We start from the raw sequence: 60,948 nt of genomic DNA, 5'->3' as shown, positions 1-60,948 counted from the left end.
TATTTTTGAAAGCATTCTTACTTTACACCTGCCTTAAACATTTGCACAGTACTGTATATAAAAATTTTCTTTCCCCAGTAGTCTGTCCCCCAGAGCAAAACACTATAGAGATTATAGGCATTGCCATGTCCACATTTGTTGGTATTCCCTGACTGGAGGAGCTAGGAGTCATGAACGGTAGTAGCAAAGCCTTGGGAAATTACATCGGACCTCGAGTTCTGGTCTGTTGAACTCATAGGGAGGGGGTCAGCCTTCTGGCTCCACGCCCTCCATGAACGCCAGACACTAAGCAGGCAATTTAAAGCGCTTAATTGTTCTCAGGTGAGCCTTCTGCAATGTGATCCAGGGGGAAGACTAGTGGTAGATTCAGGTCCCACACTATATACTGCTGGACTTTTGGTACTCTGTTAGTCCCTAGTAATCCTATGTCCTATTGAGGCACTGTTGGCTTTTCTTTTCTTTATCACTGGGGTGTTACCTGGTGATAGGTAGGGTAGTGGCTGAAATCCTCCCCCCTTTTTTTTTAATGTTCTTGCTTCATCTAAGGATAAACCTCCTTTACCATCTAAAATACATTTCCTTCTTGTGCTGCAGCTTAGTGGAGCAAGCTGTTATGTCATAGATGTATTGAAAAACTGGTGATAAAAGTCCAATGCAGCTTGCGTGTAAGTGTAAGGCTGGGCAGACATCACAATTTGGTTCAACAGGGCCTGGATCAATATCGATATATGCATGGGCAGACTGGTTGTGCATGTCACTCTATCAACTTGTGTAGAATCAGCCGGTTGGGAAATTTTCTCTCGATAAGTGTTGTTGGCTATAGCCGGTGGTGCTGATGAATGTTATCTGATGGCAAAGAAAATCTACCTGCTGTCAAAATAAAAGGGCTCAGCAGGAGGGATTCCAATCAATGTGGATGGGGGAATCGAGTAATTTTCTTTTGTTCAACTAGTGGGTTGAATGAAGGGGAATGGGAATGGCTAGTGCATGGCCAGCCTAAAATAGAAACATTTATTTAACTTTTTTAAGCTTTTAGATGCCTGAGCTAATCATCTATTGTGCCATCTGTTTCAGTTCCCGGCTTGTCTGAAAGGAATACAGAAGCAGCAGAAAAGGAGGCGGAGTCATACAGAAGCAACAGAAAAGGAGGCCGAGTCCCTTTGTAAGCTTAGTGAGGCTACCTTCTCCTAGGGGATCAAAGATCCCACAATTTCTAGATAAGCTTTTTCTGGAAAAACAGGACAACCTTCAGCTCCATGTGGATGTTTACCCCTTCCTGCTAATCATATGCATATCTGTGGCAGCACAGAGGTGGGCACTGTGTATATACAATATAAGTTACTCAGTCTAGCAGCACTGTAACATACCAATAATTAGGAGCTAATATAGCATTGGCACGTGATCACTGTGACAGCCACTCACATGAACAGGAAGTCCAAGAAAAGTCTCTGGCATTAAAATTGTTTTACTGGGATGGTGGGAAGGAGTAAACACAAATATAAACTGATTTGCTCTGCAGGAAACAAGTTTTATACATTCTCTGCTTCATCCAACATTAGAAACAAGGTTTTTGGCTTGACATATGCTTTAATGCTAAAGGCTCATATCCTCATACCTTGGACAGTAAAAGCATGCAGGGATTTGTGGTCCCTCACAACTTATCAGAATCCTCTCTCTAAAGTAAGTGATTGTTGGCCATGGAAAAGCAGTCTCTTTTTCAGATCCTGTCACTTATTTCTGTGTGTCCTGCACACATCCAATAACTTCTTAAATAAATTATTTATCCACACATCCACAAATGGGTTGTAAATCCCAGCTGTCCCTAATGCCATTGTGGATTCTAATCAAAATAATCTTCAATGTCAATGTTTGGATCCAGCAGATTCTCTCCATATGCTGATAGGTCCATCTGATTTAATATTAAATTCTCAAATGTTTCCTCCAAGTCCGTCTCCCCAATCAGCACCGCCCCCACCATGCGGCCATTCTGCATCACCACTTTGACGTACTCATGTCCTTTGGTACAGCGCAGCATCAGTTCATGGTCCAAAGCCAGGCCCTGCGCATTGTACTTCCCCAGCAGAATCACCTGGATAGGGGAGACAGGGGGTTATATGGAAGTATCACAATAAATATATTTAATCGGCTAAAAAAAAAAAAATTAACTGCAGTAGTACAACAAACCATAAAACACTAGAACATATACAGTCAGGTCCATAAATTTTGGCACATCTACACAATTCTAATCTTTTTGAAATTAAACAAACAAGATGTGCTTTAACTGCAGACTTTCAGCTTTAATTTGAGGGTATTTACATCCAAATCAGGTGAAAGGTGTAGTAATAACAATAGTTTGGATATGTGCCTCCCACTTTTTAAGGGACCAAAAGTAATGGGACAATTGGCTGCTCAGCTGTTCCATGGCCAGGTGTGTGTTATTCCCTCATTATCCCATTTACAAGGTGCAGATAAAAGGTTCATAGTTCATTTCATTTGGAATCTGTTGCTGTCAACTCTCAATATGAGATCCAAAGAGCTGTCACTATCAGTGAAGCAAGCCATCATTAAGCTGAAAAAACAAAACAAACCCATCAGAGAGATAGCAAAAACATTAGGTGTGGCCAAATCAACTGTTTGGAACATCCTTAAAAAGAAAGAACGCACCGGTGAGCTCAGCAACACCAAAAGACCCGGAAGACCACGGAAAGCAACTGTAGTAGATGACCGAAGAATTCTTTCCCTGGTGAAGAAAAAAACCTTCACAACAGTTGGCCAGATCAGGAACACTCTTCAGGAGGTAGGTGTATGTGTGTCAAAGTCAACAATCAAGAGTTGTTGAGTCAAGAGTCAATACAGAGGGTTCACCACAAGATGTAAACCATTGGTGAGCCTCAAAAATAAGAAGGCGAGATTAGAGTTTGCCAAACAACATCTAAAAAAGCCTTTACAGTTCTGGAACAACATCCTATGGACAGATGAGACCAAGATCAACTTGTACCAGAGTGATGGGAAGAGAAGAGTATGGAGAAGGAAAGGAACTGCTCATGATCCAAAGCATACCACCTCATCAGTGAAGCATGGTGGTGGTAGTGTCATGGTGTGGGCATGTATGGCTGCCAATGGAACTGGTTCTCTTGTATTTATTGATGATGTGACTCCTGACAAAAGCAGCAGGATGAATTCTGAAGTGTTTCGAGCAATATTATCTGCTCATATTCAGCTCCAGAACTCATTGGACGGTGCTTCACAGTGCAGATGGACAATGACCCGAAGCATACTGTGAAAGCAACCAAAGAGTTTTTTAAGGGAAAGAAGTGGAATGTTATGCAATGGCCAAGTCAATCACCTGACCTGAACCCGATTGAGCATGCATTTCACTTGCTGAAAACAAAACTGAAGGAAAAATGCCCCAAGAACAAGCAGGAACTGAAGAAAATGTGCAGTAGAGGCCTGGCAGAGCATCACCAGGGATGAAACCCAGCGTCTGGTGATGTATATGCGTTCCAGACTTCAGGCTATAATTGACTGCAAAGGATTTGCAACCAAGTATTAAAAAGTGAAAGTTTGAGTTATAATTATTCCAATACTTTTGGTCCCTTAAAAAGTGGGAGGCACATATACAAACTGTTGTAATTCCTACACCTTTCGCCTGATTTAGATGTAAATACCCTCAAATTAAAGCTGAACGTCTGCAGTTAAAGCACATCTTGTTTGTTTTATTTCAAATCCATTGTGGTGGTGTATAGAGCCAAAAAGAATAGAATTGTGTCGATGTCCCAATATTTATGGACCTGACTGTACCTTTAAAAGCATTAACACAGCCTTAAATGTATTTTATTGCAAGCAGCATAAGTATCTAATTAACTTAGTATCAGGCTCGTGCAGTGTCTGTACAGCAGAGCTCAAGAGAGAGCAGAGTGAGATAGAGATGGATTAATCAGTCTGCCCCTATTCCGTTTACCATCCTGGGGAGGGATAAGACCTGTACGGGTTATTGGTCGACAGCAGAGAAAACTCAGACCTCCTGCCCTGCTAGACAGACCTGTGTAAGTGTCCATTCACACTGGTACGACTTGTCAGGCGACTTGGTCAGCCTGACAAGTCGTGCACCGTCGCTCCCATAGTGTAGTACAGGACCGGTTCTAATAGGAGCGACACAAGTCTCTCCGACTTAGAAAAAGGGTCCTGTACTACTTTGGGGCGACCTGGAGGCGACTTGCATTGACTTCCATTATGTGAAGTCCGTGCAAGTCGCGCTGCACGCGACTTAACAGGTTGCCCCCTAAGTCGCAGCGACCTAATGTGAACATGGGCTAAACCCCAGGACAAAATGGATAAAATTACAAATATTTAGACATGTTATACAGCTCCCATATATGTATTTCATGTGTGTATTTAGCAAATGCTGAAGTTCAGATTCAAGGGGAGTGTTCTATCAATGTTGAAGAAATGGACAGAAAATCCTGATCTTCAACTTCTAAATGGGTGGGGTCTCTTGAGTAACGTCAGTGACTAGATATGAACGTGTCAATGTTTGGTCAAAGATGTCATCCGGGAGACTCTGCCCTTTTTGTTTACATTGAGCAGAGTGGCTGGGAACTGTCGTTTGCATTAAGCAGTTGCGGATTAGGTTTGCACTTTTTTTTTTCTTGGCAGGCATTGTTCTTTGATTGACATGGATCTGCAGCACTGGACTACATGACTAAGGCTAGGTTCACATCTTTGCGGGTGGTGCCGCTGCAGGACCCACACAAATATTGACAGCCCCAACCACTCACACAAAGAAATGTGGGACCCACGGACGGGTGCAATTAATCCTAATGGAATGCCGTCTGCACTGGAAATCGCACCTGTATTGGGAAACAAGGTTCCAGTGTGGGCTGCGATTTAAAAAAATAGTGCAGGGACATTTTCCCTGTGTGTCGCAGGGCACAGCAGACCATTTAAATGAATGGGCTCTCGTGCTAATGCACACAATCGCCTACATGGCCCCACAGGTGTAAACCTAGCCTTATAGTGGTTTTAAAATCTCCAACACAACTTCAGCACATTGCACTTCTCATAAATAAACCTATTGATCACTGCCTGTGAAATTTTCCTTACTTGTTTCATCTGCTTGCAATCCGTAATGTAAAGTTTGATTACATCATATGTGCATGCACTTCCCGTCCTGTCATTCACAGCACACTCTGTGTGCCATTTCCCCATCCAAAGCATGCCGTGTACGAGAGTTCTGCTGTCTGCAGCACAGCTATGGAGACTCGCGAGACTGGGCTTTCATTCCCTGATTCTCCCCTTGTGACTGTGTGACGTCATAAGGGGAGTAAACCTATAGTGACAATCATCTAAAGAAAGAGGCTTGGTTAATAAACAATCGCCCATGTGTGAGATTTTAACAGGGGAATTAAGGAAGGGTGGAAATGACGTCCAAAGATGAGTCAGAAAACAGTACTCAAGATGGTGCCGCTAAATCCCGGAAGATGAATTTTTTACAAACTACTAAAAAACTGTAAGTAAGCAATGATTATGTATACATTATACTGTGCAAGGATTGCAAATACGTTTTTATAAAACATAGAATGAAAATCGCAAAAAGGAATGCAGAGTTTACTTCCTCTTTAACCGCTTGCCGACCGCCGCAAGTACATATACTGCGGCGGTCAGCCCCGTGCAGGCAAAGTGATGTACCGGTACGTCACTAGCCTGTGAGCCAATAGGGGGCGAACACACGCCGCCGGAAGCGCGCTCCCACCCCCGCTCGATCATGGACACCTCAACGTGAGTGACCGGCGGACCCGATGTCCGCCGGTCACTCACGATCGTCAGATACAGAGGGAGAAAGGTAGGTGGATAATGTAAACAAAGCCGCCTGTCATTCTTCCCTGTGTAATAGCAGAGATCATACGGTCCTGCTATGTAGGACCGTAGATCTCTGCTGTTACATAAAAAGCCACATCCCTGCACAGTAAGAAGCACGCCCCTAGGGACACACTTAATCCTTCCTTCCCCAATAAAGTTAACCCCTTCCCTGCCAGTGTCATGTTTACAGTAACAGTGCATATGTATAGCACTGATTACTGTAGTTATGTCACTGGTACTCCCAAAAGTGTCAAAAATGTCAGTCAAGGGTCCAATTTGTCCGCCGCAATGTCGCAGTCCCGCAAAAAAAAAAAAAAAAAATCGCAGATCCCCGCCATTACTCGTTAGAAAAAAAAAAAAAAAAACAACAAAAATGACAAAGATCTTTCCCTTAGTTAGTAAATGCAATAACTTTTGTGCAAACCAATCAAAATACGCTTATTGCGATTTTTTTTACCAAACATATGTAGCAGAAAACAAATTGGCAAAAAATGTTAAAAAATTTAGATTTTTACATTTTTTTTTTGGGGAATTTCATATAAAACATTTTTTAAAAATATTGTTATTTTTGCAAAATTGTCGCTCTTTTTTTGTTTATAGCGCATGATCAAAAAAAAAAAAATCGCAGAGGTGATCAAATACCACCAAAAGAAAACTCTGTTTGTGGGGAAAAAAAGGACGTCAAATTCATTTAAGTACAGCGTCGCACGACCACGCAATTGTCCGTTAAAGTCACACAGTGCCGAATTGCAAAATAGGGCCTGGTAAGGAAGGGGGTAAAATCTTCCGGGGCTTAAGTGGTTAAGGCACCATGCAATGCGCTGTGTGTAATCAAGTCTCCGTATAAATGCACCTGCACTGTGATAGTCTCAGAGGTCCGTTTAAAGCGCAGAGAGCATCATGAAGAACTAGGAACATACCAGGTAGGTCCGAGATACTGTTGTGGAGAAGTTTAAAGCCGGATTTGGATACAAAAAGATTTCCCAAGCTTTAAACATCCCAAGGAGCACTGTGCAAGCGATAATATTCAAATGGAAGGAGTATCCGACCACTGCAAATCTACGAAGATCTGGCCGTTACTCTAAACTTTCAGCTCCTACAAGGAGAAGACTGATCAGAGATGAAGCCAAGAGGCCCATGATCACTCTGGATGAACTGCAGAGATCTACAGCTGAGGTGGGAGACTCTGTCCATAGGACAACAATCAGTCGTATACTGCACAAATCTGGCCTTTATGGAAGAGTGGCAAGAAGAAAGCCATTTCTTAAAGATATCCATAAAAAGTGTCGTTTAAAATTTGCCACAAGCCACCTGGGAGACACACCAAACATGTGGAAGAAGGTGCTCTGGTCAGATGAAAGCAAAATCGAACTTTTTGGCAACAATGCAAAACGTTATGTTTGGCGTAAAAGCAACACAGCTCATCACCCTGAACACACCATCCCCACTGTCAAACATGGTGGTGGCAGCATCATGGTTTGGGCCTGCTTTTCTTCAGCAGGGAAGACAGGGAAGATGGTTAAAATTGATGGGAATATGGATGGAGCCAAATACAGGACCATTCTGGAAGAAAACCTGATGGGAGTCTGCAAAAGACCTGAGACTGGGACGGAGATTTGTCTTCCAACAAGACAATGCTCCAAAACATAAAGCAAAATCTACAATGGAATGGTTCACAAATAAACATATCCAGGTGTTAGAATGGCCAAGTCAAAGTCCAGACCTGAATCCAATCGAGAATCTGTGGAAAGAACTGAAAACTGCTGTTCACAAACGCTCTCCATCCAACCTCACTGAGCTCGAGCTGTTTTGCAAGGAGGAATGGGCAAAAATTTCAGTCTCTCGATGTGCAAAACTGATAGAGACATACCCCAAGCGATTTACAGCTGTAATCGCAGCAAAAGGTGGCGCTACAAAGTATTAACTAAAGGGGGCTGAATCATTTTGCACGCCCAATTTTTCAGTTTTTTATTTGTTAAAAAAGTTTGAAATATCCAATAAATTTCGTTCCACTTCATGATTGTGTCCCACTTGTTGATTCTTCACAAAAAATTACAGTTTTATATCTTTATGTTTGAAGCCTGAAATGAGGAAAAAGGTCGAAAAGTTCAAGCCGAATACTTTCGCAAAGCACTGTATCTCTATTATTTATATTTGACAGATTTATAGTACTCCCGGAAGACAGTAAACACTGTATTTCCAGGAGCCTGATGCTCATCCTTCTGATTTATGCACCTTTAACTGTAGAGTTGCAGCAGCTGCTATGCCTGCCCCTCCCCTTGCCCAATCACAGAAGCCTTGGTATTACGTGAACACATTCATAAAATACAAAGGCTTCTGTGAATGGGCAGCAGAGGGAATGGGTGGGCATAGCTGCTCTGTGTGCTTCTCTCCTTTCAAATCCTGAAGTGTCCTTCCAGCAGAGCAGTAAACCTGTCGTTTTAAATAATAGAGAGAAGTCCAGGACCATCAAGTTGTCACCTTGCTGATTTCAATGCATTCCAAGAGTATAAATGGCATTTGTTCTTAGAACAATGTAGTGACCGAAGATTACAAATCCTGCACAGTATCCAGAACACTGTGGAGACGTAGCTTAGAGAGTCTGAAACAGTTTTCGGCATTCTCCAGACAGTGAATTCCTAGGTCATGGTCTCATACAGCTTGCTCCAGGTCATCCATTCATGTTTCCAGGTCAGATGTTCCTTGTCCCAGCTCTCTGATCTCTCTATAATCCGGTCAGAGGTGTCCTTTAATGCTTTTTTAAAGACTGCTTTAATCTTTGAGATACAGTCCCTCCTAAAAGTGCTGTGTCATTGGGAAACTGCATCTTTGTCTTCACTGTAGTGAGCAGGCTGTGGCTCTGTGTGCAGGGAAGATGCTGGTCGTGGTGTTGGAACAATTGTAGTGGAAGCCTGCACTTCTCTTATTGTTTTGGGCTTCTGCTTCACCCAGGAGTCAGTATGAACAATCAATCCCAAGTGGTGCGGGGCGTCCTGCAGATGGGAGCGGCAAAGTATATAGAGGCGGGAAATTGCAGGCGTTATACCAGAGTGTCCTCCCACTGAGAGCAGAGCATCCGCTTTGGAAATCTGCATGCATGTGCCCCCATCATTTATATTTTACCAAAAAAGAAATGGTAATATATTGCAGTTATGTGACCTAAAATTAACTTTAGTGTATTCTTCACTGAAATTTTGCATTTCAGAAACCATTGCATTATTATTACCTGACATAAAAAATTGGAACTACCACTATTTTATTCTCTAGGGTATCTGCTTTTAGAAAGTATATAATGTGGGGGCGTGGCCTGGCGCAGCATGTGAGAGGACGTGTGTGAGAGGAGCTCCGCCGGACCGATATCCTTCACCGCTAATCCTGCAGCCCTTCGGGCACGATAATCCTTCCTTCACCTCCCGCACACCCGCGGCACCGACCTCCGCATGTCTCCGCCGAAGAAAGGCTCTGAAGCTGCGGCAAAACTGGCTGCATTCCGGAGGCTGGAGAAGGAGGCCCCGATCCAAGATGGCGCCGGCCCGTCGCTCGTGGTGGAGGAGCCTGAGAGCCCTGCTACATCCAAGGTTTTGGAAGCGATTGCCACTTGCCAGACCATGCTGACAACTAAAATCGAGGAGGTGAAGGTAGATATATCTTTGATGCGTCAGGATATGCAGAAGCTAAGGGACAGAGTTGGTGAGGCTGAACACAGAATTAGTGAGGTGGAAGACTCCCTCCCCCCATTGCAAAGCTCCTCAGACAGGCTGCAGCAACAAGTACACCTTATCCTCCAAAAACAAGATGACATGGAGAATAGGCTGCGCCGCTGTAACCTGCGGTTCATTGGCCTCCCGGAGGGCTCTGAAGGTGCTGACCCCTCATCATATTTGGAACAATTGCTCACTCAGACTTATGGCAGAGAATCCTTTTCACCCACTTTTGTTGTGGAACGTGCACATCGCCTCTCAGGGCGCCCCCCACCCTCAGGGTGCACCCCCCCGCACGTTCATCGCTAAATTCCTGAACTATCGGGACCGAGATGCCATATTGCGCCTGGCCAGGGTTAAGGGGAACATTCCATTTGGAAATCACAAAATAGCGATTTTCCCCGACTTTTCTGCTGAGGTCCAGAGGCGCCGCAAGAGCTTTTTGGAGGTCAAACGCAGACTGCGTATCAAGAATATCAAATACTCCATGTTGTATCCGGCCCGTCTTAGAGTGGAGGGCGAGGACCGAGCCCACTTCTTTGAGGATCCGGAAGCCGCCATCTCCTGGCTAGAAGGACTGGAAGCTAGAGCCTGACCACCTTGCCCTGGCGACTTCATGATACTTTCTCCCTGATGGCCTATACCTTAAGCTGCTGCAAGGGTGGAGGAGGGGTTTTGTAGATCCTGTGGAACTCAAGACTTTGCATCCCCCTTCCCCCCCCCCTCCCCCCTCATTTTCCTGCACTATTGCTCCTGTGTTTGACCGGCGGAGCGCCCTAGCTCCACAGATGGAACTGATTTCTCTGTTCTCTTCCTATGGACTTCCACCTGCCCATAGGCTTTGCTACCCAGCGATACACCTGTTGGTTTTCGCCCCCTACACCCGCTAAGACGTGTGTTTGTGCCCAACTCCCCTGTTGCCCCCTGCGACTTCTGCTGGACCTGGGCCCCCGGGCCCCCTTGTTTATTCTATTTGTGTTTTGCTGTATTTTTGCTGCATACCTTGGGGGTCCCTGGCCTCCTGATCTTGCTCTTTCCCAGTCGCATGTGGGCCTGTTCTGGTTGAGGCACTTGTTTGGGAACATGCCCGCACAAGTTGGGGTTGGTGCAGGGCAGGGAGGGGGGATTGGGGTGTTACCATTGTTTATGGTTTATATTTGGTACAATCTCTATACTGTTTCTGTTTTATGTACATTGACCTCAAGTAATAATTATTTGCTCTTTTGCTGCCGTTTATCGCCGCTGGTGTGTGACCGTGGACTTGCTGGTTCCGTGGCCTTGCTGCCTGAGATCCTGGGAGCCTCCGCTCCGCGCTCTGTACTACCCCTGCCATGGCCGCATTGAAATTGTTGACGTGGAATGTCAGGGGTATGCGCGATAAGATTAAACGAACGGCTGTCTTTAATGTCCTACGCCGTGTACGGGCTGATATTATAGTTCTGGTGGAGACACATTTGGAGGGCCGTGTACAACAGTCCCTCAAACGGCCCTGGGTTGGTTGGGTGCAGCACTCTGCTTATAGCTCACACTCCAGGGGTGTGGCGCTACTGGTGGCCAAATCGGTACATTTCCAGCTCCTAGGATCTCAGGTCGACCCAATGGGTAGATATGTTTTTCTCAAAACGTCAGTCTATGGGGAATTGATGCTACTGATGGCCTTCTATGTGCCCCCCCCTTACTCTGCTGTGATTATTATGGAGGGACTGGCGTTTATGGCACAGAGCCCAGGGGCCCCGGTGATCTGGCTGGGTGACTTTAACAATGTGATGGACTCGGGTCTGGATAGGTCCGGTGGCGCCTCCCAGGTGCCGCCGGGGTCGTCCCCGACCAGGTTCTCCCGATTGTTGGAGAGCTTTGGTTTGGCCGACTCTTGGCGCAGCAAATACCCCGCGCAGCGCGCGTACTCCTGTTTTTCGGCTGCACACCACTCTATGTCACGCATTGATCTGATATTGCTGTCTCGAACCCTGCTCCCCAGGTTATTGACGGCAGGCTTCGCCCCACGGACTCTGTCTGATCACTGCCCTTATTGGATACTGTTGTCCTTGCCCTGCAATAGACCTCCCCCGGCCTGGCGCCTGAATCCCGCCTGGCTCCCCTTGGTGTCGGATGGGAACGACATTGAGGGGACCTGGACACAATTCTTCTCTGACAATGAGGGCACTGCCTCCCCGGCTGCGGTGTGGGAGGCGTTTAAACTGTTCGCCAGATCCACTTTGATTTCCAAAATCAAGGCTGTTAGAACGCGGGCTGCCGAGGAGATCTCCAGGGCAACGACAAATCTAATTGAAGCTGAACAGGCCTTTATGGGGGACCCGACTCCGGCACATGAATCTCAGTATAAATTGACCTCTAAAGTCCTTTCCCAACTTGACTACGAGAGGGCGAAATCTAAGATGTTTTTTCAGAAGCAGAATCTGTTTGCACATGGTGAGCGGGCGGGGAAACTCCTCGCATACTTAGTTCATTGTGAGGATAGGCCCCCGGTAGTTATTACTTTGAAGGATGACCTGGGTAATGAGATCGCTGATCCTGCTGCGGTGACACAGTGCTTCCGCTCATTTTTTAGTACTCTTTACACCTCTAGGGCTCCCGCTGACTGCACTGACATGCATGACTTTTTGGACTCTATTGACTTTCCCACTTTGACACCCGACCAGTTGGCGACCCTCGAGGCACCCATCTCTGTGGAAGAGATTGCAGCAGCCGTGTCCAAGTTCCCTAGATCTAAGGCCCCCGGCCTAGACGGCCTCCCGATTGAATTTTTCTCCCAATATTCGGAACTCCTTTCTCCTAAATTATTGGCTTTGTTTCAATCTCTATTCAAAGATGCAACCCTACCCCCTTCTATGCGGGAGGCGCTAATTGTGCTCATTCCCAAGCCGGGCAAGGATGTACACGCCCCAGAGTCTTACCGTCCCATCTCTTTGCTCCCAGTAGACACTAAAATCCTTGCGAAAATTTTATCCCTCCGCCTTAACAAGGTGATCCTTTCACTCATACACTCGGACCAGGCCGGGTTCATGCCTGGGAGGAACACCTCATTTAACCTTCGCCGGTTATTCATGAATCTCCAGGCACAGCACGACGGAATGGGTGGCAGGGTGGTGGTCTCATTGGACACGGCTAAAGCATTTGACTCGGTAGAGTGGCCGTTTCTGTGGACCTGTCTAGACCGGTACGGCTTTGGACCTAATTTTATTAAGTGGGTCAAACTTCTATATAGCGCCCCGGTAGCTAGGGTCCTGGCAAATGGCTGGCAGTCGACCGCCTTCCCTTTATCCCGTGGCACTCGACAGGGGTGCCCCCTCTCCCCCCTGCTGTATGCCCTGGCCGCGGAACCTCTGGCGATGGCCATTAGAGCGCATCCCGGGATTCGAGGCCTACGTAAGGGACCGCTGGAGGAGAAGATCAGCATGTATGCAGATGACACTTTGTTATATTTGGAAGACTCTCGGGAATCCCTACTCACGGCCCTTTCTTTAATTGAACGGTATGGACGATTCTCCGGTTTTCAGATAAACTGGGATAAGTCACAAATTCTCCCGCTTGACGAGAGCCCACAGGCAATCGCCCCCGCAAGCCCGGCCCTACAATGTGTATCCCGCATTAAATACTTAGGGATTCAAGTGACAGCTAACTCAGCAGATTATGTCCCGGATAACGTTCAACCCCTGTTCCCTCTGCTTAAGGCTAAAATTCAAGTATGGTCCAAATTACCTCTGGGAGTGATGGGTAGAGTCAATTTAATTAAAATGATTCTCCTTCCCAAAATACTTTATGTTGTATGGCACTCTCCTATTTACCTGCCACTCAAGCTGTTTAAGCAGATGGAATCACTCCTCAAGACCTTTGTTTGGGGTGCTGACCGGCACAAGATCTCCTGGCGCAAACTCAAGAATCCTACAAACCTAGGGGGATTGGCCCTGCCGGATTTTAATCTGTACTATCTGGCAGCTCAGTTGTCCCAGTTCTTTCACATAGATAAAACGGATAGAGAACGCTTTTTGACCCTGCTCTGCCCTGGGTGGGCTCATCCCCTCGGGGACCCCCTCCTAGTTATCCTTAGGGGTGTCAGGGGCTCGCCGGAGCCCTTGTGCCCCAGATCTCTTCTATACCACTATTGTCGGATCTGGGAGGTGGTAGCGTCCAGGCTTCGATGCCCTCCATTTCACACATTCACCCCTCTGTGGCATAATAGCGCATTACGCGAGTTCCTTTCCATCCCTGACCTGTCGATATGGAGCAGGAGGGGTATTCTTCTCCTTAGCCATATCTCCACGACCACTGGTCTGCGGTCTTACGAGGCCTTGCAGGATCAGTTTGCGATCCAGGGCCCCATGCACTACAGATACTTACAGCTCTCCCATGCCTATAGATCTCAATTCCCTGACGGCCCTCCTGAGCTAGAATCGGTTACCACCCTTGAGATTGTTAAAAGTACAGCACCCAGTCACCTTATTTCCATGTTCTACTCTGAACTTCACACACCTTCCTCGACCACCTTGGCTTTTGCACTTAAGACCCGCTGGGAGCGCAGTGTGGGGGCCATGGAGGATGAGGAATGGGAGGATGCCCTGGAGACGTGCCGCAGAGTGTCGCCAAAACTGTCGGATCGCCTAACTCAGACCTTTATAATACACCAGGCTTATCTCACCCCACTTAGACTGTCCAAATATCACCCTGACTTGGTCCCTTCTTGTCCTATGTGTGGAGACCCTGACGCCTCCTTCTTTCATCTCTTGTGGAGCTGTCCCCAATTACAGACTCTATGGCAACAAGTAGTCACATTCCTCCATGACAAGATGGGGTCTCCTCTGCAACTCTCCCCTAAGGAGTGTCTCCTGGGGGTTTACCCAGATGGAGAGATGCCCAAATCCACTGTCATATTTCTTCAGGAAACTTTGTTTATAGTACGTAAACTGATAGCCAGGAGGTGGATGAGACCTACTCCTCCTACTCTAGGTTTGTGGATTAAGGAGGTTAATAGTGTCATCCCATTTCATAAACTTTTATATAAACATAGGGGGTGCCCTCAGAAGTTCAACAAGATTTGGGACAAATGGGTGCAGTGCCCTGATACGGCTCGGTAATGCAGTGGGTAACTACTTTATGTTGACCGCCCCTGGTAAATCAATATTTTCTGTTCGAGTGTTGGATCGACGGAGAGCCACTGACTACTGCTTTGTTTTTACTATGTCTGTTCTGTTTCTCGGTGATGATCATTTTGTATATTTGTATTTTTGTACCCCAATGTGTTCTGAACCTGATTGCAGTTTCAATGCACGGTTTATTTTTGTATTGTACCAAAGATTTCAATAAACCTCACTGTTTTAAAAAAAAAAAAGAAAGTATATAATGTTTGGGTAGGCCTAAAATTCTTTTTTAAACACGTGTAAAAACGGCTCTGACAAGGTTAAACAACTTGCTCAGATAAGAGTCTGGTATGGACGTTGAAGGTACTCTATGCTTTTTTGTTTTAATGGTGGGGCAAAGGGTAATTAAAATCCATAGCAGACCTAAAACACCTGGCATGAATTTTTAGGGGGTTGAGTAACCCCACCCCTCTTTTTTTTTTTTTTCAAACTATTCCACCTCCTTTTACATTTACCTGTCAGCCAGGAATCCCAGCTGACAGCTGAATCTGCTGAGTGGGTGGTGGAGTCACTGGTTGCTAGGATGGGAGCGAGTGTTGGCTTCCTAACAACCTGAAGCTCATCCCTAGAGTAAAAGCTGCAGTTGGAGGTTCGTTCAGTCAAACACTGGTTCAGCTGTTCGCCAAACCTCTTGAACAACAAAAAAACCTACAGCTCATCCGGAGAGTGCACAGGAATCTCCAAACACTTTGTACACATTGCAAACCGAGTTATCCCTCATTATTTCCTCTGATGTTCAAATGGTTTTAGACTATAGAATTAGGCTATTTTCACTATTGGTGAAATGTCTTTTCAACTGTTATTGTCAAATGTTCTTAAGTCCTCCGAATCATGGCCCTGCCCCCCTCCAGTGCTGCCATTATTGATTACCCACCCATGCACACATGGACTCGCAGCATATCTGCATATGCACAAACTCTTGGTGGGGGAGGGTGGGCAGGGGCACAAATAAAAAAAAAAATATTAAATGTAAAAATATATATATATATTATATCCATATGCATATCCATATCCAACTGTGAGAGAGGGAGGGTGGAGGAGGCAGGGAAAAATTAAAGTCAATTTAGAGTGAAGGTCCGCTTCAAGGGTATTTTCTCTTAGGATCAAATGCTAGGGAATGTTACATTCACTGTGAGGCTCGATTCACACCTATGCATGTTGCTTTTGAGCATTTCTGTAGTGCTTTTTGCTGTGCTTTCCACTAATTTTTGCCGCGATTTGCATTTCTTATGTTTTTTTTTTGGAAAATTTGTTGTTGGGCAGATTTAAAAAACGCAAATCGTGGCAAAATCACGGTAAAAACGCAATACTTGCGTTTTGTATGCAGGTCTGTTGAAGTCTATTATATGCAAAACGCTGCATTTTGAAATCCCTGACCCTGAAGGCACAAAAATGCATTGATGTGAACGTGTTCCATAGGAACCTATGTTAAAAAAAAATGAAATGCATTTCTGCAAAAAGCATGAAAAAACGCAATAGTGGGAATCCAGCCTGACAGTAGAAGCTGACATTTTGCACATACTACAAACATTATGTATATTGTTTGTGACTTTTGGAGCAAAGTTGAGACATTTGCAAAGACCCCCTAGGTGTGTAACCTGCACAACCAATACCCATGGTCTGCTCTGTCACCCAACGAAAAATACATGTATGGTTGAGGACTGGACATACAGAGTGGGCCAACGTAACCAACTTCATTTTGTTTGTGGCTGTTGTTTTCCTCACATGTACAGTATCTCACAAAAGTGAGTACACCCGTCACATTTTTGTAATTATTTTATTACTATTATAAGTGAAAATGTCCATATTGGGCCCAAAGGGTCAATAATTTGTGTGGCCACCATTTTTTTCCAGCACTGCCTTAACCCTCTTGGGCATGGAGTTCACCAGAGCTTCACAGGTTGCCACTGGTGTCCTCTTCCACTCCTCCATGATGACATCACGGAGCTGGTGGATGTTAGAGACCTTGCGCTCCTCCACCTTCCGTTTGAGGATGCCCCACAGATACTCAATAGAGTTTAGGTCTGGAGACATGCTTGGCCAGTCCATCACCTTTACCCTCAGCTTCTTTAGCAAGGCAGTGGTCATCTTGGAGGTGTGTTTGGAGTTGTTATGTTGGAATACTGCCCTGCGGCCCAGTCTCCGAAGCCAGGGGATCATGCTCTGCTTCTGTATGTCACAGTACATGTTGGCATTCATGGTTCCTTCAATAATCTGTAGCTCCCCAGTGCTGGCAGCACTCATGTAGCCCCAGAGCATGACACTCCCACCACCATGCTTGACTGTAGGCAAGACACACTTGTCTTTGTATTCCTCACCTGCTTGCCGCCACACACGCTTGACACCATCTGAATCAAATAAGTTTAATCTTGGTCTCATCAGACCACAGGACATGGTTCCAGTAACCCATGTCCTTAGTCTGCTTGTCTTCAGCAAACTGTTGCAAACTTTCTTGTGCATCATCTTCCTTCAGGGAGGACAGCCTTGCAGACCAATTTGATGCAGTGTGCGGTGTATGGTCTGAGCATTGACAGGCTGACCCCCACCCCTTCAACCTCTACAGCAATGCTGGCAGCACTCATAAGTCTATTTCCCAAAGACATCCTCTGTATATGACACTGAGCACGTGCACTCAACCTCTTTGGTCAACCATGGCGAGGGCTGTTCTGAGTGGAACATGTCCTGTTAAATCACTGTATGGTCTTGGCCACCATGCTGCAGTTCAATTTCAGGGTCTTGGCAATCTTCTTATAGCCTGGGCCATCTTTATGTAGAGCAACAATTAATTTTTTCAGATCCTCAGAGTTCTTTTTTTTTTTTTTTGAAAAAGATTTTTATTGAAGTCCAACTTAGGCACACAGTGCAACAGAAACATTACATAACCAGCATAGCACAACAGCCTCCAAGGGGTAAACATCCAGAAACAAAAAATGTTCCATAACACATATGGTATACAGTAAAAAAGGCAAAAACCCCTCAGACAGCCGCCGATCAGCTCGCACTAACCATGCGCCCAGTAGGACCCCAAGTTTTGCATTTTTAAAGAAAAACAACATCCCGGAACCCCCCACCCCTCAGCCCAGAACCAAGAACCAGGCCTCCCCACCCACACTCCCTTAGGAGGAGCAGGCGAGCTGGCCATCTGAACAAACCCCCCACAGGTGACAACCCAGAGAAACCCCCCATACCAATCCACCAGGTCCGTGGCAGAGCACACCAATCACTCAACAGTCACACATCAGGGGAATGATCTAAGCCTCAATCCGCCCCCCATATCGCTCCAGACCCATCCTAACCATTAACCTGCGGTTCCACTAAAGTAGCCTCCGAGTCCACCCATCGGTACCACACCTTCCTAAACTTCTTAGGTGACCCCCTAGCCTCATAAGTCATCCTGTACAGTACAATGTCGGCATTCACCACCCGTATCCACATCCCAAGAGTCAACTCCGCAGTATAGATCCAACTCCTGGCGATCAATTTCCTAACGCAGAAAAAAAGAATGCGGAGAAACAGCTTGGTGGCCATATCTAGACCCTCCACCTCCACGACCCCCAGTAAACACACCAGGGGAGAACAAATATTCGGGAGACCAAAGCTATCCGCAATAAATTTCGTAACCTGAGACCACAGTGGTCGCACCTTAGGGCAGTCCCAGACCATATGCAGAAAGGAGCCTCGATCTCCCGAACACTTGTGGCACAAATCAGTATCCCTCTTACGCATAGAGAACAGACGAACCGGAGTATAGTAGGTCTGGTGTAGATATCTCAGCTGTATCATCTTGTCGGTCGAAGAAATAACCGTGCCCAAATAATTCTCCAATACCTCCTCCCACTGCTCCTCGGTCAAGTCAGGAATAAAGGTCACCCACCTAGCCCTGGCCCTATCCACTGCCCCAGAACCCCCAGGACACAGCGCCCCGTAGTATCTGGAAATCCGTTTCATCGGCTCCGGATCCATTAACAGAGCTTCGAGCGAGGGGTTAGTCAAAACCACAACCCCCCCCCCAAACTGCACCCGCACCGCGTGCTGAAGTTGTAAGTACCTGAAGCGCCACGTCCCGGGGATCCCAAAGGTCTCCCTCAGCTGTGTGAAGGACACCAACCTACCCTGATAGAAGAGCTGATGTAGGTACTTCAGACCATATCTAGCCCAACTACCCCCATCTTGCATACGGACAAACTCCTTCAGCGCCGGATTAAACCACAAAGGGCTATTCGGCGAAGTCACCAAAGAATCGTCCCCGATCCGCGCGGCACAAAGCCGAAAGATTTTCCCCGGCAAACGCATCACCGACCCCAGGTCCCGCCCAGGAGCCCCCCCCCGATATAGGACATTAATCAGCGATTCAAAGGAGGAGGCCAGGGCCGCCTCCACCTCAACCGCTGCGTTAGGCACCTGCGGAAAATATCTCCAATGTAGGAAAACCAACTGCGAAGCAAAATAATAAGAACGCAGATCCGGCACCGCCAGTCCCCCTCTCGCCACCGGGCATTTGAGCACCGACAAGGCCACTCTAGAAGGTTTATTACCCCAAAGCAGAGTAGTAAGAATAGCATCTATCCTCCGGAACACCCCTCTAGGAACATAGACCGGGGCATTAGAGAGTACATACAAAAATTTGGGCAAAAATATCATTTTAAAAATGTTAACTCTGCCCAGCAGCGAGAGGGGGAGCGACCGCCACCGCTCCACTCTATCCCTAAAAGCATTCACTATCGGAACAAGATTATTCTCCAGAAACCTGGAGATCGGGAGCTGAAACACAATCCCCAAGTACTTAAACGAATCGGTCAAAGGGATGGGGCACCCAGCCGGAGCCACAACCCCTTCGTCCAAGGGAAACAAGGAAGATTTGGTCCAATTGATACAAAAGCCCGAGAACTCCCCGAACTCCTGAATCACTCGGATGGCATAATTCAAAGAAGGCCCCGGATCCTGCAAATACAAGAGCATGTCGTCCGCATATAGAGAAACGCGCTCTTCCATGTGACCCACCCGCAAGCCACGAAAGACCATACTCTCCCTCAACCTCATAGCCAAAGGTTCCATAGCCAGGGCGAACAGCAGGGGCGACAAAGGGCACCCCTGCCTGGTCCCCCTATGCATCCGGAAAGATTCAGAGATCTGCCCATTCACCCTAACCCTCACCGTAGGCTCTGTGTACAATAACCGCACCCACGACCGAAAGATAGGGCCAAAACCGTACGCCTCCAACACCCTAAAAAGATATTGCCATTCGACGGAGTCGAAGGCCTTTTGTGTATCCAGAGAAGCCACAACCCTCTCCCCAACCACGTCGTGTTTTGCCTGAAGGTTAACAAAAAGTCTCCGCACATTCATTTGCGCACACCGCCCCGGCATAAACCCCGTCTGATCCGCCTTAACCAATTTCAGGATAACCGTCTGTAACCTTAAAGCCAGGACCTTCGCCAAAATTTTGGTGTCTACATTAATCAGCGAGATTGGTCTGTACGCCCCACATTCCCGGAGATCCTTCCCGGGTTTCGGAATAAGGACCACCAGCGCTTCCCTCATAGAAGGGGGAAGAACCCCACCCTCCCTCGCAGAGTTATACAGAGACAGCAAACGGGGAGACAAGACATCCCGGAAGGTGTGATACCATTCCGACGGCAGACCGTCCAAGCCGGGGGATTTCCTGGGGGAGAAGGACGCAACTGCCTTCTCAATCTCCCCCACCGAAAACCCCCTATCCAAAAAGCCCCTGTCCTCCTCCGACAACTGCGGGAACTCAACACCCTGCAGATAATCATCCAGCTCCGACTGCTCCCTAATCGAGCAGGACTTGTACAAGTCCTCATAATAGTTGGCAAACTCCCGGAGGATACCAGCAGGATCCGTCACCTCCCGTCCCTGTTCCCCCAGAACACACCCCACATGCACCGGAACCCGATCCGAGCGGGCCAGGAAAGCCAACAATCGCCCATTTTTGTCCCCAAACTCAAATACCCTCCTCCTCTGGGCCAACATCGTCCTAGTCGTCTGGTCAGTCAGGAACAGTTGTAAGTCCCTAGTCGCCTGTCTCCACCTAAGCAACCCAGCTGGGTCTGGAGCATCCACATAGTGCTCTTCCGCCCCGGAAACTTCCAACTCCTTCTCCACCCTCGTAGAGGCCAGCTGACGTTTAAAACTTTTTAATTCAGTCATGTAAACCCCCCGCAAAGTAGCCTTAAACGCCTCCCATTGAAGCGGGACCTCCCCATACCCCCCATTCTCCCCCCAATAGGCAGCTATGGCTTTGGAACAGGCTATTTTTATGTATTCCTCCTGCAACCAACTGGCCTCCATCCTCCACTGACGAACCCCATCCCGAAAACCCACCCGAAGAGAGAGGGCCAGGGGGGAATGATCCGAGTGAACTCTAGGTAAATATTCCACCGAGTCCACCAGGCCCAACCCCGCCTCTTCAGCAAGTACCGTGTCCACCCGAGACAACGATTTATGCGTCTCCGAGTAGCACGAGTACTCTCTAGCCAACGGGTGCGCATATCTCCACACATCCCGAAAGCCATAAGTGGTCAACCACCCCGCAAGGGGGGCCGGAGAACCAGCCACAGCTCTCAGCCTGTCTAGTTCAGGATTCGAGACAGCATTGAAATCCCCCATAAAAAACACCAGACCCTCCGCCACCTCCATAGCTGCTTGAAATATCTCGTCAAGGAGAGCCAGGGAGAATGGAGGAGGCAGATACACATTCACAATAGTTAGCACCCTCAGGCAAACCTTAAAAACCAGAACGACATATCTCCCAAACACATCCGTTTTAACAGTGCGCACCGTTATGGGCAACGCTTTTGTAACTAAAATGGAGACCCCCCTAGCATAGGAAGAATAAGTAGAGTGATACCCCTGAGCAATATGTGCCCTTTTTAGGGAGAGGATCCTGGAGCCCTGCAAATGAGTCTCCTGCAACAGAATCAAATGAGGCTTATGCGTTTTCAAATAATCAAAAATCAACGAACGTTTGAACTTAGAGTTCAAGCCCCGGACATTCCAGGACACCAATTTCAGCCGCTCAGCCATCATCTGAATGTACCGCAAGCAGAAGGCTCCCGCCCCTGACCCCATCCAGGGCCCTACCGCCAAGCAAAAGCTCCAGGAACCTCACCCCCGAGCCCCAGAGAACCCCCCAACACAGCATCACAGTAATCATATGCCCCCCCACAAGTCCTGGCCACAGTAAAGCCTCCCTGGTCACCTGAAATGAAAAAAACAAAAACAAAACAAAAACCCGTCCCAACTCCCTTCCCACCCCCCCCCCCTGCACCCAGCCCCAACCCGCCAAGTGCCTCATCCCGTAACACCCAACAGTACAAACAGGCAGAGTCCCTCTCCTAAAAGAGGACCATACACCCCAACTCCAGTCCCAAAGACCTAGTAACCCAACATAGGCAGTCTCTCAGTCTCCGAAAAAAAAACAAAAAACACAGCCGGTCCCCTCCCCCCCTGCAAAAAAAACTACAGGGAGACCAGGGGCGGCAAAGGGAATGGCCAGGAAAAGGAAAAAAAAACCCTTCTCTTTTTCCCCGACCAAAAAATCCAACAATACAAACCCCCCCAAAAAAAAAGGGGAAGGGGAGCAGCAAAAATCGAACCAACCAAAAAGAGTCCGTCTGTCCGCCTGCAAAAAAAACAGTTCCACATGTAGGTGCACAAACTCCAGTTGACAAGCTTCAGTCCCAATCAGCCTCCAGACCAAAAAAACAAAAAACTCCTTCAGGATCCCCTCGCATCCAGCCACTCAGTCGCCTCCATAGGGTTGTTGAAGAAATGGGTCTTGCCCCCATCCAGCACCCGCAGCTTAGCCGGGTACAGCACGCTGTACCCCAAGTTGAGCTCCCTAAGGCGCCTCTTCACCGGCTGATAGCTAGCACGCTGCTTCTGCGTAGTCGCCGAAAAGTCAGGATAAATGGAAATGCGGTAGCCATTATACTCCAACGGAGGGCCATTGCGTGCCACCCTCAGAATGTTCTCTCTGTCCCGGAAGTGTAGCAGCTTCGCAATCAAAGAGCGAGGGATAGCCCCCCTCGGGGGAGCCCTGGCAGGTATCCTATGGGCCCTCTCAATGGCAAACAGTCTGGTAAAAGTAGCGGAATCCATGTTCGCCTTTAACCATCCCTCCAAAAAGTCCTCCGGCTTCCCAGCTTCCGCACCCTCAGGAAAACCCACAAATCTGAGATTATTGCGGCGCATGCGATCCTCCATGTCAGCCAGCTTCAATGTATGATCAGATATATGTTGTTTAGAGACCTGCACCGTTGTCTCCATAGGTCTCAGTACAGCTTCCACATCAGTAATCCTCCTCTCTGCAGCATGAGTCCTGTCCCTCACCTTTGCCACATCTTGTTTGAGAAAGGAGAATTCAACCTTAAGGCTATCAATTTGTTCAGTAAGGGAGGACCTGCAGAACTGTATGGCCTCCATGATCTGGGACAAGGATGGTTCCCCGGGGGCCGAGGGGGGGGAACCCGGCAGCCCTGCACTCACCGACTCCACATGTCTGTCCAGCGATCGCCCCCTCTGCTTCCCTCCCTTCCTAGGAGGCATAGGAGCGGGTATAGGAGCCACTGGATCATCCCAGACATCCCTGCCAGGGTGCGCATCGTCCCGCGCCATCGGCGCCTCCCCCGCCCGATGGCCGGCGCCATCTTGAGCTCCCCATGCGAACCGAGCCAGCCTGTCCCCCGGGGCCGCTGGAGGCACCTTCCCGTACTTCACCATCACAGGAGTCACCCCGTCGATTCCAGGGAACCCTCCCGAGCAGCCAGCAGCAACTGAAGCCAAGTTTGTGCACAGGATAACAGCAGGATCACAGGCACACAGACGGAGCTCTCCCCCTGTACGTCCTCACATGCCGGCCGTTGGCTCCGCCTAGATCCTCAGAGTTCTTTGCCATGAGGTGCCATATTGAACTACCAGTGACCAGTATGAGAGAGTTAGAGTAATAACACCAAATTTAACATACCTGCTCCCCATTCTGCTCCAAATTCCCAGAATTTGTAACACTAATGAGTCACATGACACCAGGGAGGGAAAATGGGTAATTGGGCCCAATTTGGATATTTTCACTTAGTGGTGTATTCACTTTTGTTGCCAGCAGTTTAGCCATTAATGGCTGTGTGTTGGGTTATTTTGAGGGGACAGCAAGCTGTACACTGTTATACAAGCTGTATACACTCACTACTTTACATTGTAGCAAAGTGTAATTTCTTCAGTGCTGTCACGTGAAAAGATATAACATATTTACAAAAATGTGAGGGGTGTACCCACATTTGTGAAATCCTGTACATGAGAGGCTGCAGTGAGCCAGCAGGAAGTCCACACTCAAGTCAGGGAGTCAAGGGATTATAGGAGCCTGGAGCAAAAGCTCTATTGCATAAATGTACTATTGTGATATGTATGAGATCTGACAGTCATAATAGCCTGGTACTGAAGTGTAAGGACTTGGGTGCTGGTATGCATATGGGCACCTCTCTCACTAAAATCTCTTTACTGGTATTAGTGCCTGAAGTTTTTTTTCTGTACAGGTACGAGCACTCTAGGATTCTGCATGCGTTACTGGGGAGCAGTCCATTAAGCCCCATTACAGTTACTTTAGCCTATATGAGGTAGTAATGGAAAAATTTAATTCGGAAAAAGATTGGCTGACTTCTTTACAATTAATATTCACAATTATAATTCCTAAGGCAATATAGGAATAGTGTATGGTATCAGGAAAATGGTGTAAGCTATGAGGATAGATCTAAGGGAGGCGTGTCTTTGGTCATCCATGTTAACTATTTAATTACTGACCGAACACCATATGTGCCATGTAAGATGTATGTCAGGCTCTAGAGGGGTATATACTGTAAGCATTGGTATCATGTGGGCCATGTATTATGTATATCGGTCTTTTTCTGTACCTTGTAGTTGAAAAATTTGGTACAATGTGCAAAGAGTTCAAAGCAGAAATCCATTTCAATCTTCTCCCCTAGGTGGTCAGCTGCCATGCACTTTGCTGCGTACCAGCCCATCTGCCGTGCTTGCGTCCACAACCTCATCTATAAGAAAATATATTATTAGATATATGCGGTAGGGTTAAACTTACATTGCCATTGCTGCTTCTTTAATTTTACTTCTCCATCACTCTCACAAAATCATTAGAATTAATTTTGGTTGTTTGACACAATACATACTTGCTGCCAGAGTGGGCTTGGTGTCCAGGCTGCGGTGCAGATATCACCAGCAGCATATACATTGGGCACTGATGTCCGCATGTGGTCATCCACCTTCAGACCCCCATCTTCTCCAACGTCAAACTAAAACCAGGATCAAATGAGAAAGTCAAACACAAAAATGACATCAATAAAATAATGTATGACTTTGTACAACAGACTGCAGGCTTTGTGCACCTTGAAATCAGATTTATTTCCAGTGTTAGAAAAAAGGTTATTTCGATTTTATATTTCTGTGTATTGGAGAAAGTATTTGGTGTACAGAAGTTCAATAAAATACTGAAATATGAAAAACTGTAGAATAAAATCTTCACTTCTTACATTATTTGCAGGAAGAAATGGCTCGATGTTCGGTACCACTCCTGTAGCACTGATGATGAAATCACAGCCATACAGTTTTCCATTTGTCAGTTCCACATAAACTGGCCATTCAACTGAAAAACACAAGAAGCAACTCTTAAGCTGAAATTATATATATATATATATATATATATATATATATATATATATATATATATATATATACACACACACACACACACACGTATACACAGTATCTCACAAAAGTAAGTACACCCCTCACATTTTTTTGAAAATATTTTATTATACCTTTTCATGTGACAACTATGAAGAAATAACACTTTGCTACAATAGTGAGTGTAAAGCTTGTAGAACAGTGTAAATTTACTGTCCCCTCAAAATAACTCAACACACAGCCATTAATGTCTAAACTGCTGGCAACAAAAGTGAGTACACCCCTAAATTAAAATGTCCAAATTGGGCCCAATTAGCACCTGCTCGGTGTCATGTGACTCGTTAGCGTTACAAGGTCTCAGGTGTGAATGGGGACCAGGTGTGGTAAATTTGGTGTTACCGCTCCCACTCTCTCATACTAGTCACTGGAAGTTCAACATGGCACCTCATGGCAAAGAACTCTCTGAGGTTTTGAATTGTTGCTCTACATAAAGATGGCCTAGGCTAGAAGATTGCCAAGACCCTGAATCTGAACTGCAGCATGGTGGCCAAGACCATACAGCGGTTTAACAGGACAGGTTCCACTCAGAATGGTCGACCAAAGAAGTTGAGTGCATGTGCTCAGCGTCATATCCAGAGGTTGTCTTTGGAAAATGGATGTATGAGTACTTCCAGCATTGCTGAAAAGGTTGAAGGGGTGGGGGGGGTCAGCCTGTCAGTGCTCAGACCATACGCTGCACACTGCATCAAATTGCTGTCGTCCCAGAAGGAGGTCTCTTCTAAAGATGATGCACAAGAAAGCCCGCAAACAGTTTGCTGAAGACAAACAGACTAGGGACATGGAGTACTGGAACCATGTCCTGTGGACTGATGAGACCAAGATAAACTAATTTTGTTCAGATGGTGTCAAACGTGTGTGGCGGTAACCAGGTGAGGAGCACAAGTGTCTTGCCTACAGTCAAGCATGGTGGTGGGAGTGTCATGGTCTGGGGCTGCATGAGTGCTGCCAGCACTGGGGAGCTACAGTTCATTGAGGGAACCATGAATGCCAACATGTACTGCAACATACTGAAGCAGAGCATGATCCCCTCCCTTCTGAGACTGGGCGCAGGGCAGTATTCCAACATGAGAACGACCTCAAACACACCTCCAAGATGACCACTGCCTTGCTAAAGAAGCCGAGGGTAAAGGTGATGGACTGGCCAAGCATGTCTCCAGCCCTAAACCCTATTGAGCATCTGTGGGGCATATTCAAAGGGAAGGTGGAGGAGTGCAAGGTCTCTAACAGCCACCAGCTCTGTGATGTCATCATGGAGGAGTGGAAGAGGACTCCAGTGGCAATCTGTGAAGCTCTGGTGAACTCCATGCCCGAGAGGGTTAAGGCAGTGCTGGAAAATAATGGTGGCCACACAAAATACTGACACTTTGGGCCCAATTCAGACATTTTTTATCTTAGGGGTGTACTTGCTTTTGTTGCCAGCGGTTTAGACATTAATGGCTGTATGTTGAGTTATTTTGAGGGGACAGCAAATGTACACTGTTATACAAGCTGTACACTCACTACTTTACATTGTAGCAAAGTATAATTTCTTCAGTGTTGTCACATGAAAAGATATAATAAAATATTTACATGTTAATTGTGAGGGGTGTACTCACTTTAGTGAGATACTGTATATAAATAATAAATGGGCAGACTCGATGGACTACTCTGCCTTTTTCTGCCGTCACTTTTCTAGGTTTCCATGTTAAAATCACCATTACTGAAGGGACCGGGTATAACATTTCATTAAAGCTGAACTCTGGCGAAATGTCAAAACTACACATGTAGTGGGCCTCCACTGCACTGCAAGGGTTAAATGCTAATTTTTGCCTACAGTACCAATAAAAAGCATTTTATTACCCCATTTCCACCCTTTTTGTGCAAATGGTCCTCCAAAGTCGCCTCTCTTAGGCACTCCACTGGTCAGCTGGTCCTAGACACTGTGACAAGCAATTCTGCACTGTAGGTGAGGGTGCAGAAGGCTCACCCACAACTGGAGCTTTAGGGGGAAGAGGAGAGTGCAAGAGTAAGGGGTAAGGTAAACATTTTTAATGGTGTCCTGGGTAAAAACAAGCGTTTAATCCTTTACATTTTGCTGGAGTTCAGCCTAAACAACTCCACATACAGAGGGCGCCAGAGCCCCAAACGTTGCAATCACACATCTGATATACAGCTAGTAAAAGAAGTATTGAACACTTCACCATTTTTCTAGGTAAATATATTTCTAAAGATGCTATCTACATGAAATTTTTACCACGTTAGTAACATCCCATTGCAATCTATATATACGAAGAATCTAAAACAAATAAATTCAGAAATGACGTTGTGTGTAATAAAATGGAATGACACAGGGAAAAAGTATTAAACACGCTAACTGAATTCTATTTAATACTTCATACAAAATCCTTTGTTATGGAAAAAGAGATTCCCCTAGTTCTGGGAATTCTGGGACCATCACTTTCACCCCTGAAGAAGAAGCGTGATCACTTTGAAATGCATTGGGTATCCATTGTGATGTAGCTTGACTATTTTTGTATACTGTGCATTTCCTGGAACACACTGCTTGCATTTTTAAGGTTCTCAATTTTGTTATGATTCTTATCAATAAAATTATATTACTGTATCTATTTTTTGTGAAAACTGCATTTTTGAATACTGTCACTTTTTAAATTTGGCGCCTTTAGCAGCCGAGTAACCCAATTGTGACGTCATGGACGCCGCCTCCTAGTTACGTCATCAGAGACCTGATCGAAGCCGCATCCAGATTTGATCGGAACTAGATCCAGCTGGCGGACGCGCTGGCTGGTTGCTCGGGTCTTCCGGTGGGACGGGAGACCCGGGCAGAGCCGCAGAAGGCGGCGGGAGGGAGGGGGGGGGTGTCCCCTCCCGCTCGCTGGGGTAACAATTGAGGGGCTCCCGCATCGGTCGTTACCGCCGGAAAGCCGACCGCCGGCTCTAAAAAAACAGTACAACCACTCAAATGCAGCCGACGTAGATCTACGTTGGTTTGCGCTAAGTGGTTAAGCATTAAACAAAAATTAACATGTTCAGTACAAGGTTTGAGTCAAAAATGTTCTTTATTTTCAAAAAACATTAAATGTACAAAATATCGGCCCATACGTTGTGACCAAAATATCCGTATCGGCCCTGAAAAAAACATATTGGTCTATCCCTAGTTAAAAATCCTTATTTCGGATGAAAGTAAATTTTGCATTTCAATTGGAAATTAAGGTCCCAGAGTCTGGAGGAAGAGTGGAGAGGCACAGAATAAAAGTTGCATGAGGTCCAGTGTGAAGTTTCCACAGTCAGTGATGATTTGGGAAGCCATGCCATCTGCTGGTGTTGGTCTATGTTTTTTTTTTTGTTTTTGTTTTTTATCAGGTCCAAAGTCAGCGCAGCCCTCTACCAGGAAATTCTAGAGCACTTCATGCTTTCCTCTGGTGATCGGCTTTATGGAGATGCTGATTTCATTTTCCAGCAGGACTTGCCACCTGCCAAAAGTACCAATACCTGGTTTCATGATTATGGTATCACTGTGCTTGACTGGCCAGAAAACACGCCTGACCTAAACCCCATAGAGAATCTGTGGGGAATTGTCAAGAGGAAGATGAAAGACACCAGACTAAACAATGCAAATGAGCTTAAGGCCACTATCAAAAGCAACCTGGGCTTCCATAACACCTCAGCAGTGCCACAGGCTGATTGCCTCCATGCCATGCTGCATTGATGCAGTATTTCATGCAAAATGAGCCCTGATCAAGTATTGAGTGCAAACTATACTGTACACGGACATACTTTTCAGTAAGCCAACATTTCTGTATTAAAAAGCTTTTTTTTTTTTTTTGGTATTATGTATTATTCTAATTTTCTGAGATACTGAGTTTTCACTAGCTGTAAGCCATAATCATCCAAATTAAAAGAAGGAAATGCTTGAAATATATCACTCTGCAAATCCGTCATCTCTTGGCATCCCTGACAAAAAACCATGACTGGTCTACAATCGCGTCGGCATTTGAAACTAGATGCCGGACGTTACTCACAACCCAACAGTGCTCACTGGAAAATTCAGAAGTTTAGAAATCATTCAGTAACCAATGTCATCAGTATGTTTTGCAACAATAAGGTTGTGAAGGTTTTGAGAGAGCTCTTTGCTTTTACCCATCATGAGATGTTTCTTGTGTGACACCTTGGTAATGAGACACCATTTTATAGGCCATCAGTTGACACTGAACCAGCTGATATTAATTTACATTTTGGTTTCTTTGTATGTATGGATTACATGGGTTGTCACCAACATGTGGTGAAAATTACATGTCAATAGCACCTTTAGAAATATATTTACCTGGAAAAAAGGTGATGTGTTCGAAACTTATTTTACCCGCAGTAGTTCACTAACTTTTCACATTTTGCTGCTGAGACCTGTCATAAAAGTAATATATATGGCAAAAAGAAGGCACCAACATTTTTGTTATCAAGACCTCTTGAACATCCTTAAAGCCTCAAAACCATCAATAAGTATACAGCAACTTATACAGCAACTTTATGTTGTCCTCAACCCACCGGGCAATGCCGATTTGCCTTGGAGCTAAAAGCTGCTATTTCCTAATCAACTGTGCTTCTTTTTGGGTGTCCTTGTAGTGACTGCTATCAATTTTATATTTTTATAAAAGTTGCACTTCAAGATAGGCTTTTTTAAGAGTCAATCTGGGGAGAAAATAAATAGTCTGACTGAGTGTCTAAATAAATGAAAAGTATTCACATACCTCATTCCATCACATTATCCAAAAAAAAAAAGGAGTATTTATCCTCACCTCAGGACAGTGGGTGGAGCCCTGCGAATCATGCTTTTTTTCCCCAACAGTCAAATGCACCTCCAAACCTACCGATCTATGTTGCAATTATAGCCTGTTACTATGGGGCCATTTACTTTGAACTGCATACAGCTGTTTTAGTTTTTTGGCCATCATCAGTGCGGTGTTTGTAAGCCATTGCTTCTGTGCAGTTTGGAATAAATGGCTCTATAATATTACTACTACTTTTGTACTATATACCAGCAGTTCTGGATGTGCATCTGGCAATGGAAAACCTGGGAAAAGGGCAGCTGAGCAGCGCGGGAAAGAAGGGGTTGGCATGAACAGCCCTGAAAAATATTGAACAAACAGTGGAGAGAGTGTCAGGAGAGGAGGAGTCAATGTGATGAAAACTAAGTAATATCACTACAATGTTGGATTTTCCTCCAGGTACAAGGGCATTATGTGGGAAAAGCCAGACCAGCAACAAGGCAAATTTTTGGACTCTACCCACAGGAAGACTGTTTCCTGTATTAATGTTAAGGTTCTATTTTTCTGTTTGCCTGACATATCTCTTTCTTATTGATTTCTTTTTAATTGCAGTACTTGCCTATGTCAGAAGTAGCACTGTGCTCTGGAACGTTTCTGTGGGGGACAGTGTGGGCCGAGACATTCAGCTGCTTGAATTCATCACTCAGGAGGACCCTCTGTACCTCACACTCCATCTCTAGGTGGACACAGTGGGAGAACTGCAGGCAGAAGATATAGAGGATGGTGACACCAGAAATAGCTGTTGACAGGACAAGGGTCCCCAATGATGGTGTACTCACTTCCTTTGCAGCCTTCAGATTCATCCCCTCGTGCCAGTCAGGCCCCAGTGCACTGCCCAGACGAGACTCCTTTCTCTCTGAAATGAAAGAATAAACACATAGACATGAGGCAGCTTTCCCTGTCAACCAATCCCAGAGCAACAGGAATATTTACTGATGGAAAGCCAATAGAGTTTATAATGATACAGTAAAAGTTCCTGCAGATTAGCAAGATTTACTGTTCTTCAGCTTTCCTACACTGCAAGATTTATTCTTCCTACTGCTGCCAGCTACATGACAAAATGCAATGACGTGAACCAGCTGGAGGCTGTGACATTTACCAAAGCTAGCCAATCAGCTGCTCATTCAAAATTAAAACCTTGTTTTTGACAGCAATTATGTGATCAATGCTTGGTTAAGAAATGGAATTTCCAGCCTCAGGTTGGAGGAAGGGATCATAAGTGTTTCTGATTTGGTAAAGGTTATTTACAATGGGCAGGTGGCACTGTAATAATTGCCAACATTCTTGTATTTCCTGTGTTATCTCCCCACCACTGGGCACAACAGTGGATTTTTATGTGATGTATCAAGCTATACAACAGATGGACAGAGGTTGGGCAAGCTGAAGGTGAGATTGTCCTCCGATTCCTCCAGGGTGGTGGCTCGGGACATAACTGACACATGTGGATGGCCCCGATTCCTCAGTTGAATGTAGGAATGCTGGGAGTCGTAGCCCTCAGATTCCTCCAGGGTGGGACAAACAAATTTTTTTTTTCTTTTTTTACAAGAAAATGGAGATTTGCACATAATTGATTTCAACAGAACAGTGGCTTAGTGGTTAGCACTTCTGTCTGTGACCTCTGCCACTCACCTGCAGGGGGCTCTGTGGTATACTTGGTTCTCTTGCAGGCCAAGGCAGTCTCTGGTTTATCAGATCTCAGTTGCGGGATGAGAAATTGGGCGGCTCCGGCGTCAAAGAACGTGTTCCCGATAGACTTGTCTTTCACTGCCCAGATCACTTCACAGCCCTCAATTTCATATCTGAAAGTAAGACACATATATACCACTCATCAGTCTGCAGGCCACTGTTCGGCTGCATTGCTTTCTGGGACAACCCCACTACCTCACAGGAATCTGCAGAAATCACAAGACTCCACTTCATCTGTTCAATAAAACAATACAGAATATACATGCACTGCCAGACAGTGTTAATTTTTACGTCAAATTCCAATTTAACTTTAGTCATAGTCTTTTGACTAAAATGCCATTTTAGTTTTAGCTGTATTTTAGTCATCTGAATTGTTTTAGTTTTAGTCGTATTTTGGTCGTCTAAAATAGTGTTACGTTTGTCAACGAAAATATTTTTGTTGATGAAACTAACACTAGGTCTCTGAGAAGGCCTGTAATGCACAGTGCTCTGGATGGTGGTCTTAGGAGGCCTGTAAATGCTGCAAAGTTGTTAGGGAACAAGATGAAAGAAAACTTGCCCAGAGACCTGGCATAATGGGCAATACCCTACATGGCCACACCTATTTGTGCAGAAAACAAGCGTACATGCAATGGAAGCAAACAGGTGCATGCTTGTGCGTCCTGACGTATGTCACCCGCACTAGATTCGGTGCCCTCTAAAAGAATGAATGATGCTCACAAATGCTGCGGACTGGTCTCTTAGCTTCCTGAATCCTGTGACCCTGTGTGCCTTTGCTTCTAAACTACCTGTTACCAACCTGGCTTGCTATTGGATACCTCTTGTCTTTCTCCTGGTTCTGACCTCTGCTTGTCAAATGGATCTGCTCCTGTCCTGTGTATGACACTGGCTTGTCTAAACATGTTTCTGACCTCCTGTCTTACCCAGTCTGCTGTGATCCACCCAAAATGCCTACCTGCTGTACCTTCTTGCTGTACCAACCTGCAGTACATGCCTGTGACCAGCCTGCTGCTTCCTACCTACTGTGCACTGCCTGCACAACTGACAGCCTTTCAGGGTCCTGCAGCTCCTCTCATCCCGAATCCACCTGCAGGGAGTTCACCACACCAGAATCCCAAGCCTGCGGCATAGACAGCAATCAATGCCTCTTTGGGCTTAGCGATCCCTGTAATCATCTGCAGGGACACTGACCACTCAAGGCCCTCTCAGCATTTCGGCTTCATGACCAGCTACATGACACTGCTCTGGATGGTCTGAGGAGGCCTGTAATGCACACACTGCTCTCTGGATGGTGGTCTGAGGAGGCCTGTAATGCTGCACAGTGTTCTGGACGGTCTGAGGAGATCTATAATCCACAGTGCTCTGGACGGTCTGAGGAGGGCTGTAATACACAGTTCTCTGGACAGTGGTTTAGGAGGCATGTAATGCTGCACAGTGTTTTGGACGGTCTGAGGAGGCCTGTAATGTACACAATGCTCTGGATGGTCAGGAGGCCTGTAAATTCTGCACAATGCTCTGGACAGTGGTCCGAGGAGACCATTTACATCAGTTAACAACGGCCAACATCATTTTTTTTTTTTTTTTATGGATCAAAGCCCTATTATTGTTCCGTTCAAAATATGGAATAGGCGAAAAACTAATGTAAACAAACGGTCCATTTTTGCATCCATTTATGGATTGGTGGATGTAAACAAACTGATGTAAAAACAAATAAGAAACTGAAGAGAAACTGATGAGCAACTGATGTAAACTTCATCCATCTTTTCTTTGAAAAAACTGAAGTGATTAAATAAATGGTCTGCATCAATTGTGAAAGGGGCCTAAGGGGTTGATTTCTTAAAACTGGAGTGCAAAATCTGGTGCATGGTTCAATCAGCTAACTTCAGCTTGTTAAATAAAGTTTTGACAAAATATAAAAAAAAAAAAAATCTTGCCCTCTCACACCTCAGACCAGCCCCAATTCTTATTTTTGCCCTCTCACACCTCAGATCAGCCCCAATTCCTGCCCCTTCAAACCTGATACATTTGCTGAAAATGCCATTGTATTCCACTGCATTTAGAAAGCACTTTTGCCATACATTCACAGGGTGAAAAAACAAATATTCCCTGACATTTGCCTACATTTGGTCCTTCTATTGAGCTTACTATAACATTTACCCCATATATATGGACTATGGGGAGTGTTTCTCAGGAATTGCCTGTGACATAATTGCCCATATTTGGGGTCAAGCTTAATATTGACATCACAGAAAACCCAGGAGAAATCTTAGTGCCAAATCTGCCTCACTTTTCCCCAGTTGAGGAGTGAGGAAGAAATAAGAGTCACATCTCTGTTCTGGGATCCGGTTTCCTTTAGGGGCCATTCATTAGTGTCTTTGTGACCTGAAAGGTATTTGTTAAATACATTTGCATGTGTGAGTGTGAAGGTTTTCACACCCATAAACACAGTGAAGTGGTTAGGGGTACAAGTTCATTAGTAAGTAGGCAACCACCCGTGGGACGTAAGCCTCTCCTTGTCAGCAACCTCTCCTGGGCAATAGAATTGTCAAATGGCCAATCAGCACTGGTGCATTATGGGGATGCTCCTCTCAATAGGGAAACCCTCTTCCTCCAGTGATTAATAACACATGGGTTAATGAAGACTGCATTCCCACTTTGCACTGAGCAAACAAGGCCTACAACCAACAAGCCAGGCTGCAAAAAGCTGAGGCACACTGTATTTTCCCTCTTAAAAAAATAAATAAAAACATTTTAACATTTGTTCACTGATAAAAACATACATTTCAGCACCACGGAAAGCAACAGAAGGCAAATTCACATGCTGAATTAAAATCAGTCCACTGTAAATGTGACATCTGCTGTATTAAAATATTCCTGTGTGCACGGACATGACATACAGAGACACTTACACCAGTTCTAGTGCGATTCCTCCGTTCCCCACTATAACCACCCGTTTAGCCTTAGCCAGGCGAATCTGGAAGGTCTGAAATTCAGGAAGGAAAGAACCATAAAGTTGTTATATTTCCTCACCACAATCACACATTATTATAATAATACATTTGTTTAGCTTTGACATATTTTGCAGTATTATATAGAGAACAGTGAGCCAGTCACATCAATCTCTGCACCAGAAGAGTTTAAACGTTAACGACTCAATAGAGTGACCTGCTACTATTATTATACATTTATAGAACTTTCCTGTGTATTTTGGCACTGTGAGTTTGTACACTGAACAAAATTATAAACGCAAAACATTTTGTTTTTGCCCCCATTTTTCATGAGCTGAACTCAAAGATCTAAGACTTTTTCTATGCACACAAAAGGCCTATTTCTCTCAAATATTGTTCACAAATCTAAATCTGTGTTAGTGAGCACTTCTTATTTGCCGAGATAATCCATCCACCTCACAGGTGTGGCATATTATTGCACAGGTGATTATTGCACAGGTGTGCCTTAGGCTGGCCACAATAAAGGCCACTAACACAGATTTAGACAGATTTGTGAACAATATTTGAGAGAAATAGGCCTATTGTGTACATAGAAAAAGTCTTAGATATTTGAGTTCAGCTCATGAAAAACTGGGGCAAAAACAAAAGTTTTGCGTTTATAATTTTTTACAGTGTATATACACACATACACAAGCTATGGCTGATAGTCCATAAAGAACAAAATGTGTACTGCCAGCCCATGCCACCAAGGGGCAGCAGCTTCACATACACAACTTTATTTAAAAATCATTGGAAAGAAAAAAATAACTGAAATTTCTAAGGAATCTCTAATCAAAAAATATAACCCCTTCCCCCAACTTCCTAATTATTTCTAAGTGTGAGCTCTACAACTTTGCAAAGAAAAAATCTCAATTTAGATGGGGGAGAAATGAGATGGGCCTCGAAACTTAATGTTGTATACATGAAAACTTTATTAGATATCAATAAAGTAAACCTCCACCACATCTTTAGTAGGGGTGTTTACTTGCTTAGCTAAAAATCATGCAGCAAGAATCATTACAATAGGGCACTGTCATATTTTTTTTTTCTTAAATGGGAATTGATCAGATAACAGGCTTTTCTAACAGGTTGGAATGCTGTGTTTTATTTTTGTTATAATTCCTAGTTTCTGGTTAATAACTTTGTTCACTGGGGGCTCTCATACGTTGCTCCATTGCACAACTTCACTCAGCGGCCACATACCTTAGCGCTGTCGGTGTCACGTATCCCCAGCACATAGGGGTTCCCGTCCATGATGAGCTTGGGTCTGGCTCCGGCACACAGACATAGCCTGTCATAGGTGTAATGTCTTCCATCCTCTGTAATCACTTGCTGGAAACAGATTATATACATAAGAAAATGGAGCATCAGGGGACAATAAAGGGTCCTTGAGATCAGATAGTAGATACAGCAAGGAGACACATTTAGGTACTGCATGTACCTCATATACTGTGCACAGCCTGACATTCTGGGAGCTTTACCACTCAGCGAGCACAGATAGCCAAATCCAAACCGGCTCCTGTGGCTGAGAGCCGAACTGCAACCTTACTTTGATTTCACTAAACATTATCAGCTTCTCACAGTGTGTTTTAGAAGCTGCAGCAAGTCAAATAGAGCCTGCCTCATTTGTTAACTGAAGGAAATTGAGTACTTTCATTCCCAATGCCCACTCCTCTAGACTGAATTCCATCCACCAAGGAAATTGGATATTTGCAGAACTTCTACCAAGAGCCAGCCCACTGTTTGCATCAGAATTGAGGGCTCCTGAGAGAAACACTGAGGCAAAGTGCAGTCATATAGAGCACTTTGCCAGCTGCTTCCACTAGCCATGATCTGCTTGCACTGCATTGAATAGCACAGAGATCTAGTGGTGACATCACTGGGTCTATGTATGGGTATGTAATGAAAATAGAAATATTTTACTCAAAAACGTAATTAACGTGTTGATGAAGGGGGAATGGAGCAAACAACGAGGGCAAGAAATAGGCAGACTGAACTTCAACTTGAAGCCTTCTCCCCTCTGACCTTACTATTGACCCATAACTATGAAGGACAGCCTCACAGACCAATAGTAAGGTATGAGAGGGTATTGCAGCACACCCCGTGCAGTATGTGGGTGTACTAGCTTTGCTGCCTCTATATCTGATTACTATTTTTTACAGTATTAGCATGCTATTCATTATCATAGTGATAAAAAGTCAGTCAAAAACAGCACTTTGTTGTGATCTGTTTTTAAATACATATAAAGATGCAGAAAGGCACTGTCTATTTCCTATGATCACCACCAAATGTTTCAATCAGGTAAATGACCACACTAATCAGGGCATTGGAATATTGCAGACACAAAACAGCAGCTTAGTTCATATTCCTATCGCACACCTTCCTGGTTTGTAGGCTCGTGTCTACTGGGTGCTGAAGCGATCACCAGTTGGCAACTGGATTAGTTACAAGTAGATACATATTCGCCAGCAAACCAAGGATCTTGCAAAAGCAGTCCAAAAAACTTTATTCAAGATAAGATCCCATCAGAAAAATATAGTGCAACGTTTCGGAGCCGCACAGGACCCCTTCGTCAGGCATGTGATCTTATCTTGAATAAAGTTTCTTGGACTGCTTTTGCAAGATCCTTGGTGTGCTGGCGAATATGTATCTACAAAACAGAAGCTGTCTTCCTGGTTGCCTCATTCCCTCTTCAGATTACATACATTATATGTATTTGGGTCAATTTATATGTGCCTGGGCTGGTTTACCATTACTCTCCTGTAAACTGATAAAACTTTATGTATACATGTATTTTAAACTGGTTTTATGTAAGTAAAAAAATAACTATGAAAAAAACAGCAACTGACAACTGATCAGTTGGTAACTATTCTATTTAATTCTCGACTTTTCCTGTAGAAGTTAAACATGGCCACAACCACCCTCACCCCCCACCCCTAGACTTCCTATGGTAGAGGTAAGGTAGAAGCAAACCCAACAATTAAAATGTCATGGAAGCTTTACCATGTTAATGCAATTGCAAACGTCATTTTCAATATTTTCAATTTTGCAGCTTTTGTTAAATGAATCCCTGGTTGTCCTGCCAAGAAAAGTAACAACACTCTGTCCCTGTCTCCCTGATTTATCTCCTGCATTGTCACACTATTACAGGGCTTCTAATGAAGATTACAAGTGGGTGTTTCAACAAACATTGCTCAGACATTATTATTATTATACAGGATTTATATAGCGCCAACAGTTTGCGCAGCGCTTTACAATGTGAAGGAAGACAATACAGTTACAATACAGTTGAAAACAGGAGGAACTAGAGGGCCCTGCTCGTTAGAGCATGGTCCACTGTTGTCACCATCAGGAAACCCACCCTCAGCCCCCATTCACATTGGAGCGATTTGACAGGTCAAATCGCATGACAAGTCAGTCGCACCCTATTGCCGGCAACGGCAGTGTTCAAATCTATACAACTCCAACTTTGCGGTGCCGCATCGATTTGAAAAAGTAGTTCCTGCACTACTTTTGACAATTTCGGGTGCAACTTGAATAGACATCTGTGCATGAATTCACACAGATGTCTTTCAAGTCGCACTGACATGCAGCTTTGAAATCATGCAATTTCAGATGAAGTCCCACAATTTTAAAGCCGCAGTCAATGTGAACGGGGGCTGAGAAATGCTATGCAGCCATCGCTGGAGTGTATGTTGACCCGAAAGTGGCAACTAAGAGGCAACACTATTCCCTTATGTGTGTTAATGGAGAAAATGTTGTGCAGTGAATAAAACCAAATCCAGGAAGGTGAATGTTCCTCTTTACAGACAGGCCTTGTATGTGTATCTATAGTTCTCAGTGATCTGAGGATGTTTCTCATGGCTTCTGGGAAGAGATCTATAAAATACATTGCAGACACTGCTGCAGCTCACATTCAAAGAGACACAGAAAGTGCACATAACCTGATATTATGTAAGCATACCACAGTTCCCTTTAACCCCTTTCTGCCCATCCCAGCATCCCTTAAATAGGGTCTGTACACCTGGGGGCAGGAAGGATCAGTGATCATGTGATCACTGTTATTGGCTGTCACAGTGGTCATGATTGGGAACTGGTCCTGCCGCATACCAATCACTACTGAGGACCAAGAGCTCACTTTGATAGTTCCGCTTCTATGCTTCTCTATTTATTGTACAAATCATCCACTCCTGCTCTTTAATTCCCTCATCACCTGCTTATCTCCAGGACTTCCCCAGAACCTCTCCCATCCTCTGGAACTCCATATCCCATTCTGTCCAGTTATCTCCTACCCTGTCTGCCTTTAGGCGATCCCTGAAAACGTATTAATTAGGGGAAGCCTAGGCTGTCTCCACCTAAAAAGTGGACTTCGATCGCCTCCATCAGATCATCTACACAGCTATTAACTTTTCTACCACCTCCCCCTCCCTTTTAGATTTTGTGGTCCATGAGTAGAGCCCTCCTAATCCGTAATGTAACTGTACTCTCACCCTTTTTATATTGTAAAGCTCTGCATAAAATGCTAGTGCTATATAAACCCGGTTTTATAATAATAATAATAATAAATAGCTCACCTGCTGCTCAGCCTTTAACTCTCTGACAGCAGAACTGATAACTCTGATGTTGGGGTATTGTCTTTCCAGTGTGCTGCTTTCCCTTTCCTCCACATCAAACTCCTCCAGAGTCCGGGACACCTGAAATAGAAAAGAATTTTGATTATAGGGGTGGAACTAGTTAGGAAGAAGCACATAGTGTGTATGTACAGTATCTCACAAAAGTGAGTACACCCCTCACATTTATGTAAATATTTTATCAAATATTTTCATGTGACAACACTGAAGAAATTACACTTTGTTACAATGTAAATTAGTGAGTGTACAGCTTGTATAACAGTGTAAATTTGCTGCCCCCTTAAAATAATTCAACACATTAATGTCTAAACCGCTGGCAACAACAGCGAGTACACCTCTAAGTGGAAATCTCCAAATTGGGTCCAAAGTGTCAATATTTTGTGTGGCCACCATTATTTTCCAGTACTGCCTTAACCCTCTTGGGTATAGAGTTCACCAGAGCTTCACAGGTTGCCACTGGTGTCCTCTTCCACTCCTCCATGACGACATCACAGAGCTGGTGACCTTGCGCTCCTCCACCTTACGTTTAAGGATGCCTCACAGATGCTCAATAGGGTTTAGGTCTAGAGACATGCTTGACCAGTCCATCACCTTTACCCTCAGCTTCTTTAGCAAGGCAGTGGTAGTCTTGGAGGTGCGTTTTGGGGTCGTTATCATGTTGGAATACTGCCCTGCGGCCCAGTCTCTAGAGGGAGGGATCATGCTCTGCTTCAGTATGTGAAAGTACATGTTGACATTCATGGTTCCCTCACTGAACTGTGGTTCCGCAGTGCCGGCAGCACTCATGCAGCCCCAGACCATGACACTCTCACCACCATGCTTGACTGTAGGCAAGACACACTTGTCTTTGTACTCCTGATCTGGTTGCCGCCACACACGCTTGACACCATCTGAACCAAATAAGTTTATCTTGGTCTTATCAGACAACAGGACATGGTTCCAGTAATTCATGTCCTTGGTTTGCTTGCAAACTGTTTGTGGGCTTTCTTGTGCATCATCTTTAGAAGAGGCCTCCTTCTGGGAACGACAATCATGCAGACCAATTTCATGCAGTGTGCGGCGTATGGTCTGAACACTGACAGGCTGACCCCTCACCCCTTCAACCTCTGCAGCAATGCTGGCAGCACTCATATGTCTATTTCCCAAAAACAACCCCTGGATAGGACGCTGAGCACGTGCACGCAACTTCTTTGGTCGACCATTGTGAGGCCTGTTATGAGTGGAACCTGACCTGTTAAACCGCTGTATGGTCTTGGCCACCATGCTGCAGCTCAGTTTCAGGGTCTTGGCAATCTTCTTATAGCCTAGGCCATCTTTATGTAGAGCAACAATTCTTTTTTTCAGATCCTCAGAGAGTTCTTTGCCATGAGGTGCCATGTTGAACTCCCAGTGACTAGTTTGAGAGAGTGAGAGCAAGAATACCAAATTTAACACACCTGCTCCCTATTCACACCTGAGACCTTGTAATACTAACGAGTCACATGACACCGGGGAGGGAAAATGGCTAATTGGGCCCAATTTGGACATTTTCACTTAAGGTTCTACTCACTTTTGTTGCCAGCAGTTTAGACAATAATGACTGTCTGTTGAGTTAATTTGAGGGGACAGCAAATGTACACTGTCATACAAGCTGTACACTCACTACTTTACATTGTAGCGAAGTGCCATTTCTTCAGTGTTGTCACATAAAAAGATTTAATAAAATATTTACAAAAATGTGAGGGGTGTACTCACTTTTGTGAGATACTGTAAATGAGTGGCTTCTCACCTGCTTCACGTTGGTAGCAGCTTTAATGAGTGGAGCAGCCGTCAGCAGAAAGACATCGTCCTCCGTAAACTGCAGTGCAAGCTGAGAACAGAGAATTTTCATTATTGTGTGTACAGATGTGACTCCATCCAGGAGAAGAGCAGAGGGGGGGACTATCTGTGTGTTGATGCCTCTAGGAGGAAAATGTAGGGAGAGAGACAAACTGTGTTCTGACTCCACCCAGGAGGAGAGCTGATGGGGAAGGATTATCTATGTGCTGACTCCACCTAGGAGGAAAGTGTAGGGAGAGGGACAAACTGTGTTCTGACTCCACCCAGGAGGAGAGCGTAAGGGGAAGGACTGTGTGCTGACTCCATCCAGGAGGAGAGTGGATGGGGAAGGACTGTATGTTGACTCCACCTAGTAAGAAAGTATAGGGAGAGGGAAAAACCTGTGTTCTGACTCCAACCAGGAGGAGAGCAGAGGGTGGAAGGACAGTGTGCTTACTCCGCCTAGGAAGAAAGTGTAGGGAGAGGAACAAGCTGTGTTCTGACTCCAACCAGGAGAGTTGACGGGAAGGATTATCTGTGTGCTGACTCCACGTAGGAGGAAAGTGTAGGGAGAGGCACAAACTGTGTTCTGACTCCACCCAGGAGAGCGTAAGGGAAAGGACTGTGTGCTGACTCCACCTAGGACTTAAATGTAGGCAGAGGGACAAACTGCGTTCTGACTACAACCAGGAGGAGAGTGGATGGGGAAGGAGTGTGTGCTGACTCCAAATGGTAGGAAAGTGTAGGGAGAGGGAAAACCTGTGTTCGGACTCCACCCAGGAGGAGAGCAGAGGGGAAAGGACTATATATGTGCTGACTCCTCCTAGGAGGAAAGTGTAGGGAGAGGGAAAAACTGTGATCTGACTCCACCCAGGAGGAGAGCAGAGGGGGAAGGACTATATATGTGCTGACTCCTCCTAGGAGGAAAGTGTAGGGAGAGGGAAAAACTGTGATCTGACTCCACCCAGGAGGAGAGTGGATGGGGAAGGACAGGGTGCTTACTCCATCTAGGAGGAAAGTGTAGGGAGAAGAACAAGCTGTGTTCTGACTCCAACCAGGAGGAGAGCAGAGGGGAAGGACTATCTGTGTGCTGACCCCATCTAGGTGGAAAGTGTAGGGAGTGAGACAAACTGTGTTCTGACTCCACCCAAGGGGAGAGCGGAAGGGGAAGGACTGTGTGCTGACTCCACCTAGGAAGAAAGTGTAGGGAGAGGAACAAGCTGTGTTCTGACTCCACCCAGGAGGAGACCGGAAGGGGCGTGTGCTGACTCCTAGCCTAGGAGGAAAGTGTAGGGAGAGGGAGAAAGTGTGTTCTAAATTCATCCAGGAGGAGAGTGGAGGGAGTAGGGCAGCCTGTGTTCTGACTCCACCCAGGAGATTACCAGAGGTAGGGGTACAGTCTATGTTTCCGACTTCACCCAGGAGGTAAGTGGAGTAGGAAGGACAAACTGTGCCCTGACTTCACCCAAGAGGGAGAGAATGTGTTCTAAGTCCACCCAGGAAAGAAGCGGAGGGGGAGAAGGACTGTGTTCTGAATCCACCCAGGAGGGAAGCAGAGAAGGAAATTTATCCTCTTTCCAGAAGAGAAGGGTACAAAATGTGTCCTGACTCCACCCAGGAGGGGAGGAGAATATGCTCTGACTCCACCCAGGAAGGCAGTTGAGGGGGGAGGGGAATGTTTCATGACTCCACCCAGGAGGGGAGCAAAGGGGGGGGGGTATTTTTTGACTCCAGAAAGTGGAAGAGTGGAAACAGTCTGATTTCTCATAAGATAAGAAAGGATTATTCTCTTCATCTCTGAGACAGAACAATCTGATTAAGGTGGAGCTGTCATCTCAGTGATCTCAACTCTCATGCATTTATTCAGCATAAACTATGTGACTAATGCCATCGCCTTGGTCACATGGCCAGCACCAGGTGGGTAAACCCCCTGTAAGCTCCATGTCAGTTACTGTTTGAGCTTATGAAGGGTTAATGACTCCCCTTCCTCATTTGTCTGCTCCGGGCTAGCACGGTATCCTGGGAAGTGGTCATACCAGGAATGTAGCTACAATTAGGGGGGGCTCAACAGAACCTAAGTGGGCAGTGGCTGGGTACAGGAAGAGAAGAGAAATCATCTCAGGGGTCACAAACACATTAAATCCCCATACAAAGTTTGACTCTTCCCCACTCCACCTATAAGGAAATAGTCTGGTACAATAGAGCTGAAGTTTTGTGCCCCTACTGAGGAGATTGCTCAGTTCGGTGTGCATGTGGAGTGGACAGACCTGGAGGAAAGAAATATAATAATCATTTTTCTCGCTGTTACTATTGCTCTTTCTCTGTCCTGTGACACATGCAGGCTGCAGACAATAATAATAACAACCCTCCCTCCCGAGGGTCCTCACTTGCTCGGCACAGGTCACTCCAGCAATTCCTCCCCCCACCACCAACCACTTCGCATTTTCGGCCGCCATTATGCTTCCTCTTCCGGGTCACGTGTGCTGCACGGGGCGGGCACTCCTGCCATTGCGCGGCTCTAATTGGACGACGGAGTTAATGCTTCGTGCACATGGAGACAACAGAGGCAGCACATGGAGAGGCAGAGCTGTCCTGTGGCCTTTGGTGCTGGCGTCACTGTATAGAGCTGTGTTGTATCCCATGACAACACATTCACCCTTATACAGAACTTTTACAGCTTTCCCCTTAAATCTCACCCTGGCTGGACCTAGGGTTGCCACATCATCACTTTAAACCAGGACACATATTATTTACACAGGTTGTGAGGCTGATATAATGCACAAAATGCAACACTCTATACAGAATGAGTGGTTTAAAGAGACCCTGCCATCAACTTAAAAACAGGTAAAACCAAGTCGTTTAACAAATGCATTCACTAGTACCCCCCCCCCCCCCTTCAGTTAATCTGGAAATGACTGATTAGTGTCTGTGCTGGTCCAGCTCCTCCTCTTCTGGCAGTGTTTATTACAGACTGTGCTGGCCCAATCCTCCTCCTCTTCTAGAAGTGTCTTAATTCAGGGATTCCCAAACTACGTCCCTGCAGCTGTTTCAGAACTACACATCCCATGAGGCATTGTAAAACTCTGACATTAACATAAATGACTAGGCACGATGGGAATTGTAGTTCCTGAACAACTGCAGGGCCGTAGTTTGGGAATCCCTGGTCTAATTACCATCCTGGCTGGCCCCATTGCTCCTCCCTCACTCACTTATCCTTCTCTGGGAGTGTCTTATTGTCTGTGCTGGCCCAGCTCCTCCCCTCACCTACATCTCCTCTTATGGGAGTATCTACTTACTGACTGGACTGGCCCGGCCCAGCCCCCTCCTTTTCTGGGAGTGTCTGATTACTCATTCATATACAGAGTTGCAATAATATAAAATATTGTAATCAAATACCAGTGATAAAAAAAGTTCTTTAATCGCTTTCAGACCGCCCGCCGCAGAAATACTACGGGAGGATGGCCCTCCTGCGCAAACCGCCGTAGGTCTTCGTCGGTCACGCGCCTGCAGCTAGGGGCGAGCATCGGAGACTCCGATGCATGGGGTAGGTGGCTCCGATTGCCGCCTGACACCCGCGATTGTTTCCCGCTGAGAGAGAAGGACAGTCAGCTGTTGTAAACACAGCTGACCGTTCTTCTCTCTGGAATGATCACAGAGCGCCTGTTATCCTTCTATATAGGATCACAGGTCTCTATGATCATTTCACAAGCCCAACCCCCATACAGTTAGAATCACTCCCCTAGGTACACATTTAACCCTTTGATCGCCCCTGGGTTAACCCCTTCCCTGCCAATATTGCAGTAACAGTGCATATTTTTAGCACTGATTACTGTAGTGATGTCACTGGTCCCCCCAAAAGTGTCAAAAATGTCAGTTAGGGGTCCGATCTGTCCACCGCAATGTCGCAGTCCTGCTAAAAATTGCAGATCGCCGCCATTACTATAAAAAAAAAAAAAAATTACATAAATCTTTCCCCTAGTTAGTAGATGGGATACCTTTTGCGCAAACCAATCAAAATACGCTTATTGCAATTTTTTTTAACAAAAATATGTAGTAGAAAACAAATTGGCCTAAAATGTTAAAAAATTTCGATTTTTACATTTTTTTGAGGGGAATGTTATATAACAGAATGTGAAAAATATTGTTTTTTCTTCAGAATTGTCGCTCTATTTTTGTTTATAGTGCAAAAAATAAAAATCGCAGTGGTGATCAAATACCAGCAAAAGAAAGCTCTATTTGCGGGGAAAAAAAGACATCAATTTTATTTAGGTACAGTGTTGCATCACTGCACAATTGTCCGTTAAAGTAACGCAGTGCCGAATCACAAAAAATGGCCTGGTCATTAAAGAGGTTGTAAACTCGTTCAGAAAATTTTTTTTTTTTTTACAACCTGCAAGAGAAAGACATAATGAGCTAGTATGCATCGCATACTAGCTCATTATGAAATACTTACCTTAGAACGAGCCCCCGCCGTGCCGCTCTCTTACCTGTATGATGGGCGACATGTTCAGTCGCCCGTCTTCCGGGATCGCGGCATCCGGCCATCTGATTGGCCGGAGCCGCGGTGACGTCACTCCCGCGCACGCGCGCGGGAGCCGACGGTCACGGCACGGGGCTCTGAAGGAACGGCACGATCAGCCGTTCCTTCAGAGCGCATGCGCCAGTGACGTCACTGGCTACATTAAAGGTAAATATCTCCTAAACCGTACATGTTTAGGAGATATTTACAGTACCTATAGGTAAGCCTTATCATAGGCTTACCTATAGGTACAACTTCCTGAGGAGGGTTTACTTCCTCTTTAAGGGTCCTTTGACATGGAGCGGACCATTTTTTGATCCACTCCGGCACTTTTTTTTTTTTTTTACGAACACGGATGACACTTGTGTCATCCGGTCCGTATGTCCGTTTATCATCCCATCCATTTTTCGGATGATAAACAGAGATAATGTAGGTCAATGGGATTGAGGATGTCAGCAGATGACACCGTTGACATCTGTTTTTGCGTCCGTTCCGTTTTTTTAAACGGAAGAAAAATAGGGTTCTCTTCCGTTTCAAAAACGGAACTGATAGGAAAGGACGCAAATCGGATATCAGCGGATGGTCATCCGCTGACATCCGCAATCCCATTGACATGCATTATGTCCGTTTTTGATCTGCAAAAAAATGGGATGAAAAACAGACATACAGACTGTCCGTGTGAAAGGACCCTAAGGGGGAAATCCTTACGGTCCAGAAGTGGTTAATGGCATCCGCACCATCCGCCACCTTGTAGTGTGTGATTTTCAAACTATCACCTCCACCATAAGCAGGGTGTTTACTTACCAGCTTGCATCGACCTCCTATCATGAGAGGTCAGTGACACTTGTGGCTCTGTACCCAGCCAAAGTCTTTAACCATCTGAAGAACCTTTTTGGGCATAAGGACCCACCTTCCGGGTGACGTTATCACAGGAGATCCTCAAAATACAAAAGGCTCGCCATAGTATAAAATCCTTAAAAACTTTATTCAGAGCATATTAGTGTCACAATTACTGTCTGTGCTGACCCAACTCCTCCCCATCAAGAAGGAAGCAATAAGGATTTGGCATTTATTGTCAGAGAAATTTTGCAAACGTTGCATTTTCCTAATCCTGAGTTCTGATTTCCGAGTTTCAAATTCCGAGTTCCAAAATTCAAATTCAGAGCTCTGTATTCTGAGTTTCAAAATTAGAGTTCTGAATTCCAGATTCCGAATACTGAGTTCTAAATTTCAAAAACCAAATTCTGAGTTTGAAATAAAGAGTTCCGAATTCCAATTCCTGCGTTCTGAATTCTACTGTATATTCCGAGTTCCAAATTTCTGACTTCTGAATATCATATTCTAAGTTCTGAATTCTGAGTTCCAAATTCCTGAATTCCGAGTTCCAAATTCTGAATTCGGAGTTCCAAATTCTGAATTCCATTTTCAGAGACCCAAATTCAGAGTTCTAATTTCTGAGTTTTGCGTTTAAACTCCCGAGTTCAGAATTCTGAGCTCCACGTTCAAAGTTCTGAATTCCAGATTATGAATTACAAACTTCGAGTTACAATTTCCAAGTTCCAAATACTGAATTCCAATGTAGCGCTACCCCCGCAGGAGACTCTTGGTTTGATGAGTCCTCTGCTCTCTACCACGACTCCGTAAACTGCTTTGTCCCCTTTGACACACATGGTTCTTTAATAGCATGCTGCAAGGACTTATGTTGGCTTAGGTATTAGTATACTACCACAATTATATCAGCATATGAAAGACGCCTGACTATTGACTGTTAAATAAAGTCAGTTTATTATTGCAGATTTTTATCAAAAATGTCTTGGTACATTTTTCCATTCATCCTTCCTTTAATGGTATGAAGTTTAGCCCCACACTATGATGTTCCCAACTCCAAACTTCACTGTTGGTATAGGGATGTTTTTGGGGTGATGTGCAGTGCCATTTGACCTCCAAACATGGTGCGTATTATGGCATCCAAAGAGTTCAATTTTGGTCCCATCTGGCCAGACTATTTTCTCCCAGTACTTCACAGGCATGTCTAAATGTTGTGAGCAAACTTTAACCACCTTAATACTGGACACTTTGACCCCCTTCCTTTCCAGCGCTCTTACAATTTGAATGACAATTACATGGACATACAACACCATACCCAAATTAATTTTTTATTTTTTTTTCCAAACATTTTATTGAAACATTATTAAAGCAAATGTACAATACTTCAGGGAATCATATAGTCAAAAAAAAAAGACAAACACATCAAGTAAATGAACAATAACAGGAGGCAGAAGAATATAGTACTAGACGATACGGGGTGAAACAGACCCGAACTCGTCCGCTTTAAGAAAAATAAAGTACAGAATCATACATGACGGTTATGAGTTTGCAATGGTAAGACCACAATCGTACTGAAGCCATGTGGGTGACTGTAATACTGATTAGGGCTAAGGGTTTGTCCCCTGGGCCACAGCAGCGACAACCTCCGTAGGAACATGGAGGTAGTGGGTATTAGAGCAAATGTGGGCGGAGGCGGTGCCACCTGTGTACCGACACCCCCAACGGGGAACTTGCTGTGTCCGAACACAGGGGGCAGTCACCAGTCAGGTATAGTACCCAAGCTAGGGCAAATCGGCAAGAACTGGCCAGCAGGGTCCATCAGCGAGGGAGGAGCGCGGCGGCCCATAGGCGATACGGGTCTGTCAAGGAGGGACGGGGAGAGGGAGGAGGGGGAGGAAAGGAGAGATGGGAGATGGAAGAGGGAGAAGGAGGGGGAACTGGGGGGGAAGAAGTGAGACGGTGTCAGGTTATGGGGCAGCACTAAGGCTCTGAAATTCTGGTAGGGTCGTGAAATGTATCCAAGGTGCCCATGATTTATAGTATTTGTCAGTGGTGTCTTTGGCCTGGGCAACAATGTCTTCCATCTCAGCAACTCTTTTCACTCGATTTAGCCATTGGGCGACTGTGGGGGGGGGGGGGGGGTGTTGGACAACCAGTGCCAAATTACATTTTTATACTTTTTTCACACAAATAGAGCTTTCTTTTGGTGGTATTCATTCACCACTGGGGTTTTCATTTTTTGTGCTACAAATGAAAACAACCGAAAATTTAAAAAAAGAAAATGCGTTTTTCTTTGTTTCTGTTATACAATTTTGCAAATAAATAATTTCTCTGCATACATTTTTATCAAAATTTATACTACTACATTTTTTTGGTAAAAATAACCCAAAATCAGGGTATATTTGTACATGAATCTATTTTTTTTTTTTTATCAGGCAGCCAGCATGTTAAACAAAAACCTGACACAATTTCCCCATCCACACACTTGATGTGGATGGGGGAACCCTCCCACTGAACTGTTGTATTCTGACAGCAAGGAGACTTCCACACCATCAGAATACATTGATCAGTGCTGCTAGATAAAGCCTGTAGCACTGAAGAAGTGGCAGAAATATGACAGGCAGCTGTACAGAAGTGCCCATACATACACTATATTGTCAAAAGTATTGGGATGCCTTCCTTTACACGCACATAAACTTTAATGGCATCCCAGTCTTAGTCCGTAAGGGTCATTATTGAGTTGGCCCATCCTTTGCAGCTATGCCAGCATCAACTCTTCTGGGAAGGCTGTCCACAAGGTTTAGGAGTGTGTCTATGGGAATGTTTGACCATTCTTCCAGAAGTGCATTTGATGTGGACGAGAAGGCCTGGCTCGCAGTCTCAGCTGTAATTAATCTCTAAGGTGGTCTATTGGGTTGAGGTCAGGGCTCTGTGCAGGCCAGTCAAGTTCCTCCACCCCAAACTCACTCATCCATGTCTTTTTGGACCTTGCTTTGTGCACTGGTCCAAAATCATTTGGTGGAGGGGGGATTATAGCTTGACTTCTAGCAGGGACTCAACTTAACTTGCTTGCTTTTCACCACAGAAACTTGGTACTTGCTTGAGACTTGAAGGTTAAGACTTGAGACTTGCTTGTGACTTGCAAAAGTGTGACTTACTCCCATGTCTGAAGAAAACTCGTACGTTTTATTCTGAAAGGTAAACCACAGGCAGAATGGAAAAGACCACCCAGTATTTGATGACATTTTGGGTCAAAGCCTGAAGAAGAGGTATGAGTGTGTGGCTCTTTTGGATAGTATAGGGGGAAAGGTCCTCAAAGACATGGTGAGACAGTCTGCATTTCTGGATATGATGTCCTCTTTCAGCCTAAAGTAATCAAGATTTTACCACAACCTGGGTGCCAGAAACCAGAAAGCAAGCTACTCACTAGGGGGGGAACCTCTGGGTGAGTCTAGGATGGAAAAGGACTTGGGGGTACTGGTAGACAACAAGCTTGGCAGTGGCATGCAATGCCAAGCCGCTGCAAGCAAAGCCAACAGAATACTGGGATGTATAAAAAAGGGGATTCACTCCAGAAATAAAGAGATTATTCTCCCACTCTACAAGACTCTGGTCCGGCCACATTTGGAGTATGCTGTCCAGTTCTGGGCACCGGTCCTCAGGAAGGATGTGCTGGAAACGAAGAAAGTCCAGAGAAGGGCAACAAAAATAATTAGGGGAATGGAGGACATCAGCTATGAGGAAAGACTACAAGCACTGAACCTATTCTCTCTGGAGAAGAGACGACTGAGGGGGGATATGATATCAATGTACAAATACTGTACTGGCGACCCTAGCATATGGAAAAACCTATTCAGAGAAAGGAAATACAATAAGACACGTGGCCACTCACTAAAACTAGAGGAAAGGCGGTTTAACTTTAAAATACGCAGGGGGTTCTTCACTGTCAGAGCAGTAAGGATGTGGAATTCTCTTCTACAAGCAGTCGTATCAGCAGGGAGCATTGATAGTTTCAAAAAACTATTAGATGGGCACCTTAAAGACCACAACATACAGGGGTATACAATGTATGGTTAAGAGCAAACACACACACACATCATAGGTTGAACTGGATGGACTGATGTCTTTTTTCAACCTCACTAACTATGTAACTATGTAATATAGTGTGGGGTTGTTATTCAGGGATTGGGCTTGGCCCCTTAGTTCAGCGTACCAAGACACTTGTGACAATTTCATGCTACCAACTTTGTGGGAACAGTTTGGGGATGTCCCTTCCTGTTCCAACATGACTGCGCACCAGTGCACAAAGCAAGGTCCATAAAGACATGGATGAGTGAGTTTGGCGTGGAGGAACTTGACTGGCCTGCACAGAGTCCTGACCTCGACCCGATAGAATACCTTTGGGGTGAATTAGAGCATAGACTGCTAGCCAGACCTTCTCATCTCTATCAGTGCCTGACGTCTCAAATGTGCTTCTGGAAGAATTGTCAAACATTCCCATAGACACACTCCTAAATCTTGTGGACAGCCTTCCCAGAAGAGTTGAAGCTGGTATAATATGCCATTAAAGTGCATGTGCCTGTAAAGGCAGGTGTCCCAATACTTTTGACAATATAGCATAGATCAAAATTCAACTGGTCCCTGCATGGCTGGCTTTTTCACCCCTCTCTCTTTTCTCTCTCTCTCCATTTGTTCCCCCTCCCCCCTTCTCTCTCTCTCCTCTCTCCTTCTGTCCTCCTCCCTGTATATACAGTTCTATTTGATGTCAGTCTTTTTACATTTATTTGTATTGATTTTGTTCATTCGAAGGTCATACACACAGAAGTCTTTGCAGTCGTTTCTCAGCAGAACTCCACAAATGCATTACAGCAGAATCTGAATATATGTACTGTAACCGGAGTGAAGTGATGTCGGCCTTTTTTCTTTACACGGGGTTCCCTCATCTCCCTGATGACCGACAATCAGAAAACACATTTGCCATTCCAGGTGTTTCCGGTGAAGAATTATTATTTTCCCTGTAACGTCTGACTTGTGGGACGCTGGTTTGGACAGCGCTGAGTTGTGTTTTGATGTGTGTGCGGCCCCCGGCACGGAGTGCCATTTCTCATCATTGTCCGGCCGGTCACTTGTTATTACTGTTCACACAGATGCCATTCCGCCACCACCGCCTCCCTAATGGCATGTTTCACAGCTTGCGTCACTGCGGAGAGATGCATCCCGCCAGTGCTCCCCTCATCAGCGCGTGACAGCGCAATTAATCACAGAAATGTCTTTTACAATCACACTGTCATCTCGCTCAGGCCGGGAATGATATCACAATTAACAATCCATTATAACAAATATATTGTACTACAGCTCATAGAAATTTCTTCTCGAAATTATCTCCTTCTCGGAGCACAAACTTTCTAGAAACATGCAGATATTTTGTGCTCATGTATGATAAGAATGCATGCTTCTGAGGACAATACTGATAATTCACCAGTTGTGTTTTCCTTTGGAACAATATTATTGGGGGTCATCATCTAATATCCACAATTGAATAGGAGGGGCTACTGACATGCAAATTAGCTGATTTCCTAACGGGCATCCAAAATTATTTGGTGTCTGTGTTCCTCCTGTTTTAACCACTTGCCCACCAGTTTTTTTCTGGCACTTTTTGTTTACAAGTTCAGCCCACGTTCACATTGGTCCGGTTTGACATGCGATTTGACATGTCAAATCGCATGTCAAATCAGAACCAATTGGCAGCAATTGCACCATCCGAATCAGTGAGACGCCGACTTTTCAGCGCCGCACCAATTCCCAAAAGTGGTAGTCTTGGCGACTTCGGGGGGCGATTTCCATAGGCAACTGTATAGGAACCTGCACAGATGTCTGTGAAATTGCCCCCGAAGTCGGCCTGAAATGCTGGCTTGAAATCGTGCACCTTCAGCTGAACTCACACGATTTCAAAACAGGGCTTAAATCAGTTTTTTTTTTTTGCTAGAAAATTACTTATAACCCCCAAACATTATACATTTTTTTTTAGCAGAGACCCTAGAGAATAAAATGGCAATCATTGACATTTTTTGTGTCACACAGTATTTGTGCAGTGGTTTTTCAAACGCAATTTTTTGGGGAAAAAAATACATTTTAATGAATAAAAAAAAAAAGAAAACACAATAGTTACCCCAATTCTTTTTGTATAATGTGAAGGATAATGTTACAATGTGTGCTGTTCTCCTCATAGTTATTTTGTACATTGCATTATCTTTTTTTTTTTTTTTTTGGGTTTGTCAGCTTTTTTATTTTGTACATTAACTTGTAAACAATGCACTGGGTTAGATAACAGTAATGGAATGTCGCAGTTATAAGATTCTATAGCGAACATCAAACTATTTTAATCATTGCATTATCAATCTTTCTTTCACCATGATGTTTCTATGCATTGTTGTACTGCTGCCATCTGCTGGCCAGAATTTGCATGCCGCACGCCTTGTTCTTGTTAAGTAAAGTTTTTGATATTATGGGCGTGGTTTTTCAGACTGTGTGTCTTATCACATCCAGTAGCCATCTTCAGTTCTTTATGGCTGTGTGACTGGAAAATCCACATTTTTGGACTTGTGAAGGCATCCGTTTTTGACCAGCAGTTAGCCTCAGGATAGACACCAACAGGACAGTATTGATACCACTACTACAGAACAGTATTGTATCACCGTCTATTGCTGTATCTGTATTGAATAAATACACGTTTGATTTCATCCTCATGCCTAAGCCTGGATCCACCTAACCTGAGCATCTGCCGGTCCGGTCTGCCCCACTGCTTGGATACGAAGGTAGGAAGTCACACAGTATACCTTCATTCGCCTTCACGTGGGGACAGAACACAATGTGTAAATAAATACCTAACATCTTACGTTTTAAAATTAGGCATGTTGGTGGAATGGCGACAAACTACGCTACTTAAAAATTTCCATAGGCGAGATTTTAAATGCCTTTACAGGTTACCTATTTAGAGTAACAGAGGAGGTCTAGCACTAGAAGTATTGCTCTCGCTCTAACGTTTATGATGATATTTCACATGTGTGGTATGAATACCATTTGCATATGCGTACGTGACTTATGTATGCATTCGCTTCTACACGCAAGCACTAAGAGATGGGGGCGCTTTAAAAAAAAAAATGTGTTATTTATTGAACTTTTTATTTTTACACTGTCCCTTTAATTTTTTTTTACTTTTCTTACTATTACAAGGAATGTAAACATCCCTTGTAATAGAAATAATGATGACAGGTCCTCTTTATTGAAAGATCTACAGTAGAGTCACAAAGACCCCAAATATCTTCTTTACCTTTAACCTCCCTGGCGGTATGATTCATGGAAATTTGGCGTTATGTATTATAGGCCTACAATTCTTAGTAATTACTGACTTAAACCTGACCAAAACAAGAGTCTAGTAGACATCCCAGATGTGATAAATTTGAAACACAAACGCATGAATTATAATCAAATCAATAATATAATTTTATTATTTAATATATAATATATATAATAAAATTATATTATTGATCAGATTATAATTCATGCATTATATATTATATATATATATATGTGTGTGTGTGTGTATATATATATATATATATATATATATATATATATATATATATATATGTAATATATAACGCATGAATTATAATTGGATCAATAATATAATTTTATATATATATATATATATATATATATATACATATATATATATATGTATATATGTGTGTGTATATATGTATATATATATATATATATATATATATATATATATATATATATATATATATACACACACACACACATATATATATATATATGCATACATATATACCGGTATATATATATATATATATATATATATATATGTATATATATATATGTATATATATAATATAAAATGTGTTATGTGTTTTGTGCAACGTTTTTTTTTTTGAATTTCCCTCCCTAGTTCCGCTCCCATGCAGCATTGCTGCTGCAGGGAACGGAACTAGGAAGTGATCACACCAACGGTGGACGGAGGAGCGGCGGGACTTTCGGCTGGCGATCTCAGCAATGAGTGATCATCGCTGGATCGCCAGGAGAAGGTAAGAGAACACCGCTGCGCTCTCTGCACATCCACCCCGAGCGTGACTCGGGGTTACCGATCCTGCAATGAAAAAGCCACCCCGCGTCACGCTCGGGATTACCGCCAAGGAGGTTAAAAGCAGAAGATCAAAAAAATATAAAAATAATAATTTGATCTTTCGCTGAAAAAAACAAAAAACAAAAAAAAATAAATAAAAAAAAATTATTCCAGCCTGGATCGGACGTGACGTCATGACGTTGCTCCGGTCCTCCAAGGAGTAGATCAAAGAGTATTTGATCACCTATGGGTGCAGCCAGTCGGATCATTTCCCGGGCAAACCGGTGGAAATGGTAAGCCCGAGAAACACTAGCGAGCGGAAGGATGGGATGTATATAATAAACGTATTGCGGTCAGCAAGTGGTTTGGTAGTTGCAGGGACACATTTCTGTGCTTGCCCTCACCAATAACAGCTTTCAAGTGACAGGAGGATGATTGGCCATACATCGTTCTTTGCTTAATTAGGGATGCGCAAAACTGATGAATTTTGCCTTGAGCAAATTGCAGGGAATTTTTGCTATTTTGGTGCAATAAGTTGGAGTTATTAGAGGACATCTATTGTAAAAAATGTAAAGTCATATATTTCTTTTTACCTTGTATTTCAATTATTTCTAGCCTACTCCAAGTAATCCGAACAATCTTGAAGTTTGTAAACTTACTTTGTCAAGATCCCCACACATTTTCTTCCTTGAATTCTGTGACACGTAATCACTATGCCCTGTGAACAGGCACTGCTGTGTCACACATTTCACCGAGCCTGCCTTCTGAACTACAGAGGTGCTGAGAGGAGGAGTTTCAGGAGGCGGAGTCAGTACAGGAATCACTGTTTGGAGGCAGAAAGTGACCATTGGATATGTAGTCCTTAGAAATTGAAAGTAAACAGCAGAGGAAGAGCGACAAAGCATGCAAAGATTTCCAGGAAGTTGTGGAAAAACTGATGGCCAGCAGATTTCACAACATTTGAGTGTTACTAAACCAACGTATATGCAGTAAAGCATGCTTGTTATACTCACTGTGCAACGTAAGGAGTTAATCCTCTGCATTGTGAAAAAAGGCTGTTTGAACCTGTCTTCTCTGATCCTCTCCTTTTACTGTCCCCAATCCATCACCTGATAGAACAAAGCCTTGGAGGCACTCCGCACATGCTCAGTTTAATGTATTGCTAGAGAGTTGTTGTTTTTGTGATGCATGGGGTGCATGTGATCAACAAAGCGCCAATCAGCACTGTCCAGACAGAGGGTCAGGGGTGGAAGACCAGATATAGTGAATGCAGGGTCCTGGGTTTAGTAACAGGTGATTTTTCAAGTAAGCTTATATTGGATTGTCAAAAATAACAAATGTTTGTATTGGTATTACAATGCTGATGTTATAAAATGAAAGTGTATGCTGCCACCATAGATTTCCTTGAACTAAAGTCAAGTTTTTCTTTAGTTTTGGATGAGGGGAAGAAGGTTTAGAACACCTGTCAGGTTTTTATTGCTGTCTGTGTTCTCATTAGGGAGATTTATTGTCTCTATATGTCTTGTTTACCCCTATTACCAAAAGTGAAAGTAAAAGAAAATCATGTTGGGTAGTCACCAGTCTTTCAGTGGGGACACTAGTTCTCGTGGCCATGGTGAGAACCAGGGATTCCCTTACTTTGTAGGGATTTGCCTGTCAATTCCTATTTTGGCTATGGGACAGGAAAACCATTGGGGTAATTTACTAAAACTAGAGAGTGTAAAATCTGGTTCAGCTCTGCACAGAAACCAATCAGCTTCCAGGTTTTTTGTCAAAGCTTAATTGAACAAGAATGTAAAGAAAAAGGGGTTCAAATGAGCCCCTTTTTCTAGATGGGATGGCGACAGGCTGTTTTAAAAGATAGGCAACCTTTTAGCTAGTACAGGGGTTTCTAGGCAGATTTAGGTGGGGAAGCCAGCAGGAGGCGTTGACTTGTGAGATGTCCCCTCTGGGTTTTCACCTATCCGATTCTGTGAAGGAGAAAATCTGGAGTGGTTTGTATGTTGACATGCTCTCTTTGCTGCCTTCAGCTAAGGAGTTTGTCTCTAAAGGGGACAAGAAGGATGAGGAGGAGCGGAGACGCCCGGTGACAAAAATTTTTTACAACTGGCTGCAGGCGTTCTTTATTTATGCTGCAGTGCTCTGTGAGAAGCACCCTTCCAAATGTGTTGGCCTTTTTCAGCATTTGGATATCGTTTTGGAGGCCTATAAAAACTTTGGTGGGACGGCGTGGTTCTCTTATGACGTTGCCTTCCGCCAGAAGTTGGCTGTGCAGCATAATTTGAAATGGGGTGTCAAGGATATCAGCCTTTGGCTGGATCTTTTGCTACCACAGAAGCCTTCTTTTGGTAGACAGCCGTCTGCGATTTCTCAGCAGCCAACCCCTTCATATTCCTTTCGCAAAGGGGTCTGTTTCAGTTACAACGACTCCCAGTGCAAGTGGCCTGGGACCTGCAGATATAGGCACGAGTGTGCCTTTTGTGTGGGTTCCCACCCAGTTGCCAAATGTTTTAAGAAGATGCAGAGTTCTCAACCGGCAGGGGGTTTTTCAAAAAGCAATAACCAAGGTGAAACTGTCCGCAATGCGTGGCCACGCTAGTAATTGAGGGTTTCACTTATGGTTTCTTTTTGCCTGTTTTTAAAGGCACAGGTTGCAAGCTGGTGAATAATCTAAAATCTGTTGCTTACCTTGAGGATGTGGTTGCTGATAAAATTTGTAAGGAGTTGCAGGCGGGTAGGTTTGCTGGCCCTTTTGACTCCCCTCCGTTTCCCAATTTTCGCATATCTCCTCTTGGCATAGTTCAGAAGCGGGAACCTAATTCTTATCGTCTCATCCATCATTTGTCATTCCCCTTTGGGGAGTCTTTGAATGATGAGATCAGCGAGGACGAGGCTTCTGTGCAATACTCTTCTTTTGAGGATGCCTTGGTGATTTTGCGAGGTTTGGGAAAGGGGGCATTGCTGGCAAAGACAGACATCAAGTCTGCTTTTCGCCTGCTGCCAGTCCACCCTGCTTCCTTTAATTCCTTGGGGTTTTTCTTTTGGAATCAATTTTTCTTTGATAGGTGCCTTCCCATGGGCTGTTCCCTTTCTTGTTTTTATTTTGAATGTTTTTCCACTTTTTTAGAATGGGTTGTGTCCAGTAGGTCGGGCTCTTCTTGTCTTGTCCATTATTTGGATGATTTTTTGTTCATGGGTGAAGCGGGGTCCCCTGATTGTTTGCATTTGCTTGAAACATTTTTTGACATTTGTGAACAGTTTGGGATCCCCTTGGCTCATGAAAAGACGGAGTGGCCGTCTACTGCGGTACAATTTTTAGGTATTCACATAGATTCGGTTCTAATGGAATTTAGGTTGCCCCGGGAGAAGGTTGACAAGTTGACATCTTGTTTGTTAGCAATGATTCGCAAGAAGAAGGTTACTTTGAAGGAGATGCAGTCTCTGTTAGGGCTACTGGCTTTTGCTTCTCGGATTATCCCTCTGGGAAAGTTATTTGCCAGGAAGCTCTATGCTGCTATCTCAGGTCTAAAATCACCTACTGCGCATGTCCGCTTGTCCTCCGATGTCAAGGAGGATATGCTGGTTTGGGTGCAGTTTTTGATTTATTTTAATAGCAGAGCAGTGTGGCAAGATGAGTTTGTCACCGATCAGGATTTCTGTCTCGCCACGGACTCAGCGGACTCGGTGGGTTTTGCAGCCATTTGGAGGACTCATTGGTGTGCTGACTCCTGGCCTGACAGATGGAAGCGATTGGGTTATACTCGCAACAGCGTGCTGTTGGAGCTTTTCCCAATTGTGGTGGCCCTTGAGGTTTGGGGTTCACATTTCCGGAACAAACGCATTTTGTTTCGCACTGATAACAAAGGGGTAATGTTTGCCATTAACTGCTTGTCTTCCAAATCCCCTCCTGTTGTGAATCTTTTGCGGTACCTTGTATCCCGTTGTTTGAAACTAAACATATGGATAAAGGCCGCCTATGTGCCTGGTAAGGATAATGATTTGGCAGATTCTTTGTCTCGTCTGCAGATGGAGCGATTTTTTCGGCTATTTCCAGACGCGGATCAAGTGGGTTGTCGTTATCCGGCCCGGCTATGGGGCGTGGTATAGATCTGGTTTCGCTTAATATTGCAAATTCTCTGGCCCCAGCTACCCTGGCCGGATATCAATCGGCATGGGATCTTTGGTTGGCCCATCTATGCTCCATTGGTGAATCTCCTGATAATTTTTCTGAACATCTGGTTTTGTCCTTTTTGAATTTTTTATTTTCTAGGGAATATTCCTGGTCTCATGTCAATAAGCTTCTTGCTGGTGTTTCCTTTTTCGCTAAATTGCGGAATCATCCGCCCTGCTCTGCCTTTTTTGCTGTTCGACAGGCTTTGAAAGGCTATCGGAAGGCAAACTGGCGCCCTGATCGCAGGGAGGCGGTCACTCCTCGTATTTTGGAGCAACTTTGTTTAGCAACCGAGCGTGTTTGTTTTTCGCCTTATGAATCTGCGCTTTTTAAGGCGGCTTTTTCGGTCATGTTTTTTGGTGCCCTGCGGATTTCGGAGCTCATACACGACGGGAATGGCGGTTCCGGCTTATTGTTATCCGATATTAACCTTCGCGAGACCGACGTCGGCATTTTATTGCGTTTTTCTAAAACCGATCAATTGGGCGTGGGAAAATGGATTCGTTTACACCAGTACCTTCGTTCTGAGTTGTGCCCTGTTCTGTTTTTTTTGGCGGTACGGTCATCTGCTGCGGGATCTCTTTTTGTTCATCAGTCGGGTAAAGCGTTGACTAAATTTCAATTCAATGCCGTATTGCGCAAATGTTTGAAATCTGCTGGCCTGGAGCACTCCCAGCTGTCTTCGCATTCCTTTAGGATTGGTGCGGCCACTGAAGCCGCCAGATTGGGAGTCAAAGCTCAGGCATTGAAAGAAATTGGTAGGTGGAAGTCTAATGCTTATGTCACGTATATTCGTCCTAACAATTGTCGTTGATTTTTAGGTTCTGTCTGCCTCTCTGTATGGATCGTTGGCCACTCCTTTGTTCATTGGGCCCGCGCGAGAGCCAGAAGGCAAATTTATTCAGAGAACATTGGTTTGGATCCACGCTTCTATCGTGTCCATGGTTCAGTAAGAGGGGCATGTGTTGGGCTGAAATGTTACCTCACCTTAGCAGACTTTTGCAGGTCCTTTCTCCCCCTGATGTAATGGTCATTCATCTGGGGGGAAATGACGTTGGGAAGTTTAGGTCTCTGGATCTAGTTTTTAGGATTAGGGATGACCTAGTTTATTTGCATTCCGCATACCCAGGTATGCGGATTGTTTTTTCTGAGATTGTTCCCGGCTTGTCTGGTTCAAGCACCCGCACCTTAAACCGTTGGGGAAGGTGCGGAGGCGGATCAACAAAGCCTTAGCTAGATGGTTAGGCTCCGCAGGCATTCTGTCTTTCCGGCACTTTGAGCTGGAGGGTGGTATCGCCGGGCTTTATAGATCTGATGACGTCCACCTTTCGGATATCGGGCTCGATATCTTTAATACCAATCTGGGTACTTGTGTTGAGCAGGCCGCGCTGTGGGGTTGTGACAGGAGGGCTTAAGCCTCCTGTCTGTTGGATAATTTGGTTGATTATATTATAACTTTTTGGTAACCTGGATCTCAGTGATCGGGTTAAAGTTTATTGAGTTTATGTTAATTTATGATACAAGTATTAAAACGGCCGCGGCCTTTATAATTCCAGATTGGCGTTCAGTCTCTTTATTTTTAGTTTAAGTTATTAAAGTATAAGAATAAGTCCTGTCTGCTATCCCATGTAAAGAAAAAGGGGTTCAAATGAGCCCCTTTTTCTAGATGGGATGGCGACAGGCTGTTTTAAAAGATAGGCATCCTTTTAGCTAGTACAGGGGTTTCTAGGCAGATTTAGGTGGGGAAGCCAGCGTATGGTCAGAATAAGCCCCAATCACAGTGGGGCTTATTCTGTAGCTAGGAAGAGTAGAACTTAAACTAGTTTATTCTTGTTTTCTTCCCGCCTTTGAGCCTGCCTGGGAGCTATTTA

At 44.7% G+C, this 60,948-nt stretch overlaps 1 protein-coding gene across 1 annotated transcript; it reads right to left on the bottom strand.

The window, feature by feature from the left end:
- Nucleotides 1-1,768: 1,768 nt before the first annotated feature.
- On the bottom strand, nt 1,769-43,896 carry PYROXD1 (pyridine nucleotide-disulphide oxidoreductase domain 1). The gene is made up of 12 exons (XM_082255579.1): nt 43,798-43,896; nt 41,382-41,462; nt 39,557-39,676; nt 36,186-36,314; nt 34,905-34,978; nt 31,939-32,108; nt 31,089-31,165; nt 30,869-31,007; nt 25,276-25,388; nt 24,916-25,038; nt 24,643-24,780; nt 1,769-2,089 (listed from the first exon to the last, which is right to left on the bottom strand). The coding sequence occupies exons 1-12, from the start codon at nt 43,864-43,866 to the stop codon at nt 1,841-1,843; spliced, it is 1,482 nt and encodes a 493-aa protein (XP_082111705.1). The 5' UTR covers nt 43,867-43,896; the 3' UTR covers nt 1,769-1,840.
- Nucleotides 43,897-60,948: the final 17,052 nt, after the last annotated feature.

This window comes from Pelophylax lessonae (genome assembly GCF_965119305.1).
Source record: "Pelophylax lessonae genome assembly, chromosome: 4".
In the NCBI taxonomy this organism is placed as follows: Eukaryota; Metazoa; Chordata; class Amphibia; order Anura; family Ranidae; genus Pelophylax; species Pelophylax lessonae.
This window is presented reverse-complemented; position numbering and strand designations above follow the sequence as displayed.

Bases quoted from the DNA above. Each gene is read 5' to 3' on its own strand.
- PYROXD1 (XM_082255579.1), bottom strand. From the start codon at position 43,866: ATGGCGGCCGAAAATGCGAAGTGGTTGGTGGTGGGGGGAGGAATTGCT. The intron at 31,166-31,938 runs GTGAGTGGCAGA...CTTTCATTTCAG, and splicing joins TACCACAGAGCCCCCTGCAG to AGAGAAAGGAGTCTCGTCTG. The intron at 2,090-24,642 runs GTACAGAAAAAG...TCCCCTATCCAG, and splicing joins CCAAATTTTTCAACTACAAG to GTGATTCTGCTGGGGAAGTA.